At 39.4% G+C, this 72,089-nt stretch overlaps 2 protein-coding genes across 2 annotated transcripts in view; one reads left to right on the top strand and one right to left on the bottom strand.

Annotated features, from left to right (window-relative positions):
* Nucleotides 1-8,717, top strand: part of LOC132779769 (von Willebrand factor D and EGF domain-containing protein-like) — a 15,756-nt gene extending 7,039 nt beyond the window's left edge. The window contains exons 2-5 of the mRNA XM_060783439.2: nucleotides 2,249-2,344; nucleotides 3,910-4,014; nucleotides 4,804-4,899; nucleotides 8,386-8,717. Coding sequence (XP_060639422.1) covers nucleotides 2,249-2,344; nucleotides 3,910-4,014; nucleotides 4,804-4,899; nucleotides 8,386-8,495 — 407 coding nt within the window. The 3' untranslated portion in view covers nucleotides 8,496-8,717. The remainder of the gene's footprint in view (nucleotides 1-2,248; nucleotides 2,345-3,909; nucleotides 4,015-4,803; nucleotides 4,900-8,385) is intronic.
* A 5,036-nt stretch (nucleotides 8,718-13,753) lies between these two features.
* Nucleotides 13,754-68,273, bottom strand: VWDE (von Willebrand factor D and EGF domains). The gene is made up of 30 exons (XM_060782178.2): nucleotides 68,136-68,273; nucleotides 65,393-65,577; nucleotides 63,486-63,717; nucleotides 58,375-58,440; nucleotides 57,277-57,536; nucleotides 54,933-55,022; nucleotides 52,989-53,133; nucleotides 51,354-51,568; nucleotides 49,327-49,400; nucleotides 47,332-47,605; nucleotides 43,317-43,525; nucleotides 42,014-43,002; nucleotides 40,993-41,129; nucleotides 36,778-36,933; nucleotides 34,846-34,950; nucleotides 33,893-34,007; nucleotides 32,500-32,750; nucleotides 32,270-32,378; nucleotides 31,507-31,644; nucleotides 25,879-26,565; nucleotides 25,246-25,341; nucleotides 25,067-25,162; nucleotides 23,700-23,795; nucleotides 22,985-23,080; nucleotides 21,710-21,805; nucleotides 19,779-19,874; nucleotides 19,578-19,673; nucleotides 17,056-17,151; nucleotides 16,677-16,780; nucleotides 13,754-16,563 (listed from the first exon to the last, which is right to left on the bottom strand). The coding sequence occupies exons 1-30, from the start codon at nucleotides 68,215-68,217 to the stop codon at nucleotides 16,549-16,551; spliced, it is 5,406 nt and encodes a 1,801-aa protein (XP_060638161.2). The 5' UTR covers nucleotides 68,218-68,273; the 3' UTR covers nucleotides 13,754-16,548.
* Between the last annotated feature and the right edge of the window lie 3,816 nt (nucleotides 68,274-72,089).

Raw genomic sequence — 72,089 nt, 5'->3', positions numbered from 1 at the left:
AGGGCAACTCTATAGTATACTAGAATCAGAAGTCAGCTAATTTAATGACATTGGGTCATATCTGTAACCAGGGTCGTAGCCAGAAAAAAATTTCAGGAGGGGTTGAAATTGGGGGGGGGGGTGAAAATTTCACGCGGGGGGGGGGGGGTGTTGAAACCTGCCTCCTATTTATTTTATTTATTTATTTACAGCTTTTATATTCCGCCCTTCTCACCCCGCAGGGGACTCAGGCCAGATTACAGTGGGCACATATATGGCAAACATTCAATGCCAATTTTGACATACAACATATACAGACATAGACAGAGGCTATTTAACTTTTTCTGGCCGCCAGGGGAGCTGTCGCTTTCATCGTCCATCTGCGACACTGATGAAGCACTTCCGCATTCCCCGCACGCTTCCCAGCTGGAATGCTTTGCCGGAGTCTTCTTTATGGCCTCATAAATCAGTTAATTTAGCCTCCCCACACTTTAAGGTGGTACCTTATTTTCCTACTTGACAGATGCAACTGTCTTTCCGGTTGTAAAGGTCGACAACAGGCTACACACAATTGGTTGGAAACCCACTCCAACCCGGGTTGGCTTTGAACTCATGACCTTTTGGTCAGAGTGATCTTAATGCAGCTGACACTCAGCCAGCTGTGCCACAATCCCCGCAAAGAGCAGAGCAGGGGGCAGAGGAGCCTTCCATAGCCTGCAGCTCTGCCCCTCTCAACCACCTCCACCAAGTCTGGCCTCCTTAATGAGAGCATTCAACACACACACCCCCAACTTGGTTGCTTCACTACATTGGCTATTGCTGCAAGAAATGACAGTGTGAATAAATTGTCAATATTTGCTTGAGATAGTGCTTGAAGTTCTGGAGGGACTCTTAATTTTTTGCTTCTCATAGACTTAGCATAAGGATTTGGTTAACCAGTTAAAATTCATGAGTAAACCATTTTTTTTAAAAAAAAAATCCAAAACATTTCGGGGGGGGGGGGGGGTTGAACCCCTAACCTCCCCCCCCCCCCCCCCACTCGCTACAGGCCTGTCTGTAATTTTGGATAACTGTGTATTCCCTGCAGATAGGGAGATCTAACTGTACAGGCAGTCCCATGTTATGTTCAGTACAGGTTCTGTAAGATTGCTCTTAAGTTGAATTTGTATGTAAGTTGAAACAAATACATTTTTAAGTGTAACTCCAGCCATAGATAAATAGATAGATAGATAGATAGATAGATAGATAGTGCTTTGGATAGCATAGCATTTGGCTAGCAATAGCTTTAGATAACACACCTCTGGTGTTTGTCTTGCTATCTGTGCCTTTGTTCAGAAGATTTCACCCCACTTTCTGTCCCTGTGATAGCTGGATTTTGAAAAAAAATGGCTTCTTATGGAAACAAGGATTGGTAGAAAGCTTCAGTGGAGACACCTTTTCCCCTTGATAACTCTTTCAGGAGTGAATTTCCCTTCTGAGTGGTGGATTTCTCTCACATCTTGTTGTCTCACCCTCCGTTCTTAACTATGAGTTGTTTGTAAGTCAGATGTTTGTAACTCGGGGACTGCCTGTATACATATTCACAGAGTTAAGAAAAAATAGGTCACAATGTAGAATCTCTACCATTTAAAAAAATGTTTCATAATTAAAAACATTCCAGAAATGAAAGTTTCAAATGACCAGTATTACCCAAATTATAAAATCACTGTTTCTGGCAGAATGGTTAAGATACTAAGTGTTAAGAAAAATACATATTGATTTTAATTTGAATGGGGCTTTTTCTCCTATTAAATTTGCCCTTGTAAGTATTCTAGGAAATCTATTTTTGGATTTGCAACTGAATGACCAGACTTTATCCAACAGATGCTATATATTTGGCTCAGTGACATCCTGTCTCTGCTTCCTTCCAAAGAGCATTTGAAATCATCTTTTGGTGTTAAAATCTGAGAGAGTCACAGCTGGTGAATATAATCAGCGGTGCTAGTTGTTATCGATTGATAAGCTTTTTTTCCCAGCCACTTCATGCCCTGTGTTTATGCGATAAGAAAATTCTATCTCTATTTCACAAACCAAATTAGCTGATTATATTTGCCATTATTGAGTATACTTCATGAATGATATGAATAGCAAGTCAGCTTATTGAGAACAGGCAGCTGTATGAATTCACTGGTAAGCATTTCAAAGCAAGAGGATTGTTTGCAATTGACTCTACCCCATCCCAGAAGATCTCATCCTATTTTCCTTGTCCTTTGTTTTTCATTATTTATAGCAACTTGTTATCCAAAATGTAAAAATGGTGGGAAGTGTCTAAGACCTGGAAAATGTCGATGTCAGCAAGGCTATGGAGGAAGATATTGTCATAAAGGTAAGCTTATCTTAGGCAACTTGTAAATTATTGGGGGAGGGGGATGTTAAGGTAGAGCAAAGTACATTATAAAGTGCTAGTCATAGCCTGTGGATTTTTCTACATTTTACTCTCGGCATTCGCTTTCAATAGATCTGTGAATCTATCAAATGCCACTGTTGTTTCTGGCTTACGCTTACCCTAAGGAAACCCTATTATGGGTATTTCTTGGAAATATTTCTTCAGGGGGGTTACCTTTGCTTTCCTTTGAGATTGAGGGCACTTCCAGACAGGAATAAAACCCATGTCAAAGTGGATTTTAAAAATCTTCTTTGGAGCGGGTTTGAGTCCCCACTGCCCTCCAAAAACCCGGGCTTTTCCTGGGGTGAAAAATTGTACTTGCCAGCCACCCTGAAGTACCCCAGATCCCCCCCCCCCCAAAAAAAACACAAAGGTACAAGGAGGACCATTTTGAGCCTGTCTGGATGGGCCCCGGATTAGCTCAGAGCCAGGAGCCCCATAAAAAAAAATCAAGACAAGGAATACCTGCTGAAACTCCTCTTCTACACAGATTTTAAAGATGCAAGAACCCTTTCCTGTTTATCATTTTTTAACTCTAAGGCTTCAGGGGGAAAGGATGAGAACAATATATATTTATCTGCTTAGTTTTTGTGTCTGGGGAATTGTTTACAGATCAGCTGTGACTCTCTATGAATTTATTTATTTATTTATTTATTTACTGCGCTTATATACCGCAATTCTCAGCCCCCAAGGGCGACTCATTGCGGTGTACAACATGACAAAAAACAAGTGCAATCTACAGAGCAGAGTGCAAAACAGTGTACAATTCATCATAATCATAAAAACATCTTAACAAATTTATTACTACATTCCGAATCGTCTCATCGTCAAGCCACAATCCGATCTCATTTCCGGTGTTCCATTCCTATGGTCAATTGCCAGTCATTGCACTATTGATCAAATGCCTTCTTAAATAGCCAGGTCTTTAGCTTCCTGCGGAATATTAGCAGGGAGGGGGCTAGCCTGATGTCCACGGGAAGGGTGTTCCACAGCCGAGGAGCCGCCACCGAGAAGGCCCTATCTCTCGTCCCCACCAGCCGTGCCTGTGAGGCAGGTGGAATCGAGAGCAGGGCCTCCCCGGAAGATCTCAAAGTCCTCAAGGGCTCATAGGCCGAGAGGCGGGCAGTTAGGTATTTTGGGCTGGAACCGTTTAGGGCTTTATAGGCCAATGCCAGCACCTTGAATTGAGCCCGGTAGCAGATCGGCAGCCAGTGGAGCTGGTACAGCAGGGGGGTTGTATGCTCCCTACGTCCCGCTCCTGTTAGTGTCATGGCTGCCGCACGTTGGACCAGTTGGAGCTTCCGGGCCGTCTTCAAAGGCAACCCCATGTAGAATTAGTCATCCTGGGGTAGAAAGCTGGAACAGGAACATCTTTGTATATAATAAAAATGAATGAAGAGTAATTTTTTGTTGCTGCAGCTTCAAGGAGAAATGTTATTTGGAATTAAACATTTTGCTAAAGTCCAGCTTTTGACCTGTTTTCTCTGTATTGTTTCCTGATTCAGTAAGTTGCGAAGGAGGATGCCAAAATGGTGGGGAGTGCATCGCTATCAGTGGAGTGGCCAAGTGTCTTTGTATTTCAGGTTGGGCAGGATCACGATGCCAAGAAGGTAAAAACTCTTTGGAAACCTCATGTCTTCTTGGGCAGGAATGGCAAACCTCTTGCTTGTGGGGCTCATTTGGACTGCCAGCTAAATCATTTGTACAGGAGCAGCCAGTCAGCTTCATGACTGAATGGGGCTTTGAATCCAGACCCTCTTCTTCGAAATCCAACACTATCTACTGCATTATAGTTTTATACCCAAAAAAGCAAGAAAGGTGTTTTCTGTAAGAATATCTAGGTCCTCCAGCTTATGGCAGAAATTGACTATAGTCAAACTGGAGGACCTCGAGATTCCAAGATAAAACATTTCAATAAAATCCATTCATAATCACATCTGAGAATAATTACATTCATGAATGATCAAATCCACAAATGTGGATGGTTGACTGTACTCCAAGATTGTCCATATAGGAGCAGAAATAATGACACTTTTCCTTTCTGATAGTTCAGTTTACACAAACTTTGTTTCATGCACAAAAGTATTAACAATATATGACACTGCTTTCACAATATGTGTATAAGGTATATAAGAAACAAATGAATTTCATGTTTATGGTTGAGTGTCAGAACCAAGAAAAACAGGTATACTGAAATCCGGGCGGTGAGGAATCCAAAATACTTCTGGTCCCAAGCATTTTGGATGAGGGATGTATCATTTTTTCAGGAAAACTAGTAAAGTGATAAAATGTGAAGTGTAGCCTTTTCCCCAATATATAGTCTCAAAGTGTGGTTGGCTATTTTTTCTTAATAGAGAGGCGTTAATGAGAATATCTTGTTCCTTTTTCTTTTGGTGCAGCGGTTTGTCCCCAGGGATGCCGTAATGGAGGTGTTTGTGTAGCTCCTGGAATCTGCAGCTGTGCAACTGGGTGGGTTGGTGGAGCATGTCATTTAGGTGAGTCACTCTTCTTTTGTAGCAGAGCCAGGGAACTCATCATTGCTGCCAGACAATCCTTTTATTGCGCAATCGATACACCTTACCCATATAATGTCACCAGGAGTCCAGATATTGACACCTTCCATTTATCAGCCAACCTCATTTTCCCATGCAATGCAACCCCCATATCTACAAGGGATATGTTTGTGGACATACTATGGCAACATGAAAACACTGATAATAGCGAATTCTATTGAAATGAATGACTTCCAGTGGAAATTGACCATAAAGTCATGCAGAGGACCTAGAAATTTCCTAGAGATAATAGTTCTTTAGCATTACTTGGTCCTACAGCATGACTCTCTGGTCAGCTTTGGAGGACCTAGAAAATGCTTAACAAGAACAATTTTTTCAAATCATCTTGTGTTCTTTTCTTTTGGCAAAACATTAAGCTAAGAAGGAGAAGATGGAATAACAAAGGTTTTTTTGCCAGTTACAAAGAAAAGCCTACATTTTTATTTGTTCTGCTCTATACTTATGTGTATAACCTCTCACATATGTATGAATATATACATATATGCAGGGTGTTTCATGATGATGGACCTAATTTCAAAGTAGTATATTTCAGGATGGCAACATGTTAGAATTACACAAAAAGTTACAAATGGTTTAATGAGTTATCAAGTTTTACTAACCATTTTGAGCCAGATAGAATCTTTAAAATAACATATTTACTCACCTTTATTGGCTAAATTACCTTCCCATAATTAGGGTGTGCATTAGATTTGCATAATTTGGTAATTTTAGAGCTGATCTAAAGCAAAAGGAGAAGTTACTTCAGGAGTGCTTGGAGCTCCTATTAAAGTTAAAGTGGATCCATTCTATATAACATAGATGTCCCCCAAAGTTTTCTTTTCAATTGCTAAAAACTTTGATGTTCCAACACTTTTGTTTTTAAAAAAGAATTATACGCATGTAGCCACTGTAATTTGAACCTTTTTTGTCCAAATTATAAAAAGTGTACTTTTTACCACTGTGCATTACATTCGCCAGCAAATACTTTTTTTTTGGTTTTGGGGTTTTGAAAATTGAGGTTTGCATTAGATCCGATGGTGCATTAGACTCGAGTAAATATGGATAAATCTGAAAATGGAAAATATCTCCTTAGGCCTTATGTTGTGGATTCTCAGTCTTTTTGAATGTCTGGGAGAGGCATCTAACAGAAATAATTTGAAACTCTATGCTGAACCATTTCAAATGATAAGAGTTTCATTCACTGGCAGTTCACAATTGCAGAGACATTGCGATTTCAAATCGAGTCCATTTTTTTGAAATACCTGTGTGAATTATCAACTGTTTCCATGTGTATGTAGTAAATGTAGGTAGTTATTAATGATATTAATGATAATTGCTGACTGCTGTAGTTTCCTTTCACTTTGTAATAAAGTTTAGGAAATTTACTTTTTGGACTAGAATTTTCAGAATTCTTGTTGCTTTGCTATTGGTCATGCTGACCAGGAGATTATTTTGAGTCCAAAAATCTGCTCAAAAGAAGGAAAGTAAAGTAAAAGCAATCATAAGTTAGACTGCTTTCTCGACACTTTGAGCAAACTCAGCTGAAATGTACCATAGTGTGACTGATGCATTATTTTTGTAAGTTACTGTAGCAAGAAGATTGTGCTATCCATTTATTGCCCTATATTCTAATGGTGATATAAAAGAAGACTCTTGTAATATCTGTGGTTTCTCTTGCCCATTTCTGGGGGAAATGTCATCTGCAGGAATTTGCTCAGTCATCCAGACGATTCTATTGTATGTTTCACCTAGGAGTTACTATAGAGTAATGCTAACAAATTCTTAGAGGGGATATCACAATAGGAATCTCTAGATGCTCCAGTGCAATTCTATGGTATTCTGGAACTGAAAATAAGCTAATTTAATAGAGTTTGATCATATCCATGATTTCTCATAACCACAATCCAGTTAGAAATGTATCCGCTATGGATATGGTGGTCTTACTGTTTATCATACTATATTAAATTTACACCTAATTTTAGATTTTAAAGGATACATGTCCATCATCAGCCAGATAGATTCTGGTGTCAGTGGGGAAAATTATGTCATTGAAAACGACATTGAAAACGACATTGAAAACTATAGTGACCTCGTGGATTTCACAAGCAATTACACTGCTCTTACACTCTGACCACAACTGATCTCACCTGATTTTAGAAGCTGAGCAGGACTGGCCCTGACTAGTCTTCAGATCAGATACATTGGGATGTTAGGAATTTCCAGGTTTAGATGGAAATACCCTTTCCTGAAATCTTAGCAATTTGCCAGTAGTCAGAATGGAAAGTACAGGCCTAAGATGAATCAATGGTCTTCACTTTACAAGGTCACACTCTTCCTATGTTCTCTTTTTTTCTTTCATCGGGGCTTAAAAAGAAAAGGAAAATCACCTCCGCCTTCACTGTTGTGTCCAACATAAAAGACAGGCGAGCCTCTTAATGTAGTGGTCTATAAATGGTTGGTCGCAACCCACAAAGAGATGATAGGAGTCAAGTGGCTGGGCCACCAGACTAAGTAATGAGGGTTAAATACAAAGAGATGCAAGTGGGTAAGAGAATAATCTAACAGCAGCTTTTAGTCTCTTTCAGTTAAGACATAAGTGACAACTATCAGGGATATCCCTGATAGAGCCACATTTGCCTGGCTGAATACTATACGCGGCTTCCAAATGTTTGGAGAGAATGCTGCTGGAACATGGCCATACAGTCCCCCCAAAACTCACAGCAACCCAATGCCATGATTCTGAAATGGAGATCTCAGAGCTGTCTTTTGTGGCCAATAAATCCATATGGAGGAATGACATGAAATGAGAAGAACCGTAAGGACCATGGTACTGACTAAGTTCTTAGGACAGAGTTTAACATCTGTAATATAAGCTACATGCTCTTGTAATGCTGACTTGAAATGACAACAGTGGGATAGTCATCTAATTAATTGGCCTTGGAGAGTTGTACATTTGCCATTTTGATACTTCACAATTGCTGTATTTGCTGCCACTTCTGTTGCTGCCACACTACCTATGACTGGGTGGACCCTGAGAGAGTGTTAGTACTAATCTTTCATCCGGTGCTACTGTGTGGTCATTGTCTGGTGGAAGTTGACCATAAAATTACACTGGAGGAATCAGATATGCCTAGAGAAGTGTTATGTCTGTTTTTTAAAAAGGCAATATTTGTATTTGTGGTCTTTCCATTTTTGTGGGGATCCTTTACTTCTATCCCCATGAATGTGGAGGGACTATTGTATTTTAAAATTCTAATCAATTTGCACAAATGATAACTCCAATACCTTGTAGAGATGTGTGTCAGATCTGAAGACTGTTTTTCACTGGCATTGTTTTCATACTCTTGCTCTGGTCTAATTGTGGTCTTCAGTTTCTGTGTGTATATAATATGGAACTGTATATTATAATTGATTTTTTTCCCTTTTCAGCATTGTGTACGCTGCCTTGTCACCATGGAGGCAAATGTGTTGCTCCAGATGTGTGTAGATGCCGATCACCATACTTTGGTATACAGTGTACAAAGAAAATAAAACAATGAAAACTGCTTCTTTGAAGATGAGATGAATAAATAGGCATTGGGAGAAATAATATTTTTCTAAAAACCCAAAGAAACACCCTCATCATGTATTAATAAAAAGCTCTTCTATAATAAAGAGCATTTAAAAAATAAAAACACACCATAATTCTGATAATACCAGAATGAATGTCAACATTTGTGTTGATTATTGATTTTCACTGCATGTGACTATATTTTAGCACATCTTACACACTAATATTTAAAATAAAGCATTTCACAAAGTGTGTGTTCTTTGCCTATCATTTATCATTTTCTTAAATGCATTTGTTGTCCCATATAATGAATGATTTTCAAGCTCTATTGTTCAGCATAAGAAATTTTTCTTATGTCACTTCTGCTGAGTTATTTATTTAGATTTTCATATTTAGTATTTGAGGCCGTTCACATTTGGTTTTGGGTGTTGTCTGTGGTTAACCTGTGGCACAGACATGATGGGCATACAATTATGAAAGTTTCATTAGAGCTGTAGTACTAGTATCAGTAGTCATCCAATGTAAATAAGAAACATGCAACTTCAGGAAATCTTGGAAAAGTTTTTTTTTTTTTTGCAACTTCCAGAATTTCTCAGCTGGGTGAATCTGGGAATTGTACTCCAGAAAATTAACCCACACTATGATCTCTTCAAGGTGAGAAGGGCGGAATAGAACTACTGTAAATAAAATAAAAATAAAGCACTTGCCCTAGAGGTAGGGCATAGCTATCTACTAGTCTATGACCAGGTAGTTCTTGGGATTGGTATTAATTTCCTTCCTGCACCACATGTAAAACATTACCAGTGTTTCATTGTGATAAATTAAAAAAAACCACCTAACCATCCTATTACTAATGGGGATTGAAGAAGCATCTAGCTATGTATAACCGAAGGCTTTCACGGCCAGAATCACTGGAGTGTTGTGTGGTTTCTGGGCTGTATGACTGTGTTCTAGCAACATTTTCTCCAGTTATTTCACCTGGATCTGTAGCTGGCACATCTTGCTATGCCTCAATAGTCAGACAGAGACCAATGGCACTATCCACTGATACCTCTGAAGGACCTGACAGATCATGGCAGATGCCATCATTCTGCCTCTGGTTTTAGAAGCAGTCAGATCCATCTCCAATTTCTCACACTTTCCACTAGTCAGTTTGCTGTTGAAGCAAATATGACCATGTACAAAAAGTCTTCTCTGTACATGGCGACATTAGTTCCAAGCCATTAAATGGTTCCTTTGATGTGTCAAATATTGGGCTATTAAAGAGAGAAAGGCATTTGTTTTTGTTTTAGATAGACTGTAAACCCCTAACGATCAGAAATCAGATCCTGAACTTTTAGAGCACAAACCAAACATTCATGTCTAGGTTCTCTAATTAAAAGTCTACTTAATTAAAACTAGGCTATTAGAAGATTCTGCTAAATTTCTGGCATGAGATTTTGTTTAAAATATTGCTTGAATTCAGCACCATCTGCTGGCTGTTCAGGTTCCTGTCTCTCTCCACACATCATCAGTACCAAACTTTCAGTTGAATTATTTTTGAGAATTAGGTTTCATGAAATGGATGATTCTCTGATGTGTGTCAAATCGATGTTTGTAAATATAAAACCCCAAAGATAGCATTTACATCAATTACATTAGTTTAAGAGACTCAGTGTTATTTTGTTGTTAACTGCTATCAAATCAACTGCAATTTACTGGGATTCTATAAATGACAGACTCACCCTATCAACAGCTCTGCTGAGGTCTTGCAGACTCAAGGGTATGGCTTCTGTAGGGACATCCATAGGGATACCAAGGTGCTTGTTTATAAAGCTATTGTCCTCCCAACCTTGCTATATGCCTGCGAAACGTGGACTATCTACAGACATCACATGCAATTCCTGGAATGATTCCATCAGCGTTGCCTCTGGAAAATCCTACAAATCTCTTGGGAAGACAGGTAGACAAATGTCAAGTGTGCTGGAAGAAGCAAAGACCACTAGCATTGAAGTGATGGTCCTCCGCCATCAACTCCATTGGACCGACCATGTTGTCCGAATGCCTGATCACCCTCTCCCAAAGCAGTTACTCCAAACTCAAGAATAGAAAACATAGTGTTGGTGGGCAGGAAAAGAGATTTGAAGATGGGCTCAAAGTCAAATTTAAAAACTGTGGCATAAACACCAATAACTGGGAAGCCCTACTTGAGTGCTCTAACTGGAGGTCAGCTGTGACCAGCAGTGCTATAGAATTTGAAGAGGCACAAATGGAGAGAGGCACAAAAAAGAGAAACATGCCAAGAGGAAGGCTCATCAAGCCTCTCCAACTGGGACCACCTTCCACATGGCAATCAACGCCCTCACTGCGGGAGAACATGCAGGTCAAGAATAAGGCTCCAGAGTCACCTACATATCCACTGCCAGGACACTGCACTTGAAGGACAATCTTACTTGGACACCGAGGGATCGCCTAAGTAATGGCTTCCTTGATTGGGTCTAGAAATAGCCACATCTAGAAATGGCTTACTTGATTGGGTCTAGAAATAGCCACATCGAGAAATGGCTTCCTTGATTGGGTCTAGAAATAGCGGGGGGTGGGGGGGTGGGGGGTGGGGGGGCGGTGGGATGCAGTACAGGTTGAGTATCCCTTATCCGGAATTCCAAAATCCAAAATATTCCCAAATCCAAATTGTACACATGGATGTCTGAGATAGTGACACCATTGCTTTCTTATGGATCAATGTAAACAAACTTTGTTCCATGCCCCAAAGTATTAAAATATTATATAAAATTATCTGCAGACCATATGAATTGTAAGTTAACCTTGGGTTTAGACTTGAGTCCTATCTCCACAGTATCTCATTATGTGCATATATGCAAATACAGATATTCCAAAATCTGGAAAAAAAAACTAAATCCAAAAACATCTGATCTGAAGCATTTTAGAGATATAAGGAACTCAATATGTATGGACTGAGTTAGTGCTACAAACATGACAGGGTTCTTTCTCCTCTCTCTTTCTTTTTGAAAAAGGAATAAATATATACAGAATTGCACAAACGGTAAACTCCTGCTGCCAGCATGGGAAAATATTTGCACATTAGGCTGCACTTAAGATTTTGTCAGTGTAGGTGAATGTGTGCATATTGTAGATAGAGACATAATTATGTTGATTTAAAACAATGGATAAGACTGGAACCTAATTACATGAACTGGCTTTAACTGCTGTGGTGCAAATAGTAGTTTGTATGCCTTGCTGGAAGAGATATCCTTTTCTGCATTATTGGCCACAAAATCTTCCAAGTTATTAGAAAAGAAGCAAAACACAGTGGGCTAGAATTACATTAGTATCCTTTGGCCCAAAGTCCTTGATACCAGAAACTTGCAGTATTGACAGTACCAAGGTCTGGAGCAGTATGACCCCCTTAACTATATAATAAGTACTCACAGTTTCACTTATCCTTGCTCCAAAATAATCACCTTCCTCCCAAGAAGTTTTTGTGGGTCTCTCCAGGTTCTCCATTGTGATTCTATGGTATGCCCAAGTATAGTCAAAATAGAACGTTCACTGTCATCCATTGTTAGAAGCATCCATATAGAGTCTTTGAAAGTTAGATGGAGTGCCACATTCCACCCATTCTGAACAGTTTTTCAGGGTAATTTTACATCAGTGGTTCTCAACTTTTTTGACCAGGGTCCACTTGACCAGGGACTACTTGACCAGAGTCCACTTTGACTAGGGATCACTCTCCAACATTAGTACCAAAAGGGTTACAAATCAGTTTTTGGTCAGCTTTAGATTAAGTTTAGTTATTCGGGATGCTGATTCAGAAAATTGCATTGGATAGAACACATCAGCTCTAGTTTCTGATACAGAACATATACCATTCGGTAGTTGCAGGCCCGTAGCCAGGATTTCATTTCGGGGGGGGCTGAGTTTCGGGGGGGCTGAGTCTGAGTGAAAGAGGGTCTAGCCTAGCAAACCTTTTGTATCATTACCCCAATACCCCCATACATATGGTATATATTGAGAATGGTGATCAAATCATGATATTAATAAACATAACAGTTTAAATAATGCACCAGTAAGGCCTTTTCGCGAACCACCATGAAAATTTCGGGGGGGGGGGGGGGGCTGAAGCCCCCCGAGGCCCCCCCCCCCCCCGGCTACATGCCTGGGTAGTTGCCATCTGCTTGACCACAGAAAACCATATTTAATAATCTAGAGCCGCGGACCTTATTTTAGGTCTTGTGTCCTACAGGTTGGGAACCACTGTTTTACATAGTGGGCTATATCACTATATTAGTGAACAAATTACAAAGGATGGTGTTCTGCTACTATCTGCACAACCACCAACATAATGACTAGAGCATGGGTAAGCAACAATCAAGAGGATGTGAGCTATTTTCCATTTATAAACCTCTGTCGGGATCACACTGATAAACATAAAACAACCAGATGTGGTTTCATACCACTTCCATTGTGGGTTCTGGCCAATTGCTCCAGAAAATCATCAGAGGATTTTTAAATATATATATGGAAAACATAGAGATCCCAAATGCTTTATGTAATGGTTTTAAGACATTTGGGGAACTATTTTTTAAATGGGAAGCCTCAAGTACCACACACTGGGGCCACAGAGACCCCACCCCTTCTCTAGACCAAGAATAACAATGTTTATACCATACTCTCTTCCACATTTTGAATAGTACCTTGGAGGGCTGCAACTCCTTACAGCAGAACTTAGTTTTTCTCCCTCCAACCATCTTCTCCATGGTGGTAGCAGTGGTGTTTTTTTCTACATCCCTGAGCTGTTATTCTCATTCCTAGGCTCTTGTGTGTGTGTAGGGGGAGATGGTAGCCCTACAGCTTGACTGTTCTGATGCTGTTCTCTTATGTGCTAGGAATGAGTGTTGCAATCCTGCTACCATCAATTGCAAGGATAAAATGATGAGTTGCCTTCTGAAAGTAGCTGCTCATGGGATCAGTTTTTAAGAATTGCCTGGAAATTCAACATTAGTTCAAACTTTAGAATAGAAACAGACATAAAAAGTAAAACTCAGCTTTGCCTCTGTTTCTGACATGCCCTTCGGCAAGTCTTTGCTGCACATTTGTAGAGCTTTTACATTCAGATAAGAGCAGCATAGCCTCCAGCCTTCCACTGTGGAGCTTGTAAAATGTCAAGCTTGCATCAAGGGTGCTCCGGTGAGATTTTTCAAGGCAGAAAGCACTTCTGTTTATGCGTGAAGATTATGTCAAGTTGCTTACGATGAGATGATAAAAGAAAGTTATAAATGTAAATCATGTCACCCATTTGATGGTCTGAAATAGAAAATGTGGCTGGAAACTCTGCAGACACTTTCTGCAGTCTGCACTTTGGAAGGGTAATTTATGTAACAAACACTCACCATCAATCACAAACATTTCAAATGACAAGGCATGTGATTTATAAAAGCACTACTGATGTCCTCTAAGCTCTTGTTCTTCAAGGTGGCCAAGGAACAATTTTCATATCTAACATACCCCAGATTAGATTTAAAAAACCCACATTTTGAGCAAATTGTCAAGAATGCTGTGTGACAAGATTGCAGTGCCAACAGTCCAATGTTTTTCACCAGGGTAGACATGCTCTTACTGAACAGCAGGAACCATGCTTATAGTAGAGGAAGTGTATATAATATATGGCCCACATTCAACTCTCCTGCATAGTGGGCTCATTTTGACCAAGTTTAGTTAGGTTTGTTACCACTGAAAAGTAGATTATGACTAACTTGCATCTCACTAAAATGAATGGAATACCAATACAACTTCCTGAATTCAGTCCCAATGAAAGACAAGCACCCTTTTCACCCTTTGTAAGTTTCCATTCTTAGGGGGACTCAACGCAGGCACCAGAAGGGACGATTTAACCAATGAACTGACAGGAATCATAAACAAAATCTTTTTCATTGTAATTTGAACACTGCAGTTTGGGAGGGAAAAAGCTCACAGGTAACATATATGGAATTCACTTGGCTTTCAGAGTATGGAGAAAATATACGATGCTGGCATATTACATCTAAATAACTGCATAATTGTTCCAGACTTCCCACTTTATATGATTTCCAAATGTCTTTTTTTCTATTACTCATGTGGAAGAATGGATCCTACACAATCCAAGCAGGTAGTATTAGAGGCGCTTTACTTCTTTCTAGATAGGATCCCAAGAAAGATCTATACAGGTCTGTTTCTAAAGCAAGCTTCCCCAGCCATCCTACAAGTATGGATTGCCTTGTTCAAAAGTTTATTATTGCAATTACTAACTGGTTTCTAGAGGTAGCAAGGACAACAAACAATGCAAAGTGGTATAGTAATCAGAGATTGGGAAAGTGTTACTGTTTTACTGTTAATTCCCAGAATCTCCTTGCCAGCATGGGCAAGTTCCTAGTTATTCAAATCAAAGAATTATAAAGTTGGAGGAGATCACAGTGGCCATCTAGTCACACTAAGACTTATCATAAAAATATTTTTCTTCAACAAATCATTGCAGAAATCAGTATGTAGATGACTTGAAGGGGCTGTTCCCCACCAGGCACATCTTGCATAGGGTACCATTGCTGTGCTGAGCTTGCTACTACTTATTTCTTATTGACAGTAATTTAGGGCTTGTCCTGACCTCACCTGAAAACATTCACAGCCCACCTCCACTCAGTCCCATTAGTTTTCTTCAACAAATAAACAGTGGGATATGCAACCAATTCACAATATACAGTTGTCAGTGTTATAATTCCACTTTAGCTGCCATGGCAATATCTTATGAAACACTGGGATTTATAGTTTGGTGATGCATTAGTGTCCCTGGATGAAAATTCTATATGCACTTCCCTAAACTCCAAATCCCAAAATTCTATAGCATGAAAAATTGGAATCAGAGTGTTATATGGGTTGAGAATCCTTCATCTGGAATCCTTAAATCCAAAATAATCCAGAAGTATCTGGATCCAGAAGTGTGGCTGAGATACAGAACTTTTCAATGTACATAAACTTTGTTTCATGTACAAAATTATTTAAAATGTTTTGTATAAAATTACCATTTGGCTCTAAGGTATACACGACAAAAATGAATTGCATGTTTAGGCTTGGGCCTCATCTTAAGATATCTATTTATGAATATGCAAGTATTCAGGGGGAAAAATCCAAAATATGGAATACCCCTAAATCCAAGCATTTTGGACAAAAGATACTCAACCTGTAACTGAACAAAACATGAGCGACTCACAGTCTAGTGCACAGCTTCTTAAACCTTTTCCACTCATGGCCCCTTTTCACACAAGATTTTTTTGTGACCCTGGGTATATAGATAAAATAGCCATAAAGCAAAATTAGCATTTGCAAGGCTTGCTAAAGAAGGGGGGACAGGTTGATTTTCCTTTCTTATAAAGTATGACTGAAGTATTTGCAGCACATTATTGGTAACAGATTAAAGTAAATGACTAAAACAGCCACTAGGTGAAAAGCAACACAAATGTTTTGTGAACCCCACATTTCTTTAAGGGACTTCAAATGGGGTTGTGACTCATAGCTTAAGCAGCTTTGGTGTAGTGTAATGTTTGGTAAATTTTTAGAGTCTTGGGATGACATTTTTCTGTATCTTGGAGGACTTTATCTCCACCAGACCTCTGCCAACACTATGAAAGTTTTGGATTGGGGTGATTTGGGGGCAAAAATGTTTAGTGGGTATTTATGGGGAGTTCCAGTGGAAATCCTGGGAGAGCCATATACTGCCTGCAAAGTTACACTTTGCTCATGGCCTATGGAAGAATGGGGGCAATGGGACTTTTAAAAAAAGTAAATATGAATGGCTAGGCAGCTTGAAGTAATATTATGTCTATCCACTCCCACCCCAGCTAGCCAAAGCATTTCTAAACAAGCTTTCATCTCTATTTACTGTATGTCAGCAATCTGCATATGGAAGAAAGGGTTGAGTCTTTTTATGAAACAGGGCCTTGTAAGAATCTGTCCACATCCTAGAACCCTGTAGTACATGTTTGGTCAATGTGTAATTCAGGGAAATTTGTTCTTCAAACACGTTGAACCTTGGAAGAAAATTGGGAAGGGGGGGGGGGAAGAGAGAGAGAAAGTTTAATTATAATACAGTCTCAGCCCCAGCCACTTTTGTCTTTTTGAAAGCAGGGAATATTTGAGATACCTGATTTTTCTTCCCACAGATAACTCCACTGTAGCCAGGACGACAAGAGCATACATTTGGCAGTGTACATATGCCTCCATAGAGACACTTCCGGTTGCACACAGCTGAAATATGCAAAAAGAGAGTTTTTACAACTGTACCCTCAATTCTCTTCTGACACAATCAATCAAACAAAAAAAACCCCAAATAAAATATAAATAAATAAATAGCCTAGCAAATAGAACCTCTCTGTCAGCGAAGGAAGCCCTGATTATTCTACAAGAATTCTTCAATGTTTTATTGCACTGTAATCTGAACTTTGGGTCCCTTATGAGAGAAAAAAATAGGTATAGATTAATTAAATAAATAAATCAAAATAAAAACTATAAAGGTGACTCACGTGTTTGACACTGAACTCCCTCCCATCCTGGACGACAATGGCAAGTACTTGGTCCAATGCATTCTCCCCCATTCTTGCACTTCTGAAGGCATATAGCTACAAAACACACATGAAGACACAGGCACTGATGTTAATGGAACCATGAATATCCTTGATGAGTCAAAATCTGTTTGAGCATCCTTAGTCTTGCCTTAGTCAGAGTGGGAGGAAATCAACCTCTGCATCTTTTCCAAATTTGTTTCCTATATTTCTGATGGTTTTGAAAACTGTAGTGTTGAAGGCTTTCATGGCCAGAAGCACTGGTTTGTTGTAGGGGTTTTGAGCTGTATGGCCATGTTCTAGAAGCATTCTCTCCTGACGTTTCTCCTGCATCTATGGCAGGCATCCTCAGAGGTTGTGACCTCACAACCTCCGAGGATGCCTGCCATAGATGCAGGTGAAATGTCAGGAGAGAATGCTTCTAGAACATGGCCAAACAGCCCAAAAACCCCACAACAACCCAGTTTTGAAAACTGTTAAGCATATAGAAATTCCCAGAGCCAGTGTGGTGTAGTGTTTTGAGTGTTTGGCTACAACTCTGCAGACTAGGTTCGAGCCCACACTTGATTATGAAAATCTACTGGCAATTCATCTCAAAGGTATTACAAGATTCCTGTCCATACTGATCAAAACTAACATGGCTATGTCTCAGAATTACCCACAAAAGAGATTCTGGAGTCCTAACAAAGTGCTCAATGGAAAATGTCACTGGAGGACAATTATGAAACGAGACTCAAAGTAAATGCCATGCATCAGAATGTATGCTTATATATCTGCTATGAAAGATCTACAGTGCATCTACATTTAGCATTTAGTCTCTGTTGCAATCTGTGGCAATTTTATCTTTTTTCTGATCTTTTTTGAGGCTATATAATCATTGGAACCACTCAGAAAGAATGAACCAACTCTACAAAGTAGCATTCCTAGTTCCCTTAATGTCAATGCCCACGTGCAAACATGAACACAGTGAACTGGAAAAGGCATAGAATGTGACTATTAACATGATCAAGGGAAGAGAAGCATCTTCCTTACAATGAGAATCAAAACAGGTTGAGGTTTTAGAAAAATCAGCTAAGGAAAGCAGGATGCTAAGGAAGATTTAGGAATAGAAAAATGGATACAATGATGGGGAAGCCTTCTTGTGACTCAAAATCTTCGTGACCACATCTTCCTTTACGAACTTGCATGATCGCTAAGATTTTCTGGGGAGGCTCTTCTCTTGCTCTCACCCTTGTCACAAGCATGGTTGGTGGGGATGAGAGAGAGAGAGCATTCTCTGTGGTGGCCCCCAGCTCTGGAATTCCCCAGGGAGATTAGGCTAGCACCCACCCTGTCCATCTTCCACAACAATCTAAAAACATGGATGTTCCACTGTACTTTTGATTAGAGAATCCCACAGATAATCTTAGCCCAAACTGGGACCCAAAATATCATCCTTGCACTTTACTACTGTTCTGTACCCAAAGTTATAATGCTCCATTTTAAATTGCCCAGTATCCCTAATGTTGCCATTTGCCTTATGTGCTTTATCCATCAGTCCTATCCTCACAATTGATTTGCACCAGTCTACACACCTGTGCCCAGAAATTCATTATTATTGTAGGTTCATTGGTTGTAGGTTTGGTGGTTGCTCTTATATTCTGTTATAATGTTTTATTCTGTTTTAGGCTGTTGTTTATGTATTTTAGTGTTTTATATTTGAACTATGTTTGATCTGGCTCATCCCCTAAGCCCCTCCGGGGAGATGGACGTGGAGTATAAAAATAAAGTCATCATCATCATCATCATCATCATCATATAGTCTCAAAGAATGTACACTGCAGAAATTGCATCTTCCAACCATCATCTCCATCTCCTCCTCAAAAAAAAATCAACATAAGCCTCTTTAAGCTTTCCCAGCTCTCAACTACTGGAGTGCACACACCACTCTCTGATGTCAGTGACATTCTTTGACTTGATTTGACAGAGCTTGTTCAAACCTTCTGATATTTTTCTGTAAGCTAAAAGAGATTCTGGAACCATCTGCTCTTTTGCCCTCTGCTCTTGGTCATAGACCTTTGCTGGCCTTTATGTTTGAAATCAATGCAGCTTGATTCTGATCTTGTTTGAGTTAGTTTAACAAAGCCACTGTCTGACCTCTGCAGTATGAGAGGTGGAAATTTGTCTCAAAATTGTATAGTTCTTTTTTAAAAAAAGATTATCAGGGAGACATGCTGTGGCTGTGAGATATTGAACACTTAAGCAAGGAGATAAACAAGGAAGCTACAGATATTATTTTGAAAGAGAAGGTAAGTCTGGTCCATTAGACAGGGAAAACCCCAAGGGTCACATTAAACTGCTGTGAATAGATGCCCTCTAATTACAATGGAATGTAAATTACATGCTCCTTACTGATGTAGCTTAGGAAAAAAATGCTCTTTATCTAGCCAATTTAACAACAGGCATGCCTTTTTATGGTTGCAGGTGCTGAGATAAATACATACGGGTGTTGCATCGTTTGCCTCTCCAGCCAGAAGGACAAGAACAAACATTTGGGCCCACACATCTCCCTCCATTCATGCACAGAGGGTCACAAATACCTAAAATCAAAGAGTATTAAAAATTACACAGTGTGTGTGATGAAGCTAGCAACATTTTCCCACTTTGACCAGTTGAAACGTGTCAGAGTTTTGAAGCAGCCTTACTTTTTTCACATCTTCTGCCAATATATCCCTCCGGGCAGGTGCAAACATTATTTCTCATACAATGACCACCATTCTTACAAGGGGGGGTGCAGACGGCTAAAGATAAAACAAACAAGTGAGGTGCAGATTCGAACACTCAACACTATGCAAGCATAACATTTTTGTTTACCTCTAATAATGGAAATATCTATAGAGTTTCTCTTTTGACTAACTGCAACAAATAGATTTGAAGGTGATGTGTTCGTCTCTGCATATGCATAAACGTGAAGGTGGCATCCTCTATTAGAGAAAACTACCCTAAAATATAGCAGAGCATCCAAAAACATAAACAGGATACTTAAAGTTAAGCAACAGCTCACAGCTAGTGCATTCACATTCACAGACATGCATGCAGAGATACATTTACATAAGCTCTCAGCTAGATCAATGTACATGTTTACACAAGGTCACTCCACTTTTCCAAATGACAAAATCTCTTCGCAAGCTATTCAGTAATGTGTAATAGTAGATACAGCATCATCCATCCAAGCTGCACATCTGATAGACACACTGCATAATGTTAAGAGCATCTAAGAAGCAGAATCAGTCGCACAAGTCATGTATAGATCTAGTACTGGCGTGAGAATCACTAACCAGCCTTTCACACTAGGAAAAGATTCTGTGTCCTTGTCTATGTTATTTACTGCTTGATTGTTCAAATCTTGCATATTTAGCTGAGAAACAGCCCACTTTTAAACTCTGGGGATGAGCACATTCAGGCTAAACTTGAATCTCTGGCTCTCACACACAAAAGGAGGGGGAGGACTCATCTTCTCACGTGAACATCAATATTTCATTTCCACATACAATATTCCACATTCAGCAGATCGGTCTTCCAATCTACATGGACTTGTGTCTGTTAAACCGATGTAGGTAAGTAGAATAGAGTGGGGCAGAAGGGATGGGAGTCCTTTCTCCTTGGACCACTACAAGGACCAAGCTGAAGACTGGCATGGGGGCTGTCATGTCACTTCGGGCAAGACACTTGAGGTTATTTTCTTTGATTACCTGTACATTTTGAGTTTAATTTTTTTAAAAAACAAAAAAACAAAACTGTTCCAAGCTTTGTCACATAGACAGTCACTTGTCTATTTTTGTTCTAAATATCAATTGTCTATGTGAAGCAAGCAGAAGGCCTGGAACATACAGGAGATTTCAGAATGTTCCCCTACCTCTTTCCCTGGACCCCATGTTGAGAAAATGTGGAACTGTGGAACTAAAATAAAAGGGAAGTTATATTCAGGAAGTTACATTAAAAAGCTGTGTCTGAGGCGGACTAGAGCCGGGTTTTTTTTGTTTTGTTTTGTTTGAAAAGGCTTATATTCTCAACAGGTCTTTAGTCTTTCCAGCCACATGTACTAAGTTTTCTCCTAACTCACAATCAGGGTAGAATGGGAAAGGGATACAGACTTAGAGCAAATCAAAACCTTCATTATGGATTATGAATGCAACAAATCACATAGTGCCAATTTTTACTGAGCAGAGCCAATTCTATCATTAGATAAAGGTAAGAGGGAATGACTGCCTTAAAGCAGCATGTTTCAGTTTCATAAAAGGATATTATTAGTGCTAAAAGGGGAGAGACTTTATAATGGAATTTTCTATTTTGTGTGCAAAAACAAGTTGAGTATTATGTGCTTTGCTTTAGATTGGGGGCAACACAATTTGATGATCTATCCTGAACTGCTAGTAAGTTCTTTAACACAAAGCTCCCTGATTTTTTCAATACATAGCATACAACATACACCAACTGTGTTGTGCTCTCTATATGATCCAAAACATGCTTTATTCCTTCAATATTATTCCCATCAGAAAAGAAGCAGAGAAATGACCCCATTTCCTTATTTCTAAGAACTGATCATTTTTATTTCAAAAAAACTAAATGAAATTACCATTTTGACAATAGGCACCAAAAAATCCATATGGGCAAAGACATGTATTTGGTTTAATACACAACCCACCATTGAGACACACTGGATCACACACTGCTGTAAAAGACAAGGAAAGGAAGACATTATTAAGGCCAGTGTCACATAACTACATGCAAATGACCTTTAGACCCAAAGGCTTAATAAAAAGGTGTCCAATGGGGAACTGAAATAATACCAGCTTGGCACCAATCAGGCTTCCAAAGAGATTGATTTCACTGCTGAGGTACCACAGCAAAAAAAGCTTTTCCATATGTCCTTCTCAAAATATATTATCCCTAATGGCAGGACACATGACCCCCTCCCACCCCAAAATAGCCCTCTGTATCCATCAGTTTAATTTTCTCCCACATTTGAATGTTAATAAATGCTAATTTGGCTGCTATTTTTCCCAATCCAAAGGGGAAATGTGTTTATATTTGCACTAGTTAGAGCAACCTGTTACAGCTGAAATGCTACTAGATCTTGAGTGCCCCCCCCCCCCCCCCAAGTGCTTTGAGCTCTCCTACCAGTCTTCCCCTTCCCCCTTGGTTCCATACCGGTGACATTAACCTGTGTATTTAAACTGTGGTTTTGAATTGTTCTCTAATCTGTTTTTTAATAATTGTTTCACCCGGGAGTTGTGTTTCTCCTTTCCACGGCACTTGTGCGCCACTTTGTGCTGGTCAGTGACCTTAATAAAGTGTTGTATTGTATTTGCACTAGTTATCTGTCGAAATATATGTTCAATGAAAAAGATAATTTAACTATCCATAACTGAAACTTTGGTTAACAAATAAATATCCTTCTTCCCCAGATAAATAAAACTTGACTGGCAGAAACAACAAACCAGACAAATTCAAGATTGCATAGTTTAAAACAAGGCCAGATAGCCATGATTTTTAAAAACTGTTAAAAATAAAGAACTGAAAGTTGTACATATAGATTATATTTATTTTTAAGGCTTACAGAAGGTTCTGCCTTCCTCAAATCCATGAAAAAAGCGTCAGCTTGCACTCTAAGGACATAATTTTTCACCATGAAAACAGAGGCTTCAATGAAGCAACACTGAGTACAAGTCCATTGTGAAGTTATGGAAACAGGATACTTACCCACTCCTATTACACAACTGCTTAATGATTTATGTTATCTGGTATTTCATAGTCTATCATTTCTAAAATGTCCAGTTTCTGATTGCAGTATTACTGAGTTGTGCAGCAATTCTAATGCAAAGCAATTTCCTTGGGCTATGTTTTTTACCTGTACTACAGGTAGGTCCATACCAGCCAACTCTACACTGGCAGACATCTGGAGTAAGACACTGACCCCCATTTTCACAGTGTCTGTTGCAAACCACTGTAACAACAGAATTGAAATAACCAGGAATTAGTAGAATTAATATTATTTATTATTATTTACTTATTTTTATCCCAGTTTTCTCCCACAGATGGGACTCAAAACTATAACAACAACAACAACAACAACAACAACAATAACAATTTATTTCTATACTGCCCTCTCTCCCCGAGGGAACTCAGGGCGGTTTACACATAAGAAGGCAGATATTCAATGCCTAAGTGAGTACAAAACATTGCAAAACTACCATATAAGGCATCCGTATAATTTCATAGCTTTTATCAAAATCCGTCTTTATCATTTAACCTTAACAATAGGACTGCAGTTTTGCTGATTTTAAAAACCATGTTTCCCATAACCTTCTTAGACTGAAGAGCATTTACTTGTAGCATACATATCAAGAAGTTCGACTTATAAGTCAAAAGTCTTTTATGATTTTTACAAACATAAATTTTGCAGGTTCGGTAGCATAAAAAGACCAGAAATGTGCAGTGTCTCTCATTTGGATATGTCTAACTATGCAACAATGCTCATCTGATTTTCACATTGTACTGATTGACTGGAAACCTGAATCCACAGGCCACAAGTTCAAGCACAAACATTTCTTTGAACAACTTACTTGTTTCACAGCGTGGACCAACAAATCCATAGGGGCATGTACAGAGATTTCGAGAAAGACAGGTCCCTCCATATAGGCAAGGTGGGTCACAATGTGCTGCAGGTGCAAAAAGAAGTTTCTTCAGGAAATCAGCTCCAAAAAAATTCCATGGAAATCAGAAATGTTTAAACAAAAGATAAAGTAAAATAGCCTTCGACAGCTTATTCTACACAAACTGGTTGAAACAGCGATCTTTTTAAAAAACAACAACTGAAATTACTCCTTGGAATATCAAAAACAGAGAGGACCAAATACTAAACTACATTTTCAATATGAGAGCCAACCTAATGAGTTTGGCAGTACCTGCATTGTCACGTTTCAGTACAATCTGTGTTTTATATTACTATACCTTAGTACTTGAGTTCAAAGAAACTAGTAATGACTGAGAAGTCTGAGTGAAGAATATGTTTCACTGAATTATGCACATTTAAATCAGGGATGGGCAACTGCTGATTTCCATTTTGCTTGGAAAAAGCCATCTCCTTGGTCTAGAACAGGATCAAGAGAATATCGTAAAATCACCTCTTTGTGCTCTTTGTTGTTATTTGACATATGGTGGCCTTAAGAATGATGGCTTTCCAAGAGCCTTGGTCATTAGCAGTTCTACTAACTATTGCATGCTCAGATCCCCTCCTTGACTGAAGCAATCCATTTTCTATTTTCCCACCATTCCCCCCAACATTATCATAGTGTCCAATGAGTTATGCCGTCTCATAATAGTCCCAGCCTATGATAACCTTAGTTGAATCCTTTTAGCTAGTGGGAAGATTTTAGGTGAAAACCTGCTAATTTGGAAAGGGGAACATGGTTGACAAAAATGGTTGCTTACCTCTAAATATAAAAGAAATATATAACAGAGTATATTCTGATTTAGTTATATTTAGAGTGGACTCTTTGAGTTAATATTAGCCATGGCTTAAAAAGTGACACGGATTTCAATGGGATTGCCTTGAGTATAACTGAACCAAGAGGTTCTAGTTCAGTGCTGAGGAAATCAATGATGCTTCAAAGGTAGCTGGGCTCTTAACATTACAGCATTTTTGGGTCAAACATATTGTGCTAAAGAGTTACAGTTTGGTGGCAGGAAAAGTGTTTTTTTATACAAATTGTGTTCTCCAGCTTCACACATCACTTCAACTTTTAAGCATGTCTTCAGAATAAGAAATACAGCTTTATGAACTCCTGATCTTAGGGGAACAAAAATGAATTATGCATTTTCAGATTCTGTTTTATGAAAACAAATAATTGACACTGACAGGTTTCAAGGATCAATATGCACAGCAAAGTCCAGTATACATTTTGGGTCATCCATAAGACCATTCATTTACCTTCATCACAGTTGGAACCACTGAACCCAGGAAGACATTCACATACATTAGGCTTGATACACTTCCCATGGTTTTTGCATTCTGGTTGACACAAAGCTGTATAAAAATAACACCCAATCTTTAGAAGCATTATTTAGGATTATCAATCACACAGGGAAACAGCAATACGTTTTACTCACCTGCCTGACAACTAAGACCAGTATAACCAAGCTTACATCTGCATGTATTTGGTGCTACACATTCCATGTTTTGACCACATGTGTGCCTGCATATGGCTACAAGAGAGGAGGAAATTATTAATTTGATTTATGGTTGACTGTCAACATTTGCAGGTTTTGTTTTTTGTGGATTTGATTATTTGTGGAATTGATTAATATGTTCTCTCTAGGAATCTCTAGGTTTTCAAGAGTGGCTCCATGGTCAATCTTCACCAGAAATTGACCACAGAGAAATTGACCAACTTCACCAGAAATTGACCACCAGAAATTGACCAATGTCTAGAGATTACCACAGAGAACATTTCTCTAGACATTTATACATCCTCCAGCATGATTACTTGTTCAATTTCCAATATTGGCCATGAAATCGCACTGAAGGCTCTAGGGATTCCTAGAAATGTGATCTCTAATGCAAAAAAAGAGTTTTTTATTTACAGACATGGGTCCTGCACACCTGAACCCCACAACCATATATCCCACATTTCTCCCTTGAATGGGACCTAGAGTAGCTTACAGTTAAAGAATATAAATGAAATTTTAAAACACTGAATGAAAAAATGACCATGTTATTATAATTACTGTTGATACTTATACCTCTACAAATGACACCATCTCCATAATAGCCGAAAGGACAACGACCACATTTGAAGCTCCCTTTTTCACTTGGTTTGCAAGGAACTCCAGGGAAACAGGGTGAATCTGCACAGGTTAAGAGGCGTGGGATAGCTGCTGATGATAATTTTTTATGTGTGCCTGGATCTTTAGGGTACATAGCATGTCTCTCAAAGGTGGATGGTACAGAATTATCTTTATGCCCATTGAAGGGACTTTGAAATTTGTGATTACTTCTTTCCCCCAGTTCTTTCTTTGAGAACCATGTGCCATTGATCATGTTAGCTCTGCTGCTCAATGTGATGCCATCCTCAAGTGGTGAATAGGTTGAGTGATCTTGTATCTTTGTTGTCTTCTCAATGAAGACTGAGTTATTCCTAAGCAACGTGTCAGATGTAGAGTTTATTGGTATGTCTTCTCTTGTATTGCCAGAATGAACATTCGTGGTACTGATACCAAATGCATAATTAGGGTATTTATTCTGGACAGTCCTTCTAAAAGCTGCTCTCTGTGAAAGAAATACATCTGAAGATATAGTTGGTTTTGCTGCGGACATTAGTGGAATGCTGTTGGCTCTTTCTGTGGGAACAAAACTTTTGGAAACATCTGCAGGATTAGGAGGAAGCTCAGAAATGTTTGGAGCCTGGGCTGCTGAGCGTTGCACAAAACCTGCCAAAGAAACAGAGAAGACAGAAGCAAAAATAATTACAACATTTAAATTGGAAAAGAAAATATTCTTACATTTGTAACAATGAGTTTTCTATATTGATCAGAATTCTTTCTATACTTGCTCTACTACTTAGTGTTACTGAGTGTTACCATCTATCTATCTATCCATACACACATACATGCATACATACAATGGGTTATTTAGCATTGTCTGTCTGTCTGTCGTCATTCATGCAATGTGCCCATGCTACATCTTGGCGTTTAATTCAAGGACCAAAATACAGTAGAGTCCTGCTTATCTAACATAAATGGGTTGGCAGAACACTGGATAAACAAAAATGTTGGATAATAAGGAGGGATTAAGGAAAATCCTATTAAATGTCAAATTATGTTATGATTTTACAAATTAAGCAACAAAACAAATATATAGCCCTAAGATGGCCCTAAGGGAAAAACTCTCACTACAATTTCCTAAACCTTTACGTGTTTTCCTATTGGAAAAGAATCGGTTCCATCCCCAGTAAAACTACTTCGGTGAGCTGCAAATTCATTTTCTTCTGTTCAGACTTGCATTTTTGATTGCTTCTAAGACATGGCTCTACCTAAATCACCTGGAAATGTGATCTAATGCTTTACACAAGGCTTTCCAAGACATTAACTTTATAAACATAGCTCCCACTGCAAGGCAGAATAACCTCTAACTCTCAAGATGTTGCATTATGTTGGTGGGAGAGCATAATGCAAGATGTTGCATTATGTTGGTGTTGCATCATGCCTCATGAATGGCCAGGCTGGCTAAGGCTGATGAGAATTTTAGTCAATTATCTCAACTTTATTGGACTACAACTTCCAGAATCCACCATGGCTACATTGGTTAACAACTTCTCTCTACTGAATCTCCAGAGAGCAATCCTTTCTTCCTAAAGAGCTACCACAACTGGGGGGGGGGGGGATTCTACTTTGTATGGGAGGGAAATGAAATATAATTCCAGAAAATATTTTTGACAAGACTTCAGAATTTTCAATTCTTACTCTGACCTCCCACTCCCTCCCCGGTGACAAAATTATCACCTTGCCTCTATCCCAAATGCTACTACTATGGTCTTAGGGGGAGAAAGGAAGAAGTAGGCACAACTCCATCTCAGATAGAACCAGAAACAAATGAAAGGACATCCCTCTATCCCAACTGCCACTGCCCTGGCCTTGGAAGGAGAGAAGACATCTCAGGCAAGTTCCATTATGCCCAGGTCTAGAAACAGATAAAAGATCCTTTCTCTATCCTACCTGTCACTGCCCTGCCATTGGTAGCCAGGGAGAAGAGGCAAACACAATTCAATTATTGCTAGGACCAGGAACAAAGGAACAACCCCCTCCAACTGCCATTGTCTGGTTTCAAGGAGATCGAATAAAAGGCAGCCACAGCTCCAATGTGTCCAAGTCCACTAGCTGAAGAAGGAACCTCACTCCATCCCAATTGCCACTGCCCTGACCTTGATAGAAGAGAAGAAGGAGCAATTTTTCCTGAATTTAATTCCATTTCAATTGCCATCCCCTTTCTTTTTGTGTCCTATCATAATTAGATTATATATCTGAGGACAGGGAACAGTTTTGGTGTTCTACTTGTGAAGAACTATGTACAGCAATAGCACTATATGAGTAAGAGAATATGATGCTTATTATCATCCAGATATCCAACATGGGTTGAACTTACAAAGTAATATCTTGGAAAGCAACATAAATTATCAAACATATAGGATATATCCACACTGAATATATTTAGCTGCTTCATTCCACTTCAAGTTCATAGTTTCATCCCGCAGGACCCTGAGATTTACAACTGTATTTAAAATGTACCATTTCACCTACCACAACAACAGTATTAGTACTCCATAACACAGAAAACTCACTTCTGACTATACATCCCAGGATTCCATGGGACTGAACCACAACAGTTAAAGTGGTATCAAAATAGTACAATTGGACAGTGTGGCTACACCATGATTTCATATCCAGTTATTTAAGAGTATATTGTTATCATTTCATACAGAATACTTCGAAAACAACATCGGATTGTTGAAGACACGCATTTTCCTTGATCCAAAATTCACACGAGTGGAATTCATTCTGAACAACAGGACAACATTAACAAAAAATGTAAACAAGGACAGAATTCAGATAATAAACACGGAGAAGCCAGATGCAGTCGTAGCAGAATATACAATTGCTTTGAGCATTTAAATACGCACAGTTTCAATAAACCCGTGTGAGCCATGGTTAGAATCTATTACAGTGCATTTCATCCTTTCCCCTTAACACCGACTGTCCATCTCCCGAGGCGTCTTTTCAGTAACTGCAAAGCCCTAATATGTTTTCGGCTTCAGTCAAGTCTGCTACGCAGCACAGATCTTCCATGGGCATTCTTCTGTTTATAGTAATCATTTCTCTCTAATATTCAGATCCCTTGCTCAATATCTGTTGTTGATGGAGTATTTATTCTCTACTTTCTTCACTGCTTCCCCCTTGGTTTCATAAAAAATAATTTCTGCCTATATCATTTCTCTCCCTCCAGCTTTTCAGTCGCTCTGCACTGGTAACTTCTTTCTCTGTTGCCTTGGTTACTTGCTGCCTTCCCCGGCTGTATTTGTGTAGGCATTTCAGATGCACTTATACTACGTAATGTACACCAACATGCCCCCCTTTCCATATTTATTTTAGTATTTTATGATTAAATGTTCATTAGTACAAGACTGGAGAAAATAGTGCTGCTTTCTGATAGGCATATAATCTGACATGCATATGTAGGTGTCATTTCATGGGGTAGGTGCTCTAAGAGGACGACTTTTGGAGAATGACATCTAAAGACTTTAAGGAAAGGAGCCAGAATTGGGGAGAGCCCAATAAAGTCTCAAAATGATCAAAAGATCTCTCTTTTATTGACAAAAGGGCCCATTAATAGAACCATTTTGACTTAAGTCATTTCTTAATTCCAAGCTTGTCTTCTACCTCATTCAGGTGGAACCTACTGTCAGGCATAAAAATTCCTACAAAGAGCTATATGTAGATAATAGAGGGATGACTTGAGTTAAGATTTTAATTCATCTGTGACTGATCTCTTAACTCAAATCATTCTGATCTCAAAGCAAAATTCCCATAGAAATCTATTAACCCAGTACAGTCCCCCCAAACCACCCCCTTTTTTGATACATGTTTTAAAATAAGAATATGGGGCCATGGTAGCACAGAGAGTTAAACCACTAGCTTCAGAAAAACTTGCTGACCAGAAGGTTGGCAGTTCAAAACCGTGGGTCAGGGTGAGCGCCCGCTGTTAGTTCTAGCTTCTACCAACATACCAGTTCGAAAAAATGTAATGTGAGTAGATCAATAGGTACTGCCTTGGTGGGAAGGTAAAAAGTGCCCACGCAGCCATGCCAGCAACACGACCGGGACGGTCTATGGACAATAGGCTCCTCATCATGGAAAAATGGAACAAGAGCACCTCCCCAGGGCCAGAGTTGAGCATTGCCTCCAGACACCAGAGATGGAAAGGGAAACCTTTGCCTTTGTTTGTGTATTTTATGTCATTGTTCACTGTATAAAAGGCATTGAATGTTTGCCTATGTATGTGCTTACTGTAATCTGCTCTAAGTCCCCTTGGGGAGACAAAGCAGAATATAAATAAATTGTATTATGATTAAAATGTACTTTATGAATAACAAATGATGTATAAATATGCATGCAATAATAAAGAAAGATCAACTTTAAAATGGTAGAAAAACAAAAGTGTGGCAAGGAAGAACATTTGAGGCAAATGTTGGCCAGTGTAACAGAAGGCAAAAACTGCGCATTCACATGGAACAATAAAAAATATCAACTTTAAAATGGTATAGGCACAAAGTAGTATCAAGGAAGCACAAAGCACAAAATGAAGAGCCAGAACCATCATTTTCTTCATACTATACTCATTCCAGCCTCCCTCCCTTGCCCTCTCTCCCTGTCTCTCTTATGAAGCCAAACATACCAGGAAAAAAAATCACAAAAAACCTAACTAAACCAAAGTTACTCAAAGCAGAAAAGAGCAAAGCGGACAGAAATCTCCCAAAGCAGAGAAGAACGGGAGGCATGGAGGCTGCTCCCTTGAAGTTCTAAAGCCCTGTACTCTGGGATTAGAGCTCTCTCTGGTGCTAGCTCTTAACTCAAAATGCTGCTCATTTGTCAAAGCAAAACTCAGGCCTAGTGACAGCTCTTAACTCAAAAGTTCTTTATTTGGGACATTCTTAAGTGGAGGTTCAAAAGCAGTATCATCACAAGACAATTGCCTCCAATCACTGTTTGACATTCATAGGACTATATAGATTGAGTATGTTTTATCTCAAATGATTGAGACTAGAAATATTTTGGATTTCTGTTTTCAGATTTTGAAATACCTGAATTTGCATATACATACAAGATGAGATATCTTGGACATGGGACCCAACTTTAAACATAAACTTCATTTATGTTTCATATACACCATAGGCATATAGTCTGAAGATAATTTCATACAACTATGTTTAATAATTTTGTGCATGAAACAAAGTGTGTGTACATTGAGCCATCAGACAGCAAAGGAGTCTCTATCTCAGCAACTGATGTGAACAATTTTGCAAATTGACTGCATTGAAGGGGCATCAGTATTTATTTCTTGTTAATTATTAGAATGTTTGACTAGAATCTAAAAGATCCAGATTCTAGTTTCCACTTGGCATCTCTGGGCATGAACCAGCATGCTTAGGTGGGTATTGGACTATGACTATGGAGACCAAGGCTCAATTTCCCACTCAGGCATGGAAACCCACTGGGAGATTTTGGCCAAGTCACATACTCATAGTCCAGAAAACACCATTATAAGGTCAATGTAAACAGGAGATGACTTGTAGGCAGAAAACAACAAATTATTTTTACCATGGCAGATCTTCCCATCACCATACATGCCTTCTGGACATGGGCCACAGGTATAGGACTCCACAGTATTAAAGCAAGCTACTCCAGCAAAGCAGGGTGCGGACTTGCACTGATCAGTATCTTCTTGACAATATCTACCTAAATAGAAACAAAACCATTTAGGTACACTAATAAAGACTGTTTTTCTCACAAAACAAAACTGCCAAATTATAGGAAACTGCAATTTCTCTAGTCTAGCAGACTTCTGATAATATTAGTAAAATGATAAAAAACACCCCAATACTTCCAATGCAGTTTTGTCATATATCTATATCCATATATATAATATATATGGCTGTTTTTCCAAGAGCAGACTCCATTAAACTTTACAGGACATACTTTTGAACTGACATGTACAAGATCACATCATGTTTCTATTTCTTAGGCTGCCATACCTAGTAATCCAGAAACGTCACAAGGCTAAAGCTGAACCTTTGCTCTCTTGTTCACTGGCATTAATGCATTGCATAGATCTTATGTAAAGATGTAATTCAGTAAGCAATGCTTAAAACCTATCTGTTCTGCTAAATAACTAGCAGTGTTATACGGAATACTGAAATCAAGCATATAATTGAATTACTGCTATGTAAATTCAGACTAAGTGACAATTCACCCTGCAGCCCAGGTGTACATTCACAGTGGAAGTTGTTTATCCCATCAAAACATCTGCCACGACCACAGGGATTGGAAGCACAGTTATCGGTGTTCACTTGACAAAGGTCACCTTCAAATCCCGGCAAGCAGAGGCACAGATATTTCCCACTTCCAGGGGGGAAATTGGTATTTGTCACACAAGACCCACCATTTAAGCAGTTGCATGGTTTCACGTTGACCTACAAAACATACCCAATAAACAGCAGGTTATTTACTCACGAACTAGATATTCATTTGTAATGGGTTTTATTGCTATATTATAGAAATGAATGTTGGCCATTTCATCACAACAGATATTACCTCTATTATTACTTTGGTTTCAGCACTGCAGTCGTCAGTTACAGAAAAAGCAAATTTCTCAGCATTTTTTGATAATGCCTTCCAGATGAGGAGTCCAGCAGGGGAAAGACTGGCACCTGGAGGGCCGGAATCCAACAAAAAAGCAACAGCAGAGCCTTCTGGATCCATGGCTGTGAATTGATAAACAAATTGCTCTCCATAAAATGCTTGCAGTTTTTCTTGTATGCTTTGAAATATAGGAGGCTGGTTGTCTGTGGGGTGAAAAGGGCAACAGTATTAAAAATATCAATCCACAAAGTGGTCACAGCAAGGACATTTACTGATCCATTTCTCACCCCTGAAGCCCCTCCATAGATACATACATATACACGGTGAAAGGACTACTACAAGTAAGTATCAGAGTACAATGCTTTGTTTATGGCTAAGTGGTTGCTTTCAACCAAGAATGAGGAGTATGTAAAGGTAAAGGTAAAAGTTTTCCACTGACATTAAGTCCAGTCGTGTCCAACTCTGGGGGTTGGTGCTCATCTCCATTTCTAAGCCAAAGAGCCAATGTTGTCCGTAGACACCTCCAAGGTCATGTAGCCGGCATGACTGTCTAGAGCACCATTACCTTCCTGCCGAGAGGTACCTATTGATCTACTCACATTTGTATATTTTCAAACTGCTAGACTGGCAGAAGCTGAGGCTGACAGTGAGCACTCACCCTGCTCCCTGGATTCGAACCTGCGACTTTTCGGTCAACAAGTCCAGCAGCTCAGCGGTTTAACCCACTGCACCACCAGGGGCTCCATGAGGAGTATGTAATGAGGTGCAAAACCAGAACATTACACTGGTCCTGAGCAGCCTGAGCCCAGGTTTATTTTTTCTGAAGGTGCTTCATTAGGGTTTTAGATCTCAGGACTAAATGCACTTTCAAGTAAGTCCTCTCCTTGGCTTAAACTGGGCAGGGACCCTACAAAATGTGGTGGAAATGCACTCCATGCATGCCCCTTAGTGGATATTCTGGAGTTTCTGGGGGCACAAAAATGAGTGTTTTAGTGATAAATTTTGCAAAAATATTTTTAGCTTACTGGGGAGGGCATGTGATCTCCAAATAGAGTGTAAATGTCCTCCACACTCTCTATTTGGGGGAATTATGGAGAAAACAAATACTTTGACCTTCAGAGGCCACAAAAAGACCCTGGGGGTTGCATTAAACATGTGGATCACACTTTGCCCACCTCTGTCCTAGTATCATTAATGATAGGTTATTTTATGGAAATGCTCATCTGGGTTGAAAAGATGAAAACTAGCCTACCATAGTTTTAAAAAGCAAAAAAAAATCTTGAAGGAAACATGCTATTAATTTATAGTGTTTGACAACAGAAATTTATAAGTAAACAGAACTTACTTTCAGAAATGGACCACATTATCCTTGATAATTCAGATCTGCAAAGCAAGCAGGGACTGGTAGGATTTCTATCACCTTCACCATAGCAAAGACCATCTATGTTGCACGTTTTCTCCTTTACAGAAACAAGAATGACATTTATTAAGGGTCTAAAATATTGGAAACATTTGTGTGTTAAACTTCCACAGCACCAGCCTCCTAACTATTACTGCTGCAATTGTCAGCAGTAGGTTGTTAGGAGTTGTGAGAATTGAAGTCCAAAACATCTGGAGGGCTGAAGTTTGCCCATGTCTGATCTAGTACCATCAATGTAAGTAAAGAAAAGGTTTCCCTTTGACATTAAGTCTAGTCAAGTCTGACTCTGCTGGGTGGTGCTCATCTCCAGAAGAGCCGGCATTGTCTGTAGTTACCTCCAAGGTCATGTGACCAGCATGGCTGCATGGAGTGCCATTACCTTCTTGCCGAAGCAGTACCTATTGATCTACTCACTTTGGTATGTCTTTGAACTGCTAGGTTGGCAGAAGATGGGGCTAACATTGGGAGCTCACCCCATCCTGCGGATCAGATCTGCTGACCTACCGGCCAGCAAGTTCTGCAGTTTAGCAGTTTAACCCACTGTGCCACCATGCCCCCCACCATTAATGTACAATGTACAATGCACAAAATAAGCAACAGGACAACAAAACAGATATTACTCTCATAAGTGAACAAACTTGTTCTTCCTCTGTCACTATCAATTAATGCAATGTGATACACTTCAACTGATATTGCTCATGCTTCTGAAATCATGGGAGGTGTAGCTTTATAAGATCCTCAGCCTTCACTACATTAAACTACAATGTTATTAAAGCTTATATGACTTTAATGTATTTAACCAGCTGGTTGCTATCCTAGTTAATTTTCTTGCACCAATAAGGCTACAAATAAAAAAAGAAAAGAAAAGAAAATCTTGCCTTTAATATGCATAAATCATTCAATTGTGGATCACATATTTGACATGCTCCATCAAACAAAGTCACTGTTTTAGGGTTGCTATAAGTAAGACCATCATTAGAAATCTGTTAAGACAGATAACAATAGTGCTGACAGTTACAAAAGCAGTCAAAACAGAATAATGGAACATATTAAAAGTGACAACACCCAAATTAGCTTTAACCGGGTTGAATCCATTATATTTTAAAGCACATAACAACTGGTAAACTATTTCATTTAGTAATCCTTCTTTAAATGTTGTATATATTGCCCTTTGATGGAGCTTCTAATGAAGTTTCCAAAAACAAGGTAAACACACAAATTAGACATGTCAAAAACAAAGAAAAAATGCTGAAATACATCGTAAAAACTTCAGAAGAATAAAACAGAAATGATAACAATTGCTACCAAGTGGACCTATCTCAAGAAGCAATTCCAAGCCGGCAACATCAATGAGAGGGTTTTCTTTCACTGTACAGCTTTAGAAGCATTTGGAGAAAGGAATTTTAGGACACCCCCCCCCCCCCCCCAAAAAGCATGAATAGTAAACTCTTGTAGATTTTAACTGAATCATCTAGGTATTCTCAGATTGGGACCTTCTGAGTATGAAGTAGGTGCTCAACCATTAAACTCTGGCATCTTTCTTAAACATGAACCTACCAATTGTGCCACATCTTTACACAACCCTTTTGGGCTGTGCTGTTGTGCTGGCAATCATCGGTGAAAGGGAAAGTGTGAAGAGGCTCGTGATGCCCTGCGCACCCTCCCTCCTTACCCCATAACATGGAGGGGGTGGGACAGGGTGTGTTGGCACCCTGTCCCCATTAGATGGGAGAAAGGGTGGCGATGTGCATTATCCCATCACCCTTTCCCCATCATAATGCCTGTGTGAAGAAGTTTGTGGTCTTCAACTGCAGCTCTATACCATGTATATTTACTAAACAATTTCAGAGATCATTTGTTCCTTTCCTTAGACTGTCTTAAAAAGCTTTGGCTTTAGCAATAGGAAAGAGAGCCATAGTCATTTTTTAAAGGACCTTTAAAGCCTTCCTTGCCTGCTCTCCCTACCAAATGTCTGGGGAAGAGATGAACATTTGGAGGGCAAATCATGCTATGGAGCTTCTGGAGATGCAGTCTGTAAACTGCAATTTGTAATTTGATTTTTTTTAAAAAAAATCCCCTGAACACCTCAGCCTTAGATGGGTGGGGTGGAACTTCTGGGGACATACTGGGCATACTGAGATGCCATATATGGCCTGCATGTTACCTTCTTTATCCTACTGTAATGCATGATACAGGTGTGTCACTCATATGGGATTTTGGAATGGGTGGGCCATTGAGGGAAGCTGAGAGGCCACATTTGTCCCTTAGGATACCCTAACTTACAAAAAAACTAAAAAAGGTTCCCCCCAAAAGTCCTTTGCCAATTGTAGGGGAGATTTTGCCATGTTTTTGGATTCTCCTTGAGCAGTTTTATAACCAGGATGAGGCTTTTTTTGAAAACAAGAAAGGACTAGAAGTCACTTTCAGTTGACTTCTGGTTTTCAAAATGCCCTTCCCTTGGCCTAAAATGGCCTGGGAGGAACAAATTCTAGAAAACAAATGGCCTCGTGCCACCTAGAAGGAATTTTGAAGCAATCTTTGTGACCCCAGCGGTGCTGGAAAGTGCACATGAAGCTGATGGGCTAAACTTGGCTGTATATTTTTGCTTTGGAAGATTCCAAAGGAGTTGAAATTATGTACCTTCAGGGAAAAAATCTGCACAAGTCTTTAAATATCTATTACAAATACAGCTTTAAATAAATATAGTGAGCATGCTTATACTTCTAAATGAGAAATTAATTACAGAGGTGTACAACAAATGCATACATTTATATCTACTATTAATCACTACATAAATATACAGAGATCACCTTGATTTGCCACCTAGCAATGGGCTGGCCATCTGCCACGTGCACAGCATCATACTGGTCTTCCTCAGTGGGTAGTTGGCAATCAACAGTCCTGGTGTTGTGGAAAGTTGTGTGGGTGAACAAAGATTCCCCAAGCACCCACTTGTTATCACTGTACTGAATGAAAGGACCAGAAAGACCAGTTTAGTTAAACTGGGGGGTGGGGGCCATCAACACAATTTTTAAAAATCCTGATTTTTACCAATGGTAGCGTACAAGACAAATAGTGCAGAGGACAAAATAATCGGGGCTAAGTCAGTCCTCTCTCTCTTCCCTCCAATTTCCTGATCCAACTTGCCCCCACCCTGCTATCTGAACAGTGAGAAAACAAAACACTAACAGTGTATATGTGGGGGGGGGGGGGGGTTGATCTATCTTTATATATGTATGATTATTTATTTATTTACTTTATTTTTATCCTGTTCTTCTCTTGATATAGGGACTCAAAGGTAGCTAACAATAAATATAGCACAGTGCAAATTAAACCAATGTACATGATTTGCTTAGGGAAATCGAAGTCAGGGAAAGAAATACACAATAAGCACATCACAATAAACAAATCACAGATCCCACATGAACTTATACTGCTGTTTTTACCTACGGCATTCACTGTATTTTATTGTTTTAAACAAGGGGTACAGTGAAATTGTGATGTTATGTTGACTGTTTTATTGTTTATGTTTTGTTGAGCACTTGTTGTATTTTGCTATACCTTGTTACACCTTGAGTGTTTTATGAGCCACCCCAAGTCCCTCTGGGAGATGGTGGTGGGATACAAATAAAAGATGATGATTATTTATTATACATGAGAGTTGCCTTACATCTAGCTTGTCATCAAACCAGTTAAGGTGTCTCCTGCAATCATGTTCATGTGCAGATTTCATCCTTCTTTACTCTTATGAATTACTTTTATATGTTCCAACTGCCAATATTCTAATCTTGAAGGGAGAGAAGAGCAGCCAGTCACAGCTCCATCATACATTGGCCCAGTGGCTGGTGTGAGGCCCTTCTATGGTCCTAGCCTCTGAGGTTGAGAACACCAGTTAGCAACTGATGAACTTCATCTCAGCCTCTTCTGCCATCCCCTTTTCTTATGCCATGTCTCATTTAGGACCTCATCACATTGATGAGATCCCTCATTCCAATTCTCCAGCTTCCATGGTGAATTGGTGGGGCAGCTTGCCGGCAGTGATGCTATTTTCTCATACGTGGGGAACTGTCACTGCATGGCTTCCCCCTGCACCAGCTCCATTCATCTCACTGGAACACAGTGAGACTCCTGTGTTGCCGGCGCAGTGTCATAGGATGCTTTAGCCCTGGTCAAGCCATGGAGCCCTGTCAAAAGTGAGCTTACATCATCTGATGGGTGACGTGGGGCTCCATGGCTCAATTGCAGTGAAAGCATCCCATGATTATGAAATTTCCATGTATGATGATGTCCTTAGACTGTAACACTTAGGGGCAAGGAACTGCCTAATTAATTATTTGTAAACTACTCTAAGCAGAAAGAAGGTAAAGGGAGAAGAAGAAATCTAGGAGTATCTTTAGAACTAAGTGGGGTTTTTTTAATTTTAGTAAGAGATTTTGTGAATATATGCCACCATGGAAGCGGAATGGTCGAGTTTAAATACTGCAAATAAATTATCTCTGTTAGCTATTTGCAATCAGATGGGTTCATAGCTTATTTAAAGTAAATTGATTCAGGCTTTTCTACTAGCTAACACTTTCATTAGAACAATCTAAAAATGTCAGTAAGGAATTAGAAAGGTCCCTAGAACTCTTTAGGATGGATGTGAAACAAAAATCAAATGGAGCCCTGAGGGAAAAGGAGATCCAATTTTAAAAACATGTTATTCGACAGGCATTGTGAAAACTTTCCAGTTTGCATTTTATGAGAGGAAATGGAGATGTGCAACGGTTTTATGCATATTTAATCAAAAATAGGTCACACTGTGTTCAATGGCACATGCCCCTGGAAATTGTACACAAGATGCAAACTTTAATTAGGTTAGACTATGTTATTTAAGGGAACACAAAGATGTTGGTGTGTGCCAGAACCAACTGGCAGAAGGAGAAGGAACTGCTCTTTCACGGGAGAAAAGTAATAGTTACTTAGACTTTCCAGGCTACATGTATTTTTTGTTTGCTCAGTAAAAAGATAAGTCTGGACTACAGTAAGCTCTTTTCTTAGCTTTCATTTTTGGAAACACAGGCCCAGCGGTTTTGCTGTTTCAACAAAACAAATCAAAACTTCTTGCAATAAGCAAGGAGTGAGACAATTCAAACTGTGATAAGTGAACTCCTAATAATTGTCTCACTAGGAGTTTGATCGGGCAGGCTTTTAACTTAATGGAGTGTAAATGTGCTGTTGACTGTCTCATTTCAAAGTGACTTGCAGATGAGAGGATCCATGTTGTGCTCAAGGAAAATCCATAGCTTGACCTGTAACAGAACCCGCCAAAATAACCTCAGCTCAGCACCTGACAGAACCAGCCAAGGAGGGGAAAAAAGAGATTCCCTGGAAAAGGAAATGTTTTATATTGCACATGAGTGATATTTTTATACACAAGGGATTAAAAATACACCAACTATACCTCTTGCTCAAATTCAGAGGCCACATATTAGTTTGCGCTTGATTAACCCTGGGTTTATAGTATTGAACAATTAATCCAGTGCATATACTCCAACCTGAGTAGTTTTCTTTCAATAAAACACTTCATTTAATAATTACTTGCAATTTTAATATCCAACTAGTAACATCACGTGAATTTTGATATAGATAATATGTACTTATATATTATGCCTTCCAGCATACACATTTGAATCATCTTAACATCAACTATATTATATCCATCTTACCATGCAGTTACCACTATGCTGGAGCATAATGAAATCAACGAACAACCCAACAGTATGCAATATTGAAAGTCTACACTCCATTCCAGTCTGGTTTCAGGATATGGTGACAATACTGAACCCTGTGGAACCTCACAGGACAATGGCTGTGAGGTCAAGCAGGCATCCCCCAATACCACTACCTGGGTCCATCCTTCCAGGAAGGAGCAGAGCCACTGCAAAACAGTGCCCCTGCATCCCATTCCAGCCAGGAGATCCAGATGGATACTATCATCAATGATATTGAAGGCCACTGAGAGGTCTAAGAGAACCAGTAGGGACACACTCTCCCTGTCAAGTTGTCTACACAGATAATCTACCATGGTGACCAAAGCCGTCTCCATCTCAAAGCTGATTAAAACAACTCCATCCTTGAAAACCTTAAAAAAAAACAGCTGAAGACCTTCCTGTTTAAGCAAGCTTTTAATGAAGATATTTAATTCAGAATGACAGGAAGGCTAACTTTCAGTGAGTTGAGCAATGTTTATCATCTGATTAGTTCCCACAAGAATGGTATCTGAAATCTGTTTAATGATTTTAAAATGTTTGTTTATGTTTTATTGTAAAGTTGGTTTTATTGTTTATTGTTTATGTATAGTTGATTTGCATTGTTTTAAAATGTTATGAGCTTCTTTGAGTCCCATTTAGGGTCTCATTTAGAGATATAAATAAAGATATTGTATCATTATTATTATTATTATTATTATTATTATTATTATTATTATTACCATAGCAGTCCAGAGTGAGTTAATGACTTGTAGGGCAAATATTTTTGGTCCCAAGCATTTTGGATATGGGACTTTCATCCTATATTGATGTTGTGACAGAACGATGAAGATGTGGGCAAATATGTATTGTAATTCAACTAAGAGAGGAACACACAACACCACCATTATCAATAAATCAGTCTTGGACCATGTCATTATTCATAAATGGGCCAGCTGAGCTGTAGAATATCACTAGGATATTTTAAACTTTATCATAAAAAAGGAAGATGGCTCTGATGAGCCCCATGGATTGCACTGTGACATTAGTGTGAGTGAATAAAACCATCCATCAAAAGTGAGCAATGGTTTCATATATAGGATCAAACTCAACAGGGGTTTCAAATCTTTACTTTTGACAGCCTTTTACTGGTCCACCAATTTCCTTAATAGAGTAAAAAAGACATCAGGTTTCAGAGTACAGAGAGAAAATGGATGAAATATGGCTTAAAAGGGCATTGTACCTAAAACCTGAACACCGATAAGGATTCAATCTTAGATTTACTACATAAGTCACCTGCAGCTTGTTAAGTTCACATCTGAGGCTTGATGTCTCTGTGAATCCATGTCCAAAAGCTCTTACAGTTGTGCAGTCATGTTGTCGGACATCACATAATCCTCCATGATCCAGATCTACAATTTCTGGAATCTGATCTTTGAAATGAAAATCAGACAGTGAAACATGCTGAATTAATGCATGGGCTAAATACAGAAATATACAGAGGCATTGTGGACAACAATGGAGAAAATAGCACATTACAGATGCAACGTCTTCCATTTGTTTTCCTCCCATGCTTTCTCTTGTTTTTTTTTTAGGAAGAAAATACAGAATAGTTTCACAATGTGTTTGAATTGGTAGTGACGTGCCATGCCTCAAGCCATGAGGAGAGGCGTGTAAATAACAATAACAATAATAATAATAATAATAATAATAATAATAATAATATGTTGTTGAAGGCTTTCATGTCCAGAATCACTGGGTTGTTGTGAGTTTTCCGGTCTGTATGGCCATGTTCCAGAAGCATTCTCTCCTGACATTTCTCCCACCTCTACGGCAGGCATCCTCAGAGGTTGTGTGTGAAACCTCACAACCTCTGAGGATGCCTGCCATAGAGGTGGGCGAAACATCAGGAGATAATACTTCTGGAACATTGCCATACAGCCTGGAAAATTCACAGCAACCTAATAATAATAATAATAATAATAATAATAATAATAATAATAAATCCACCATCTGGAATTGCCAATAATCTGGGCAAATGAACAAATTAATGTCAGCAGTTCATGTTGAAGTACATTAAGGCATCATGCTACATTTCATATGGAAGCCAGGTTGGAAAATTGTATACCTTGGGTATAAGTTAAGATTAGAGATCTACTGATCAATGATTAAATCCAGTACGATAGACATGTAACATGCATAGTTTACTTAAGGGATAGAGGACAGACACTGAACAGAGAGCAGGACTGACTACTTTAGATTAGATTGTGCCAACACAAGAGAGAGAGAAAGCTAATAATTGTAGGGTTCAACTCACCAGACGACACACTACAGTCATAAGAACTAAAGCCTGGAAAACAAGCACATCCCCATTCAAGACAATGACCTCTCCTGCTGCAAAAGTTGGGGCATTTCAGTGCTATGATTGCATTCTCCATTAAGCTCTCATTTTCTTCAGTGTGATTATTCATTTCTTCTAAAATTCTTCTTTCACATTCATTTTCTAGCAGGGCCAAACTGGTCTTTGCCCAGCTGAGATCATCCTTCAATTGTAGATCCTTGACACACATCAAAACTACATCTTCCATCCGTTGGTTGAGAAAAGCTTTACAAGCTGTGACTATGCTGGAATTGGCTACTGTCTGCCAACACAGATCTTGCACATCAGACTCAGTGAGTCCAGAAGGTGTAGGCCATGAAGGCAAGAACTCCTGATGTGTGTCAGTTGTGTGATCCTCTGGAAAGAAATAGCTTAGCCCGTCCAGATCTGCTTGGCTTAAACTCTGGGATGGAAATACAGAAAGGTATTCATAGTATTGCTGGCGCTTTGTACGCTCTCTTGTACGGTGCTGCTGGTTATCATAAATAGTATCATATCTGTGAGACATCAAACTTCCAAGAGGTGGTTTATGTGTTACAAAGCCTGCCTTTGAGTTTGGAGAGTTAACTATGGATGATGGAGGTGCTCTCTGAAGAGTTGTTTTATTAAAAGAGTGATCCGTTTTGGAGGGGACAGCGGAAGAGGCCTCTCTAAGCACAGCTGCACGTTTCCTTAAGTCCCTGATATGATCAGCTGAGCTAATATACTCAATGGTAACATCCAGTTCTGGAATCAAAGAAGGGAGCCAGACATTCTTCTTACTTATTTTGCAAGATAAAGGCAATACTGCTTCAGAAAGAGAATTGAGTTTATTCTTCGGCTGATCTACTCCCAGTTGAACAGCACTACAGCTACAGAAAAGTGTTTTCTTGGCAACTGTTAAGGGAGCTGGGGCTTTGTCAAAGAGGCTCTCCCCTGGCAAAATCCTGAAAGGAAAAACAACAGGAAAACTCAAAGATGACTATAACCCAGATCAGCAGTTGTCATATGGGAAGAATGGGGAGAACTGGTTCTGTAGCTACAGTTTTGCACAGTGCTTGGAAATGTTGTAGGTTCTGAACTATGAATTTCTGATGGACTATGATGCCTAGAAGTTCCTTCCAGGTATTCCAGATTGGTAGGACAAATATATGGAAGAATTGCAAGCAGGGTAATTGTCGTCTAAATCCAACAGTCTGCCCAGATGATTACAATGTCTGTTTTCTACAGACCTTGGTGGAACTAGTAAAGCTGTTATTACCTCCACTCATTAATAAACGACAGGTGAGCATCCACTCCTCTATCGATTTCTCTCCCATCCACATCATGATAATCATTCTCTGCGACACCATCAAATGATCCACAAAGTCCCAATGTGTGTTTATGGTCAGAACTAGGGGCTCTGAGAGTTAGACTCATTCCCCATTCACTCACATCAGCTCGAATAAAAGCTCCAGAGGAAAATAAAACCTAAAAAAGAAAACATCACAAAGACCACAGGAAAAATATTTTTTGAGGTCACTGAAAATAGTCTCTCCATTTCAAGACTGTTTTGGAAATGATATAGATCAACATTTTGATCCTCTTTCCATTTTAAACTCTCTCAGTTTTTCCTGTACCATTGTGTTTAAAAGACACATGTTCTACATAAAACTGTCCTTTTAATCATCTTCTCTTGCTACTGACATTGCCTTTTTAAAGTAGGAAGATTGGGATCTTGAAGCAACTTATCACTGACCTTATTGAGAATTGCTTGCTTGAGCATCTATAAGTAAAAATGTTTGGCTTGTTAACAGAAACCGTTTCATGATGCTTGGCTTTTTAAACCAAGGATCATGCTCAAAAGCATTTCAACATCAGCCTAACATATCATGAGGGCAGACTAGGTAGGAACAGAGCTCTGACCCTGTTTCTTCAGACATGATGACTAGATCCCCCCAAAAGCTCATCCAAAGGGTTTAAAACTAGAGTTGTGTGTGGTTCCATTTTCCTTCATTACATCCATTTTTTCGTTACTTTCGTAACCTTCAGGAGCACATAACAGAAAGCCCCCTCCCAGTATGAAAATCAGTTCAACACAAAAGCAAGCAGGAGCTGATCCCAGTTCCTCGTCTACTTTTCCTGAGCAGCCTCCTTGCCTTGGAGTGCGTGTGTGGTGTGCAGGCCCAGAAAGTGCATGCAACTGCCAGCAGCCACACGCTTTCTCTGGATTAAGAAACCTTGCCTCCTTGCCTTGGAAAGTGCATTTGGTGTGCAGGCCCAAAAAGCGTGTACACCTGCCTGCAACTGAGCGCCTCCTCTGGAATAAGAGAACTTGTCTCTTATTCCAGAGGAGTGTGTGTGGCGTCAAGTCAGAAGGCGGGTATGTCTGCCTGCAGCTGTGTGCCTCCTCTGGAGTAAACTTGCCCCCTTGACTTGGAAAGTGCATGTGGCATGCAAGCCCAGAAAGCATGCATCCTGCCTGAAACTGAGCACCTCCTCTGGAATAAACTTGCCTCCTTGCCCTGGAAAGTACATGTTCCATTCAGGCCCAGAAAACACATGCACTTGCCTGCAGCCGAGCATCTCCTCTAGAGTGGGAAACAGGTAAGAAGCCTCCTTAAAGCACACACCTGCCTGTAGCTGTGCATCTGTCCTCTAGAGTAGAGCCTAAATGTCTGAAATGATAGGAATGGGAGTGCCCCCAACTCATAATGAACTGATAACAAATGGATCTTTCAGCACTCCAGAGCAAAAACACATATCTGCCCTCCCGATTTTGGGAGGCTCCCAAAAAATGGACACGAAATGGGTCAAGCTTTGCCCGCATTGCACAAGCCTATAGAAAACTTGCTCTACCTTATGAGGTTTGTCCTTGTAGGATGAAACACCTGGCTGGATATACTCAACAATATAAGGGATCATTGAGTGGTATAGGTATGCCACAGTTAACAAAGATTCTGCTAGTAAAATTCCTTTTTATGAAGTCTTTTTATTTCATCCAGCCTCCTCTCTTTCCTCCTCTAGTTGGAAGGTTTTTTAAGGAGCATCAGCATTGGGAGAATAGTGAAAGAGGGCAGGAGAAGCATAGACTTCCATTTCCCCGTGAGCCTTTTTACTTCCAAAAATTATGTCATTGAGAGTAACAATTGCTGTGCCGACCTCTTTGTGGGTAAATGGAATTTAAAAGGAAAATAGTACAGGGGATGTGACAAGCACACTCTAAACTGGACTGTGGCCAAATGTGTGTCTTTTCCCTTCACAGTTGCTTTCCTCTCTACTCCAGCTTTAAAATATACAAGGTTAATGATATGCTTATTGTAACATCTAGTTTTGTCCCAGGAAGCTCAGGCAATTATCTGAAATCAGGAAAAGACTACTTCCCCTTCCTAAAGAATAACATACAGCTTTATCTATCGAAAATGGATGATATGTGCAATATGAGCTTTTACAAGAAAAGGTCTGATAAGGAAGGAACTGTGGCAGGCTAATGGCCAACATTAGAGACATTATGATATGTTTTAACTAATTGGAGGTGGCTAGTGTCTTTTTAATGAGGTTCAGATAAAATAAAAGGAAGGAGAAAAATCAGGGGCAGGAAATGGGATAAGGTGTAGATTGCACCATCTCCTATTTTTTAGTCTAAAATGAGCACTTGCAAATTTCCCTTAATGTTGTAACTCATTGCTTGAACTTATTTCATGCTACTTTATAATTTTCAACTTGAAGCACATTAAAAAAGTTATAAAGTGATAAAGGGAGAAGATCATTTTGCTAGGGAATGCAATGGAAGTCATTTTGCTTCAGAAATTAATGTAGACATGACCATGACTAAAAAATGATGGCTTATTGTTACATGAATAAACATGTAACTTGATCATTCCCAGTTCCACTTTTGTCAAGCTTTGAAATGAAATTAGATTTTTTCTTTTTTTTTCATTTACGATAATTAAGAGACTTGCTGTATAACCTAATACTTTAAAACAGTTAATACCATGCTTTATTGAAAGAAAGTAGTGTCATAAATTAGGATTGTCTTATTTAGCAAACTACCATATATACTCGAGTATAAACTGAGTTTTTCAGCCCTTTTTTATACTGAAAAAGCCACCCTTAGCTTATACTCGAGTCAAGCTTTTTTATTATTTTTATTACATTTATTATTTTTCTCTATTATTATTACATTTATGATTTTGCTGTATCATTACTGTTATTATTACATTCCCATTATTTTACTCTATTATTCTATTATTATTGGAATTTACTTGAAGAAGGTTAGAATAATGGCTTAATCAAAGTTGAACATTCTTATCGTGAATTACAGCTTTATGTATATTCAAAAACATTTTACGTAGTGATGCCTCAATTGATGTAATTTTATTAGTATCTATTTTAATTTTGAAATTTACCAGTAGCTGCTGCATTTCTCACCCTCGGCTTATACTCGAGTCAATACGTTTTCACATTTTTTTGTGGCAAAATTAGGTGCCTTGACTTATATTCGGGTCAGCTTATACTTGAGTATATATGGTATGTTATTGCTGCATATCATCAAGTCATATCAAGTTTTTGACAACCATAAGACAAACCAATCACCAAAATTTATTAAAATGAGGTTTGCCATTGCCTTTCTCTGAGGCTGAGAGATTGGGATTTATTGGCCTCTCAGTGGGTTTCCATGGCCAAGCGGAGATTTCAACCTGGTCTCCAGAGTCATCATCCAGTGTTCAAACCACAGCATCTCACTGACTCTCTTCAGCAAACCACAGTTAAGACTTTCTGGGTGCATCTGCACTATACAATTAATTCAGTTTGATGTCACTTTAAGTGCAGTGGCTGATTGCTATGGAATCATAGGATTTATAATTTGATGAGGAGGCGGTATACTTTGACAAAGAAGGCTAAAGACTTGTAAAACTTCAACTCTCATGATTCCATAACAGTTAATGTAGTATCAAACAGCATTAGTTCTACAGTGTAGATATTCCACTGTCTCCTCATGGCCACCACAAACAACAAAATGACAAGAAGAGGCAGGAGTACATGAGTTTGCCTACATTTCTTTTTGTAATGATGAACCAAAATTTATTCTTATGCCCAAATCAGAGCTTGGAAAATTGTTTTGTTTTGGTCTTCAACCCCAGAATCCCCCCAACTAGCTTGCTGAGGAATCCTGAGAGTTGTTGCCAAAATTGTTTTCCAAGCTCAGGTCCAAATGGAGATTTTCTATGTGGAAGAGGTAGCCAAAACTTTTCCTGAACCAAATAACTAAAACAGATATAAAACCAATTACACACCGTGACTTTTCTTCCTAAATATGATTCAGTGATTCTGACATTGCTGTTTGCCGGGTCTCTGCTTTTTACAGATAAGTGTGGCTGTGAATGATGCAGCTGTCCACTGCACATGTCAAATGCTACAGTATCAGCCCCTTCTCTGGCAACAAACCCACAGTTACATGATGCTGGGTAATAAAGGCTTCCACAGTCCCACTGGCGCACATGGACTTCAAAATCACGGGAAGTACTTCTGTAGAGTACAAATGTTCCTGTTTTAAAATTGTCATACATCCTGGAAGGAAGAAACAGTAGAACATTATTTTTAATTTTGAAATAATCATAATTTTATTTTAAAAGCTTTGTTTTAACTATCTGCAAATTTGTGCCACATTGTCATCTTTATCATTCCTAATTCTATGCATATTCAGACAGTCTCCACTGAATATAATGGAACTTATTCTATGGTAAGGATGAGCAAGATTTTAACCTCCCTCTCCAAAGTCATAGGGCCAAATTACCCATGATTTACTATTGGGTCTCACTTGTCTCTGATATTTTGTTCATTTCAATTTCACAAAATAAACCCTCCCTCCACATCTGTGGATTTAACTTTTGCAGATCTGAGTTGGGAACTGAGAGGAGTAATAAACTTTCTTCCTCATATTCATTAATAATATCTCTGATTCCTTGGTGTATCAGTGTTTGCTCCATTTTCACAATATGTTATTCAAATGCATGGAATATTTTCTTTATTAAAATGGAAAGGTTGTATGATGATGTAGGAAAAACACAGCACATGGATGCCACAAAAACATTAGTTTAGGTTGCATTCCATTTTATGTATTCTAGGTGGTTGCTAGGAGACTGCGCTGAATCAAATCTATCATCATTACTTTACCTAGTTGATGTTCATAACAATATGATCTTTCTTGAGTACATGCTGTCCCTGACTATGAACAGTAACCATTACACTTTTCCATAGATATCGTATATACTTGAGTATCAGCCCAAATATAAGCCGAGACATCTAATTTTACCACAAATAGCTTGGGAAACTTATTGACTTGAGTATAAGTCAAGGGTGGGGAATGCAGCAGCTACTGGTAAATTTCAAAAATAAAATAGATACTAATAAAATTACATTAATTGAGGATATTAGAATATTTACATAAAACTGTAATTTAAGATAATACTGTCAAACTCTCATTAAATCATTATTCTAACCTTCTTCAATGTAAATGTGCTTATGTATTCTTCCAATCATGACCAAAATGTTTAACTAAACATTTTGGGGAAATGCTGTATATATGAATAAGGAAAAGTGGGAAAGACTGATGCCAAGAGAGGAGGAGAGGAAAGTGCATGCTGTACTGAGAGAGAAGGAGAGGAAGGTGCGCACTGCATGAGAGAGGAGAGGAAGGAGAGTCGGGTTGCTGTGTGGAGAGGTGAAGGTCCTGGCAGGAAGGCGTGGGACTGAAAGAAGCCCTTCTTTCAGCTCCACACCTTCCCACCAGAACCCAAGTATAAGTCGAGGGGGGCTTTTTCAGCCTTAAAAAGGCCTGAAAAACTAGGCTTATACTCAAGTATATACAGCATATTATATATAGAAATGTTCAGAAGATATAATCTTCACTGGCTATCTTTCATCACAACAAAGTGAACAGCTTTTCTTCAGAAATATAAAAGCCAACAACACTAATGAAACCACTGCAAAAGGAAAGCCTTCTTTCATTCTAGTATCCACTAAACAGTAGGTTGTTGTAGGTTTTTTGGGCTGTATGGCCCAACCTCTGGGGATGCCCGCCATAGATGCAGGTGAAACATCAAGAGAACATGCTTCTAGAACATGGCCATATAGCCCGAAAAACCTACAACAACCCAGTGATTCTGGCCATGAAAGCCTTCGACAATACATCTACTAAACTGATAAAACAACATTTCAATAGAGTTGGCACAAAGCCGTACATTCTTTTAAAAAGAAAAACACATCACAGTAGGAAATATGTTGATTACCTGCCATCAAAGGTAATTATATGTGGGTCAGTAAAAGAATAGCAGTATGAAAAGGGAAGGTCCTTCACAGTAACCTTTGGGAGAAAAGAGAAGATATTCACAGAAAGTGATTATGGCAAATCTTCTAATGTAGAATCCTTTAGATCCTTGTCCTAAAACTTCTAGAACTCTTCTGCCAAAATATTACTGACCTCATGCTGGTCTGAAGATTCTGGGAATGGTCATTCAAAGAAGGGCTGTATATACTCATGTATAAGTCTAGAAATTTTAGTCACAAAATAAACCCAAGAAACCTGGGTTGACTTATCTTTGTGTCAGTATAATGTCTGTTTCTTAACTCTTAGCAAAAAAAAAGGGACCATGTCTTTCTCTGAGTAGAGTAGTGAAAGGCAAAAGCTTAGTCTGTCTCAGGAGACCTTAAAAGAAAGATCAACCACAGGTACTCTTTTCACTGCATTTACACTTGTGGCTTTTCTGAATGATTGCATGGGAAAATGGTAGTGGCAGTGGCTCTTTGACACTTTCCTTTAAAGGAGTGTCAAGAGTAAGAGAAGGGTCCATTGTTTCTTTTAGGTTCTCCTGGGATGGACTGGTTCTCACCTTTTATCACTCTGTTAGGAGAAGATGATTTTTTTATATATATATGAGTTACTGTACATTAACTTTTATTTTTAAAAGGGACGATTCCTTGACTTAAACAGGATTCATATCAAAATTAATAATTTTGGTCCAAAACCTGCCCTCAACTTATATATGAGTATATATGATAATTTCCCTCGCTCTGTTCCCATAACCATAGATTAGTCTGTCAAGTATACATAGTTTAAATCAGGGCACATAAAATGATCCCAGTTGCTGGAGTCTCTCAAAACTGACATTCCAATTCCTTATTTAAAATAGCACTCAAAGCGAAATATTGGAAGAAGTAACTTTTTCATCTGTCCTTTTCCCTTAATGGAACTTCTAGCAGTCATCACCCCCAGTTGTACAGGAAAAGCCAAGCATGACAATGACAGCAAAATATGCCACAAATTAGAAACATTATTGCAAATGATTACTCTCAGAAATTGTTTTAAACATTATTGTTACCTTTATTTAAACGATTGACAATCCTCTTTCAGCCCGCAAGTTCCCTAGGGGAACACTATGCTCTATATACAAATAAATACACAGCAAGGCCCAGTTGCCTGAAACCAAGGATATCTAATGCCATTAATATCAGGGTGTCCGGTCCTGGCATATGATACAACTGCATTCAAGGATCTAGAGATTGCTGAAGAGATCATTTTCCTCAGGCACAGGTATATGAAACTTTAGATATTGGTTTCGCAGTTCCAGAAGCCTTACTGTATATATGTGAGTATGTATATGTTTTTGTGTACACACAGAGAGAGATTACGTGTCCCTTATCTGAAATTCCAGAATCCAAAACATTCCAAAATTCAAACTAGTCCTCTTTGCTCTCTGATAGTTCAGTGTACACAAACTGCACTTAATGCACAAAATGGTTAAACATATTGAATAAAATTACCTTAAGACTGTGTGTGTGTGTGTGTGTGTGTGTGTGTGTGTGTGTGTGAGAGAGAGAGAGAGAGGTGTATATGGAACATACATGGATTTTGTATTTAGATTTGGGTTGTACCTCCAAGATATCTCACTACATATGCAACAATTGGTATTTCAGAATCCAACCCTTCGTCCCAGAAAACCCTGAAGTATCCCAAGTATTTTGGATAACTTGTATGTGTATGCCTCTGCCTATCTGTCCATTTGGCTTTCTTTCATTCTTTCATTCTTTCTTGCATGGGGCAAGAAGACAATCTGTACATAGGTTCCTTATGAAGCCACTCTGCTGAAGTTAAGTTTGAGTCTGATCAACAACTACATGGGAAATTGTCTGGGAACTTGTTTCAGCATGGAAGAAGTATAAGCTAGTTGCTGAATGTGAAAAGTATCGCCAACTTCTATTAGTGTTTCCACAGTGCTTTCCTTTTCTGTTATTGAGACTGAAGGAGATGGGTTGTCACCTGAACACTTTCTGGCACATAGCCATTCCACACAAAGTTGTCACTGATTATAGGTTCCACCACAATGTTGGTTCTTCTGTTGCCATCTTGGATGAAGTCACTCACAGCAGTATAATGGATGCTGGCTTGGCTACATGTTCCATTGAGACAGGGTTGTTGCAGAAGATCCACATGGCACAAAGACAGAGCCACATTTAAGACCTCTAGATCTTTATCTATTCCAACAGAGATAAATTATGAGTCATGCTTCTTTGAAGAGATCACATACAGATTCATAAAATTACTAAAAGGTCTAATCTAAGACAGCTTGAGAAAAACACAACAAAGGAAAAGACAAACAAATCGTAAGGTTACAAGTCAACAGACATTGGTCCGAGTCTTTTTTGTTGTTGCCTGAGCAAAAGAACAAAATAGTGACTCTTTCCCGTTCTATCTACAGAGGTTGACCAGCATGGAAGTTTCATCTTACTTCAAAACTGCTGATAGAACTGTTTATTTAAATTTCTGTTAAGGAATCCCAAAAGGCGAAAGCATTTCTTTTCAAGTGGGCCTTTAATATGTAATTGCTCTCAGGGAGGGCAATGAGGTGCCTTCTCTGTTGTTTTTTGTTTTTAACTTTTGCATCTTTTTTTCCCTAACAACTTCACACTGTTTTTAATTTTGTTTTGTTTTGTTTGTAATTTTATTGTTCTAACTAATTTTATCTGGGCCCCAGTTTGGGAGAAAGGTAGCATATAAATAAAATAACACCCCCCTTTCTTTCTAAGCAGCTGGCCGCAAATACTTCAAAGCTAGCTTTTGCAACCAAGAATTAAGTACTTTATACTCAGGAGCAGGTAGGGTCTTGTAACTTTCACAGAGACAAGCACAAAAAGTATGTTGCAGCAGGCAGCAGTGTGATCTCTATTTCATTAAGCAGTAGTAATAATAATTAAAAATACCCAACCTTTTAAGAGGAGCCTTACTCAAAGGGCTCCTCTTTGTATTACAGTGACCTCAATCATTGTCTTTCTCTCTCTTTTTTGTCTCAGGAGCAACTTGAGAAACGGCAAGTCACTTCTGGTGTGAGAGAATTGGCCATCTGCAAGGACGTTGCCCAGGGGATGCCGGGATGTTTTGATGTTTTATCATCCTTGTGGGAGGCTTCTCTCACATCCCCGAATGGGGAGCTGGAGCTGACAGAGGGAGCTCATCCATGCTTTCTCTGGATTCGAACCTCTGACCTTTTGGTCTTCCGTTGTGCCGGCACAAGGGTTTAATCCATTGCACCACCGAGGGCTCCTATCACTGACTCTGATACCAATAAACACACTATGGGATCAATCAAGTCCACCCAAACATACCAAAACCCCACACCGTCTCTAACCTCTTTTTTTTCTTTCAAAATGGCATGGTCATTTTCAGTTGCCATTTTGAAAAGGAAGCAGAGAGAAAATATGACAGGTGGGTAAGTGGTTGGAAAAGAGAGATGGAACATTAGTTAATACATTCCATGCGGTTGCCCACACTCTTTATACAAAGGTATGGATTCAAATATATCTATGTATTTTGCCACATAATAATGCTGAACCTACATGCTGGTTAGAAGAACAAATTAAAGACAAAAGTATGGAAGGAGAACAAAGCGGAAATTACCTTCTTCTACTGTCTTCAATTTTAATGAGATTTTACAGTCATTTTCCAGTTGACTAGCTTGAGGACAAGGAATGGGAATTTTGCTCTCTATTGTTAGCTTATACTCCTTCTCATCTTCTGATATAATAAATGCCTCAGGATGAAGCTTTTTTAAAAAAGACAGAAAGCCAACAATATATGGAATTATCTCCTTGTACAAGCAGTATAATAATCTACGAACAATATGTAAAGGAACATATAGGAACAAAATATCCCTTACAATTAATTCCTGCAATCTAGCAAAACTAGATGAGTCAGTACAAAAGTAAATCAAACCATTTCCCCCAAGAGTCTCTAAACAGAAACCAGTTAAATACATACACTTGGCCTGTGATATCAGGAGGAGAAGGAAATCTAGTCTCCCAAGTCATGGTCCAACATTTGAACACCTACACCATACTGGTTCTAGCATGTTTTAAAAGCACAGATATGTAATTGTGACAACAAAAATAAAAATCTTAAGAAAAGTGGAAACTGATTTTTAAAAGAGGCATCCCTGGATGCATTATGGAAGTGGTCTCTAGGAGGGTCAACTTGTTTTGCTGTTTACTTATCCAAGATCTATTTAACGTGGTTGTTTCCGTTCACGTGTGCATATAGTTAGTTTTGAATAAAAAGTTTCCTGGAACATGGTGGGAGTGCTTTTTTGGGGAATGGAGGGGACCTATTTCTACATTTGCCATGTTATTTCTGTTGAATTTGTAGAGTTGCATCGATTTTGTTAAGTGAGGTATACCTTTACTCTCTGCCATCAGGACCCTTCAGTCTACAGAAAACACCGAAAATAAAAATGGACAGAAAGATGCTGCCTTCTTCAAATCTAGTGTGACAGGAAGGCATAGAGGCTCCATCTTAGCTCATCTAAAGACCAGCAGTATTGGAGCCTAGGATTGCTTTTTGCCTCTGGATAAATCTCAGACAGATTTGCAGGTACTTGGAGAACTATCATTTGTTACTGGCACATATACAGAAAAAAATATTACTTGGCAAAAACTGCAGTACTACTTTCTAAAATGTTTGAAGAAAAACAGATTATTATGAGTTACTGTGAGTTTTCCGCTGTATGGCCATATTCCAGAAGCATTCTTTTTTGACATTTTGCCCACATCTATAGCAGGCATCCTCAGAGGTTGAGGGGTCTATTGGAAACTAGGCAAGTGAGGTTTATATATCTGTGGAACATCCAGGGTGTATGCTTAAGGCAAGTGTGAATGTTGCAATTAGCCACCTTGATTAGAATTTAATGGCCTTGCAGCTTCAAAGCCTGGCTGATTGCTGCCTGGGGGAATCCTTTGTGGGAGGGTGTTAGCTGGCCCTGATTGATTCTTCTATGGAATCCCCCTGCTTTTTTTAGAATTATTTACTGTCCCGATTTTAGAGTGTTTTTTTAATACTGCTAGCCCAGATTTTGTTCATTTTTATGGTTTCTCTTTTCTGTTGAAATTGTCCACTTGCTTGTGGATTTCAGTGGCTTCCCTGTGTAGTCTGACATGGTAGTTGTTAGAGTGGTCCAGCATTTCTGTGTTCTCAAATAATATGCTGTGTCAAGGTTGGTTCATCAGGTGCTCTGCTATGGCTGACATCTCTGGTTGAAGTAGCCTGCGATTAAATGCTAATAAAGATGGCCAATTGCAACATTCACACTTTCCTCAAGCAGACAAGTGTTCTCTCTCCCACCCTGGACATTCCACATATATATAAACCTCACTTGCCTAGTTTCCAGCAGACCCCTCAACCTTTGAAGATGCCTGCCATAGATGTGGGTGAAATGTCAGGAGAGAATGCTTCTAGGACATGGCCATACAGCCTGGAAACCTGGCAGCAACCCAGTGCTTATGGCCACGAAAGCCTTTGACAACACAGCTTACTATGACTTAAGAATATTTTAAATTGCTGTAACTGTACCTTAATTCCTGCAAAAAATTCAATGCTGTCAATGACAGAACTTTGCAACTCTGGTCTTTCTAAGGAAAAGGTAGAACTGCTGCAGTAAATCTATTAAAGAAACAAGATAATATTATGTTAAAACAACAAAAGTATTTTGGATCATAATAATATCAAAAACTGATCGTGGCTGAGTACTCTTCTTAACTAGTCCAACAGCCAAGTGATAAATCTGGTATGAAATCAAGTCTCCGTACCCATGCCAACCTCAAAGAACAAATTTAAGACAAAAAAATTCCATTCTAGATAATGATTAAACTGGTGGTTATAAATATGTGAGTCAACCATTAAGGTGGAATTCCAAAGTGAATAAAAAAGGAACAGAAGACACTAAACCAGGTTGTAGCCTTTGACAAACTCTTACAAATCTACAAATTTACAAAATAGATTTCAATAGAAGGACCACAGAATAAGTGAAATTTAAACAGCCCACATGTAGCCTGCAAACTGCTCTTCCAGGAGGGAGTCTCTTGTTTGGTATCAGCCATGGACTGAGGTGCTGGGTTTTATCCAGCCACTTTTGGACTCTTGCTTGCTGAGGTGTTCCTGCAAGTATCTCTATAGACCTTAGAAAACTATTTCTTGATTTAAGGCATTGGCGTGCTGGCTGATATCCGAACAGGGAATGGGTTCGAGATGTCACTGCCTTGGTCCTTTCCATTGGCTACTACTTCCTGGCAGATGTCAGGTGGTGCGAAACCAGCTATTTCTCCAATGGTGTAGGGTGCAAACAGCCTGTGATAATGCAGGATGTCTCATTAAGAGGTACACCCACTGTTTTAGCATGGTGAGATGTATTTCACACTGGGCATGCGTTCTCAATAGCAGAGTTGAAAAACACAAGGGCAGATGACTTCACTGTATCTGGTTGTGGCCCCCAGGTTGTGCCAGTCAGTTTTCATATGATATTGTTTCTAGCACCCACTTTTTGCTTGGAATGCAGGCAGTGCTTCTTGTAGCCATACTTAATGAATCAATCATCTTCTCATTTAGAAATCCAATAAGATTAAATTCCTCAGAATTTTGGCACGAACTGTATTTTGTGCCAAAAGATAGCAATCGGGCAAATGCATTTTCTGCAAAAAAGCGAGTACATCTTAATATCTTGCAAGAGTGGTAGTTCAAGACTTGGGGGCTACATCACTGCTCAGATTTTTTTTTTAAAAAAGTCACAGAGTGGCATAGGGACATTTTGGAATGGTTAGGAGAAACCAGCCTTCTGAAGTGTGATGGTACAAAGCACAGCATGTTCTGAAGGTAAGAACAATAGTGTTTGATAGGGGTGTGTGAAACAGCAGAAATCAGTTCTGTTTTCATTTCAAATTGTAGGTCCCCATTCCCCCCCCCCCCAAGTTCTGTTTTTGGGAAAATTCTTCCCAAAACAGAAACAAAACTCTGGACCCTGAATTATGAATACGAATGGTCCCCCTCCTAAGGTCCCAAATCTTCCTGGAAACAAAATGGTGGGGGAAGGGGAGAACCTGAGATTCAAAACGAAAACAGAACCAATTTCTGCCCTTTTGCACACTCATAGTATTTGGGTATGATGGGGTTAATATGCGTTCAGTCAGAAAAAACTATGGAATGCATACTGATAGAAACTAAGTATTTCCTAATGTGATGAGGTCCCTGGATCTCAAGTTGTAGATTATATTTCAACCACCTCTAATATGTTCTTGGACAGTTTTTCTGGAGACTGAAATAATAATCACACACTTGATCTTAGTCAAAAGGCCAAAAAGGGAAGAAAAAAATTATAAGTTTGTTCAGAGCCATTAAAAAAAGGTATTGCCACCATTCACCAAGAGATTAATATGCAAACTCTAGTTTTCAAGAAGTAGCCATGTTAGTCTCTTGTGGCACAAAGGAAGAAGGTGGAGGGTTGGGGGAGAGGAAGGTGGCACCATTGCTTCTATAATAACTGGAAAAATGGGGAAAAACCCAAATAGTCTTTATGGTACTGCCACATTTTCTTCTTCCTCCTCCTCTCTTCCTTTTTAAAACCAAATCTAGAATTTAGAGAGATACCAAATCAACCATCTTCATCCATGCACTATGATTACGACGGATGATCTTGTAAGTCTTTGGAAATCTGAGGTACAACAACAACAACAACATGAGAGATAATGATGGTGCTTTTTTCTAAGAGGGCTACACTTAAAATATATGTGCCTTCAGCTTTTCATTGTTTGCTGCAGATCCTTTCATGAGCAGGGATTAACTCTTTGTACTTGTAATTACTAAGTGGTATTGATTATTATTTATTTGTGCAAATGGAAAATAGCTCCAAGACACTTAAACATACCCTGTCTCCCAGTCTAAGGTTTATCCCATCCAGTTCTAAAAGCGAGAATGCCTGAACGGTCGTCTCTTGTTTCAGTTCTTCTTTGATGCCTTCATGTGACAGTCTGGACCAAGCCACAAGAAAGCCCATGGAGATGTTTGCAGTCAGAACATCAAAGGTGCATCTTAAGAAAATGCTGCCATCCTGCAACTCTGCCACAATGTCCGGTGTGCTTGGAGGGGGCGGTAAAGGAAGTGGAAGCCGTGAGGGAGGCAATTTATCTAGCAACAAAAGAAACAGAGTCCTATAAGTAAGGCAACCCATAATATTAATAAATGAATATATAACAGTATTCTAGCAACAAGCAGCAAGCAATTCACTATTATCAGCATGAAGCAGCTGATAGTATGATCTTTTGCAAACAATGTTAAGTACGTGGATTAGACCTGATATTATACAGTAAGGATGAAAGATAGTATTTAATAAATTGGTGTAGGCAGGGAGGAACAGTAGTCTCTGTTAGGAACAGATTAATTTGAAATCAACTGAAGTTACAACTGACAGGAACAACTAAACACAGTCAACCACAGTTCTTTCCCCAAATGTCATTTTTAAAAGCTGACTTATCGTGACATCTTAACATAGTCAACTAGGGTTTATTTTAGAAACAGAAAACAATTTGTGTGTATGTGTGTTTGGTTGTATAACAGAACTATAACAAGTGTTGAATCATCAGATCATTTTCATAAATGTAGTGGAGCTCCCATTGATGCAGCAGATTAAACTGCTGATCTGCTGAACTTGCTGAGCAAAAGGTCAGTGGTTCAAATCCTGGGAGTGGGGTAAGCTCCCGCTATTAGCCACAGCTTCTGTCAACCTAGAAATTTGAAAACATCCAAATATACATAGATCAATAGATTCCACTTCTGAGAGAAGGTACCGGTGCTCCATGCAGTTATGCTGGCCACATGACCCTGGAGGTGTCTATGGACAATGCTGGCTCTTCGGCTTAGAAAGGGAGATGAACACCACCTCCCAGAGTCAGACACAAGGAGACTTAACATCAAGGGAAAACATTTACCTTTTAACAGTCAAATGCAGGAAAATGGAAACACTTACTGTTGCAAATGTTTCCAGTTTCTGTGTTTTCCGTCTGGCAGGTGTGCTGATTTGCATCTGAAAGAACTGAATATATGTTTCTTATGTTAATATATCTATAAATATCCCAAAGGCACCAGATCCCACCAAAGCAGGGTCAGTCCTGATTAGTAATTGGATGAGAACTGTCAATGAATACTGTGTGTTGAAGACAACATTTCAGAGGAAGGAGCTGGGGAAAAACACCTCTGAACAATCCTTATCTAAGAAAACTCTGTGAAATCCATAGGGTTGCCATAACAGATACACTGAAGGCACACACAAACACATGCAATAGCTGGCATCCAAAAAGAGCATGTACCATTTAGACTTAGATTAAACTCATGAATATAAGCTAAGCAACTAACAGCCTGGAAAACTCACAACAACCCAGGCAAATAACAGTTTGAACACACAAGACTAGACTAACAGGTATAGCAAATTCCAAAATATGGTTCAGTCCATCCACTGGAGCAAAAGTCGATGATTAAAAACAAACACAGAGCCTTTCTGTGTATAAGCTGATGTGATGTGAAACCAGGTTAATGCCACAAACATCTATTAGAATGAGCTATCCACAATTTGGTAAAGAATTCCACAGAAAGAAAGAGCAGCTGAAATGTTTCCCCTCTGCAATGTCTTTATTCATTTTATCCAAAGCCAATCACATGATGCTGGTATCTGAGGAGTAAAATCCAACATGCACCTTTCTCCATCTTCCTGGAAATAAAATAATACAAAAAATAGTAACTAGCAATATTTCTGCCTTTTTATGATACCCCAGGTCTGCTGCCTTGTCCAGCTGCTTCACGCTGATAATAGTAAATCCTACTGAAATGAAAGACATCCAGTCTGAGAATACTACGCAGGAAATGTCTAGAAAGGCCATATTGTGTGAGAAATGGGTAAAATGAAGAAATGAGACACTAGATTAGAAAGTTGGGCCAAAACTAACAAAATGAAGTTTAACAGTGACAAATGCAAGATACTCCTCTTAGGCAGAAAAAAAAATGCAAAGATACAGAATGGGGGACACCTGGCTCGAGAGCAGTACATGTGAAGAAGCAAGTTAAACATGAGCCAAAAATGTCACGTGGTGGCAAAAAAAGCCAATGGGATTTTGGCCTGCATCAATAGGAGCATAGTGTCTAGATCCAGGGAAGTAATGCTACCCCTCTATTCTGTCTTGGTTAGACCACATCTGGAATATTGTGTCCAATTCTGGGCACCACAATTGAAGAGAGATATTGATAAGATGGAATGTGTCCAGAGGAGGGTGACTAAAATGATCAAGGCCTCACTATATAGCCTCACTATATTGAACAGGCCTTCTTTTCAAGCTCCTATGAAGTAATGTAAATCTTAAAAAGCAAATATAAATAGCATGCTTGAGATATGGCTGTGTGCTAAATGATTTATGTTGATATGAAGTTAATGATAAAACAAAACTTCCATTTCAAGTTTTCTCTTGGGAGTTATTCTAGTCTGCTCTTCTTTGTTACAATGCCTTTCAGCAATATCATATCCAGTCATGATTACAATAATATTTAAAAGTAGGAAGGAAAACTGGAAAGGTTAAACAAAAATGCATTAACTTTAGCTAAAGCTAGCTACTCAAGCATTTTACCAATCAGTTTACTAAGACAAATGGGACGTTCAATAAAAATCCTGATTTAAGCACCTTACAATTTTTCACTTACTATACATCTTCATTTGGAGTATGCTAATTTCTCCCTTACAAACCAGCAGGAGACAAGATTCTCATCAGGGGCAGAGACTGGGAACAGTGTGCTGTTGTATAGGATTTGACATGTGGGAGAACATAGAGAGGCACATCATTTCAAAACTATAGATCTGTATAGGTCCACTTCACATACACAGTGGATCCCAACCTTTGGGCCTCCATGTGTTCTGGACTTCAACTCCCACAAAGTCAGGGCTTTAGCACAGCTGGTAAATCACCAGCAATGATAAGGTCTACCAACCAAAAGGTTGCAAGTTCGAAGCTCCAGGTCAGTGTGAGCACCTGACTGTCAGCCCTGCTCACTGTTTGCCTAAGCAGTTTGAAAACAACTTAGAGCTGTGATTAGAGAAATTAGGTACCACTGATACAGGGGAGGTATTTTACAACACCATAAAGAAAAAGATCAAAGAATGCCAGTGACCAAAAGGAAGGAGGAAGTCATAATAGAGGATGGAGCGAGATACTTCAGAGATACTTTTCCTCCCTCCGGTTGCAGGGAAGTGAAACTGTGGATATGGGTTCTGTCATTATGGCAGTCTTACTGCATTCAAGATTAAAACATAGGGAAATGAAATACAACACTGAACAAATGGTCAAGCAGTTAATGTGCCAGGAACTAAAGCATGAGGAATACAACATATATGGTCTATACAGAAATGGAAGGAAAAGGCCAGGTTCCACAGAAGGTACACACAAGAATGAGAACTAGAGGAAGCAGAGCAAAACCTACAAATTGAAAACCTGCACCCGCTCCTTTTTGAAGGCACATATTTATGCAGATTTCGTCCTTTTTCAAAGAGTGTCAATCATGGCTACGTTACAGAATGGCAAAGGTACAGTCAGCCCTTCACATTTGTGGGTTTAACTCCCAAATGGAGGTTGACCACATAGTTGTGCCACAGGACCTAGAGATTCCTCCAGAGGAATTATCTTGGTTAGAATAACAGCTTGTTTTAAAAATCATGGAAGTGGAAGCACTACTGTGTGTGACCACATCAATGGGACCCTATTCAGTCCTGTAATAATTGGTTAACAGACTTTATGCTGAATCAGTACCTTTAAAAAGTTTATAATTAAAAGTTCTGTTTTTATTACAAAATATCTTCACTGCATGCACCATTTTAAACTTGCCATTATGCTGTAATGTCACTAAACTGTGCTAACCTTCTTTTAGAAAACACAACAAAAAAACAAATCAAAGTACATTACTCTTCTTTAAGACAGCTTATTACTTTAAGGAACCAAGTCGGCTCTTACTTTAATGTAGCAATGCATTTTTTTTCAATATTTAATTTGTTCTCCACCATAAAAATAAATGGTATATCACAAGATATACATTTAGCATTTCAGTAAATAAGCTACATGTGGTGATGAAGAACATTTTATGCCTTACACTGTCTATTTTTCTCTGGCATAATAAAGAAAACATTACATTATAGCAATTTGAGCACGTAGCAGTAATGGAAAAACATTATTACTCTTGACAACTTAGGGCAAGTAGCAGATACCTCTTTGTGATAATAAAAGTTTATTTCAAGTCTTTTAATTAAAGCACCAGACGGTACTAATTTAAAACCCTCTTTAACTATAAGTAAAGCCGTTTCGCTATGAGAGGCTTTCTCCTCAGCCCAGTTGTTAGACAGAAATTGATTTTTTTCTAAATCTGGTTTCTGAAATATAGCATAACCTGTCATGTCAACAGCTCATTCTTGAACTGAATTAATGAATTCTTATAGATGACAGAACTGTTTTCTATTAGCATAAGAGATACATTTAGCTCTTATAATTATTTCCCTATGTGTGTGCACCTTGAGGTCACCTGTTGACTTATGGTGACTCCATGAATTTCAGTGGTTTTCCCAAGGAAGTAATCAAGGGAGTTCTGCCATTTCTTTAAATAAAAACAACGGGAGACACAAAGAGCTAGCAGTACATTTGAAGAATTTAAATGCAGTCCTATTTAGTAATGCAATGGCACAAAATTCCTCACTGTCCACTAAGAGTTAGATTTGGTAGCAGAGGTCCAGAGACCCATTGAGCAGAATGCGAAGGCGAGCCACCAAATCCAACAGCTTCACATTTTGAAATATCATATATATTCATGTGTAAGTTGACCTCATGTATTAATAAAGGGCAGGTTTTAGAGCCAAAATATGGATTTTGTTATGACGCAGGGATAAGGCAAGGGTCATTTCACTGAGAGGGGAAAGCACCAATGCTGTCTCAGGGTGCCAGATAATCATCATCATCATCATCATCATCATCATCATCATCTTTATATAATAATAATAATACCAAACTCCAAAACTCTGGATGACCTCACCCAGCGGTTTCATGTAAAAGTTGAAAAGCATGAGGATAAAATAGAGCCTTGTGGGACACTATGGGCCAATGGCCAGGGATCCAAGCAGGCATCCTCCAGCACCACCATCTAGGTCCAGCCCTTCAGGAATGAGCAGAGCCACTGCAAAGAGGTGCCCCCAAGGCCCATTTCAGAGACCTGGTTCAGAAGGATACCATGGTTGATGAAATCGAAAGCTGCTGACAGATCTAAGAGAACCAACAGGAACACACTCCCCCTGTCTAGCTCTCTGCGGAGGTCATCCACCAAGGCAACCATAGCCAAGCCTAAAACCAGATTGTGAGGGGTCAAGATAATCAGTTTCATTCAAGAATCCCTGAAGTAGAGTAGCTACCACCCGCTCCAGAACCTTGCCCAAAAAAAGATTGGAAATAGACTGATAAATATTAATAATAGATGGTCCAGGGCAGCTTTATTTAGGATTGATTTTACTATTGCATTTTTCAGGCAAGATGGCATGTTGGCATGGCCCAACAAAGCATTGATGATATTTGTGATCCAATCGGCCAATCCCCCTCTGGCCTGTTTGATAAGCCAGGAAGGGCAAGGTTCTAGAGTGAAAGTGGCCGCTCTCACAGCTCCAAGGTTCTTGTCATCAGGCTGAACAAACTGAATTGAATCCATCAAACTGGAACAATCAGGTGCCCTGGTTGCCACCATTTTCCTAATTAGATATTTTAAGAGGCAGAAGTGGCACCATAGAAGAGAAAGTAGAAATTGTTGGTGCTTCTTTTATGAGTGTTCCAAGGTCGGACTAAGATCATGGCTTTTGCCACTCCACTTTGGGAAGGGAATGATTCCTTTTTTATAAGAGTTAAGATACAGTTCTCACATTAATCCAAGGATAAATAGACCCATGTTTTTTGGTTCAACCTCTAGATTTATACATGAGTATATAGGGTAAATGTAGTCATAAATACTACCATTTAAAAGTGGGGATTTTAGCCAAGTACATTCAGAGTTGAATATGATCTCAAGACATCTCACCTTCTGCGCAATATCCCATGCACCCTTGTGTGGGCTGGAGAAAGTATACTAAGAAATTGCCACAATTTCTGACACTAACAGGAATTCGAAAAAGGCAGCAGTCCTTCGTGGCACTGAAGAAAAACTGCCAAGTTGCACAGGCTGTTAAGTGTTTCACCTCATCAGGCTGGGGCATAGATTCAGACTCTCCCAGAGACAACCAGATCGGGGCCTGTGTTCCACAGTGATTCATCTTTTAGAAAGAGAGAAGAAAATATGTGCAGTATACTCTTTTCACATTTTACCATTTGCCAAGCAATGCAAAAATAAAGGGTAGAACATATATCTTGATGGCCATAGTACACAATGGGGAAAATGTTCAGTGTTGGGCATCCTCAAACCGTTGAGCTGAACCAGGCTTTTCATAGATTTCAATCCAACTTTCTTCTAGTTCATTCTTAAAAATGGTATCACTGCTTGGGTGTTTCCCAGCTTTTATATTGATCATGGATTCATAGAGTTGAATGGGGCCTTGTGAGCCACCAAATCCTACTTCGTGCTCAGTGCAAGATCTCTAACCAAATCATCCACAGCTGAAGATGTCCACAGAAGAAGACATCACCACTTATCAAGGCAATTGGTTCCATTTCCAAACCATCAGGAAAGTCCTTCCAATATTCAAAGTAATCTTTTCCCTTTCCCTAAGACTGAAATGCCTCTCTAAAGTTATTGGAAAAAATGATTTTAAGATAAAATATGTTGGCAGCTGTTTTCCTCTAGCTGAAAGAACTTTGTCCCTAAATACAACTTTGTCCCGAATGCAACCTTTTCTGAAATTGAATTAGATTTGCAAGCTGAAAGTTATCCAGCTAGATTCTCAAGCCTGTAAGCCACTATTCCTTGTGGCGAAAGCATAAACTGAAGGCAGGAAGTATCTCAGTGAAGAATCTTCTGGTCAGACTCAACCCAAGTCGACCACTGTATCTATCTGGACAGTACTGATGAAGAACTTCCTTTTTTCAGTTATTATTTGTAAGCTATCATGATATTTTTTCCAATATAGGGTGAGGCATAGACTTGTTTCAATCACAGGGCTGTTTTTCCTGAACTTTTATGTGCCTGATCCTTGACTCTGTTTTCTTTGGTGCAGTCTTTTACTTTGACTCTTTTTTTAAAAAATCTAAGTACCAATTTGGGATGGATCTACATTGTAGAATTAATGCACTTTGGCATCACTTTTATAAGAATGGCTCATTCCTATTGACACTTGAGATTTGTAGTTTGGTATTCTTGGGCAGAGAAGGCTAAAGACCTTACAGAAGTACTCCCATGATTCTATGGCATTGAGCCATGGCAGTTAGTGATGTCAAACTGCACTAATTCTATAATGTAAATATACCCCTGATCCACAATTTATAGTTTATCATGCATCCTATGATAATTGTACTGCTACCAAGGAATAGGTCTGAATGATGGAGTAATAGTGACAAAAATAGTGGTTGCTGCTTTTCCCAACTAGTGAATAGAAATGTCTGGCACTAAAAATGTGGAAAAGGTTGCCAGTTTCTTAGGACTCTTCCACGCAGTCATATAACACAGAATATCAAGGCAAAAAAACCCCCCTCATAATATCTCCTTTGAACTGGGTTATCTGAGTCCACACTGCCATATATTCCAGTTCAAAGCAGATAATGTGGGATTTTATTCAGCTGTGTGGAAGGGGCCTTAGAGAAGTGATAAACTGTCATAACACAGATGAACTATTGTCCTTCAGAGAACAGACACTCTTTATTCAGGTGAGCTTTGGGTAATTGACAGCTGTGAAGAAAGGATCTTTTGATGCATTATGTTGCAATTATTGCTAATGTTCTTTTAAATGGTTCAATTCTACAATACTTTGTATAAGTTTGATGGGAGTGCACTAATACCTCCACACACTTGGTTGGCATTTCAGCCTGTTTATCAAAAATTAGGAAGCGATACCATCCTGGTGCCAATGAATGGTCACATATGAGATCCTGAATAGCTGATTGCTGAAGTTGTGATGAATCAAATTCGGTACTTCGATATGGACTATGGAGGATCTGATGACCAGCAGAATGACATTCTGGAGCTGCAAAAATATTGAACATATTAGCCAAGAAAACACTGTGATGTGTTCACGGTAGGGTGACTAAAGATTGGAAATGTTAGCTAAAGATGGTTAGCTGGCACTGATTGGTTCTTGTCTGGAATTCCCCTGTTTTCTGAGTGTTGTTCTTTATTTACTGTTCTTTATTTACTCAGCCACAGCAGAGCACTTGATGAACCAACCTGGGCACAGCATCTTATTTGAGAACACAGAAATGCTGGACCATTCTAACAACTACCATGTCAGACTACACAGAGAAGCCAATGAAATTTTCAAGAGAAAGGAGGAAACCATGAAAATGAACAAAATGTTTAGTGGCTACCAATATTTTTTTTAAAAAACCTCTAAAATCGGGACAGTAAATAAAGAGCAACACTAAAAAAAATAGGGGAATTCCAGACAGGAAACAATCAAGGACAGTTAACACCTCCCAACAAAGGATCCCCGAGCAGCAATCAGCCAGGCTTTGAAGCGACAAGGCCATTAAATGCTAATCAAGGTGGCCAATTGCAGCATTCACACCTGCCTCAGGAAGAGAAGAGTTTTTTCTCCCACCCTGGCCATTCCACAGATATATAAACCTCACTTGACTAGTTTCCAATAGACCTCACAACCTCTGAGGCATTCTCTCCTGATGTTTTGCCATAGATGTGGGCAAAACATCAGGAGAGAATGCTTCTGGAACATGGCCATTTAGCCCGGAAAACTCACAACAACCCAATACAGTTAAAGCTCTTGGTGGTTATCACAGTGGTTGTGCTATTTTATGAACAGCTGTATTAGTGACTATAATCCTGGTATTAGTTTTGAAAAATAGCACTTACATAGCATTATTATATTTATTGAAATTTGTGAATCACATCATCTCTTCAGAGTGCTCCAAACACAAAAAAAAAAATCACACGAACTTTTCTGTTAACTGTCCCATTTTTGTTTTTTGTTTGTTTTTATTCTGGTAAAAAAAACTGTAAAAAAAGTTTAGTAACAAAGGAAAAAGTATAAAAACGAAGGAAGAGGGACCATTACAGAAAGATTGCAATTCTGAATACTTGCCTTAGTATTTTCTTCTCTTTTTAAATACCTGTAAATGCTATGGATAATAATAATACTGTATTTATATTCCACCCTATTTCCCTGAGGGACTCAGGGCAAGATGCAATCTTTGCATTTCCCTCCTCTTTTTTTTTTTTACCTTTTTACTAAAACCTAAGGATCTAATATGGAATTGATTTTTTTTTTCATTTTCTTCCCCCTTTTTAAATCCAGAGATGCCTTTTGGGATACCTTCATTTGCATTTCCTTCTTTTAATGCAAGCTATAGTAATAATAAAACTATTAGTAATAATAAAACCTCTCAACAAAAGTTTGCTCTAGGCACTGTCAGGCCATTATATGCTTCTTCTTTTTTTTTTTTGGTCGTGTCAGGAGTGACTAGAGAAACTGCAAGTCGCTTCTGGTGTGAGAGAATTGGCCGTCTGCAAGGACGTTGCCCAGGGGACGCCTGGGTGATTTTGATGTTTTCATCATCCTTGTGGGAGGCTTCTCTCATGTCCCCACATGAGGAGCTGGAGCTGATAGAGGGAGCTCATTATATGCTTGAGCTGATAGAGGGAGCTCATTATATGCTTGATTATATACTAATCAAGGTGGTCAGTTGAAACATTCACACCTAGCTCCAGCAGACAAGAGTCCTTTGTCTCATCCTGGTCATTCCACAGATATATAAACCCTTTTTCCTAGTTCCAACAGACCTCACTACCTCTGAGGAAGCTTGCCATAGATGCAGGCGAAACGTCAGGAGAGAATGCCTCTAGACCATGGCCATATAGCCCGAAAAAACCTACAACAACCCAATAAAACTATGTATTGTTGAAGGCTTTCATGGCTGGAGTCACTGGGATGTTGTGCATTTTCCAGGCTGCACAGCCATGTTCTAGACCTCACAAACTCTGAGGATGCCTGCCATAGATGCAGGCAAAATGTCAGGAGAAAATGCTTCTGGAACATAGTCATGCAGCCTAGAAAACTCACAATAACCCAATAATAAACTTTTATTTATAGACCGCCCTGTCTTCCCAAAGGGACTCAGAGTGGTGTCCAACACATATGGCAAACATTCAGTGCCAGGATGTAAATATCTGTGATGTAAATAAATATTTTCTTCTTTTTTGAAAGCCAAAAATACTTTCAAAAACATGCATTTGCCCTTTTCTTCTTTAACAGCTCCAGATGGAGTATAAAAATATGTTGCTCTCTCTTCAAAACTAAAGATGTCCCTTTGAAAGGGTGCCCTTGCATTCCCTTCTGGAAATAAAAAAGCTCTAGTTGCAAAAGAGCAGCTACTTCTGTTTTTAAAGGGACAGGTACACTTTTGGAAGCACACCTTTGGGTTCCCTTCTTCAAATATATAAGCCAGAGAGGGGTGCAGTTTGGAGCCTTTGGATGTTACATTCTAAATACAATAAAGAAAAGCTAAGGATCACCCACAGGCATCCTTCCAGCCACTTCTTCATGGAGCCACCCAGCTCTGCCTTGCTTACCTTGCTGGCTCCGAGATGCCCAGGGGCACAGCAATGCCAACCAAAGGGGGAGAACGCAGCCCGGGAGCCCCAAAGGAAGCATCCCTCTCTCTTTCCTTGGAGTCTTGAGGCGTGGAAGAGTTTTTCTCCTTCTCAGCCTCTGCGAGGAAGGCAGCTGGCGATCAGGTTGGCTCTGGACCACTTTGCGCTTTCTCTCCCCGGAGCAGGAAGGAAGGGAGCTCAGGAAGGGTCGCCCTCCTTGTCGCCGGCCAAGTGCTTGGCGCGACCGACCAAGGAGTTTTCCTAAGTCCTGGGACGAGCTGACTCGCGCGCCCTCTCCCTTTGGGCCGGAGAAGGAGGAGGTGACCCGCCGGAGCAGCAGCAGCAGCAGCAGAGAGTGCATCTCCACTGAAGAATGACTGCAGTTTGACACCACTTTAATTGACATGGCCCAAGGCTATAGAATCCAGGGGTCAGTAGTTTGGTCAGGTACCAGCATACTTTGGCAGAGTAGGCGAAAGATCTTCTAAAACTGCAACTCGTCTGATTCTATGGCTTTGAGCCAAGGTAGCTCAAATGATGCCAAACTGCATTCATTCTACAATGGAGATGCATCCAGCGAGCCACCTGAAGCCCAAGGGTGCATCAACCGTCTTGGGTGTCCCTTGACATCACTTTGACTTCCAAGGGTCAATGCTATAGAATCAAGGAGTTGCAGTTTGGTCAGGCAACAGCACACTTTGGCAAAGAAGATGGAAATCTTCTAAAACTGCAACTTGCCTGATTCCATGGCATTGGACCTTGGTAGCTCAAGTGATGCCATTCATTCTACAATGGAATTGCATCCAGCGAGCCCCCAAAGTCCAAGGGCGCATCACTTTAACTGCCCAGGAGCACAGCCACATTTTTTTTGCATGTCAGGAGCAACTTGAGAAACTGCAAATTACCCAGGGGACGCCTGGATGTTTTACCATCCTATGGGAGGCTTCTTTCATGTCCCCGCATGAGAAGCTGGAGCTGACAGATGGGAGCTCACCCTGTTCCCCAGATTCAAACTGCTGACCTTTTGGTCAGCAGTCCTGCCAGTGCATGGACTTTTTCCTGGATGTGAGGGAGAAGCCAGTTTTATGTCACTGGGAAGGGAATTCCATAGCCGAGGACCCCCCACTGAGAAGGCCCTGGCTTTCGTCTCAACCAATTGCACATGCGAGCGGGGTGGAATCAAGAGCACGGCCTCCCCTGCAGATCTTAAAGCTCTAACTGGACAGGCAACACACTCTATGTGGGGTTGCCTTTGAAGACTGTTCAGAAGCTTCAAGCGGTCCAATGGGTAGCAGCTAGATTCCTCACTAGAGCGGCGTGCAGGGGGCATACAACCTCCCTGTTATGTCAGCTTCACTGGCTGCGTCTGCACAATTCAAAGTGCTGGCTTTGGACTACAAAGCCCTAAAGCAGTGGTTTGCAATCTGTGGATCCCCATATGTTTTGGCCTACAACTCCCAGAAATCCCAGTCAGTTTACCAACTGTTAGGATTTCTGGGATTTGAAGGCCAAAACATCTGGGGACCCACAGGTTGAGAACCACTGCCCTAAACAGTTCTGGCACAACTTACCTGTTCAGTTAGAGCTTTAAGATCTGCAGGGGAGGCCGTGCTCTTGATTCCACCCCGCTCGCATGTGCGATTGGTTGAGACGAAAGCCAGGGCCTTCTCAGTGGGGGCTCCTCGGCTATGGAATTCCCTTCCCAGTGACATAAAACTGGCTCCTCCCTCACATTCAGGAAAAAGTTGAACACTTGGCTATGGCACCAGGCTTTTGGGGCATAGTGCAATATGGAATGCAGCACAAACAACAGCTGTGGGTATAGGCACTCTGTTTTTAATCTTTTAAATTGTATTTATATGCTTTTGTCTGTTTTTATTACTTTATGTGTTTATTTATTTATATTTGTAATGCAGCATTGAATTTTGCCATATTTGCAAGCCACTCTGAGTCCCCTTCAGGGTGAGAAGAGCAAGGTAAAAATATAGTCAATCAATCAATCAATCAATGTTAGAGAACAAGGGAGTTGTAGTTTGGTGAAGTACCAACACTCTTTGACAGAGAAGGCTTTCTAAAACTATCACTTCCATAGCATTTAAAGAGGTAACAGCTAAAGTGGTGTCAAACTGTATTCATTCTACAGCATAAATGCACCATAAGGCAGTCTTAACTGCTGGCTCTCTCCAGACTGGCTGGTGTTGCTAATGGGAGAATCTAGAACAAGCAGTGAGGGACAATATGGTGGAGTGGTTTGAGTGAAGACTTGAGCTGAACCTACACTGCCCTATATCCCAGGATCTCATCCCAGATTATGTTCTTATCTCAGATTATCTGGCACTGGCAGTGTAGACTTGTGTAATCTGGTCCAAAGCAGATAATCTGGAATCAGATCCTGGGATATAGGGCAGTGTAGATCCAGCCTTAGAATGCATCAACACCATGGAATTAATGCAGTTTGACTCCACATGGATCAATGCTATAGAATCCTGGAATTTGTAGTTTGGCGAGGGACCAGCACATTTGGCTAAAGAGCTTGTAAAATTAGGTCTTTTCTACACTGCCATATAAATCCAGATTATCTACTTTGAACTGGATTATATGCCAGTGTAGAAGGGACCACATACTATGTAAGACATGATTCTGGATGGCAGTGTCTCAGCCAGAAAAGAATAAGAAGAGTGGTACACAGGTGTCTGATCATGCAACACCAACAGCAGCAGCAGCAGCAACAACAACAACAACACAACTTTATTTTTATACCCTACCTCCATCTCCCCGAAATGACTCAGGGTGGCTTACAAGGGACATGGGTATGTAAGGACATTTGGTTGCATATCAAATAAAGATTGGCCTGTTGGGAATATGGGATGTGAGGCTTCTCATAAAGGCCCTTTATAAGATATGTGACGTCCTGTATAGAACTTACCCAAAAAGGCTAGGACCAATGCCAGTGGTAAACCTTCACAGAAGAGATAAATAATGCTATAATTGAAGTATTTTAGTATACAGCAGCTAAAAACCAGTCTTCCCCAAAAAGTGATGTGGAAACCTGGAGCCAAGACCTTGCTTTAATTAATAACAACAAAAAATAGGTAGAATGACAGTGAAGCAATAACTAACAAAAAACAGGAGACCAAAAGAGTACATAATAGAAAATGGGGAAAAACAAGGGAAAGTCTTTCTCAGTGTTTTTGAAATGACAGTTCAATGAGTATAGAACTCCTTGTACAACACAACATAAAACTAGGGACAGTGTTGTGTGTATATCATAGATGGAATCCAATGATTAATATTTATTATTCTTGGATTGAACTGAACTTGAACTGAGACATCTGAGTACAGACAGACCATTTCTTGGCCAAGTGAAGTATCTTTTGCTGTTTTGGAATAAGCCATCAGTAAGCACTGAGAAGGGAGTTCCTCCTTTAAATAAATGTCCTGGCCATAATGTACATACTCAAAATCCCTAATGATAGGGAAGCATTATTCCTTTAATGGGGGGGGGGGGGGGGGGGAGAAAACAGAAGGATTATTTTATGCTGCTATATTTGAATAATGTTGTTGTATTTAGCTCATTGTTGTTCCTCCTTTTTTTGCCTTGTTGAATACGCCACAGCTGTACCATATTTATTTAAGGGAAAGTATATGCAACATATGTGCAACCGGATCCTCTGTGGATTTACTCAGAAGTAAGTCCAACAGTGTGTAAAGCTGCTTGTTCCATCCAGCTGTGAACTGCACTCATTGATTATGTCTAACTTTTTGTCTTCATAAATATATTTCTCCATACAGGCAGACCTCAAGTTACGAATAAGTTTAATTTTTATATAAGCCAGAACAGGTAAGGGTTAACCTCTTTGGTGTTTGTTTTGCTGTCTGTACCCCTGTTCAGAAGATTTCACCTCACTTTCTGTCTCTGTCATAGTTGGATTT

Source organism: Anolis sagrei, chromosome 6 (genome assembly GCF_037176765.1).
Source record: "Anolis sagrei isolate rAnoSag1 chromosome 6, rAnoSag1.mat, whole genome shotgun sequence".
Taxonomy (NCBI): domain Eukaryota; kingdom Metazoa; phylum Chordata; class Lepidosauria; order Squamata; family Dactyloidae; genus Anolis; species Anolis sagrei.
Note: the sequence above shows the minus strand (reverse complement) of the source record. Positions and strands in the feature narration are given on the sequence as shown.

Excerpts from the sequence above, each read along its gene's own strand:
- VWDE (XM_060782178.2), bottom strand. The coding sequence starts at position 68,217 with ATGCTTCCTTTGGGGCTCCCGGGCTGCGTTCTCCCCCTTTGGTTGGCA. Across the intron at positions 63,718-65,392 it reads TGCCAACCAAGTGTGTGGAG|ATGAATCACTGTGGAACACA; the intron begins GTATTAGTGCAC and ends TCTTTCTAAAAG. Across the intron at positions 23,796-25,066 it reads TGGTTCCAACTGTGATGAAG|CACATTGTGACCCACCTTGC; the intron begins GTAAATGAATGG and ends TTGCACCTGCAG.